Source organism: Stegostoma tigrinum, chromosome 4 (genome assembly GCF_030684315.1).
Source record: "Stegostoma tigrinum isolate sSteTig4 chromosome 4, sSteTig4.hap1, whole genome shotgun sequence".
Classification (NCBI taxonomy): domain Eukaryota; kingdom Metazoa; phylum Chordata; class Chondrichthyes; order Orectolobiformes; family Stegostomatidae; genus Stegostoma; species Stegostoma tigrinum.
This window is the reverse complement of record NC_081357.1, coordinates 95296367-95367360: the sequence shown is the minus strand read 5'-3', so window position 1 is coordinate 95367360 and position 70994 is coordinate 95296367. Positions and strand designations below refer to the sequence as shown.

Below are 70994 nucleotides of genomic sequence, written 5' to 3'. Positions count from 1 at the left end.
GAAGGTTTCCTTCTGAGCGGGATCATTCCCTGATCAAACTGATCATTTTTACAGGAGTCTTCAATATCCCATTAATTCTCTAAATAGTTTGGTTACTTGCAAATTCCAAGGGAAGACAATGAGATTCTTCTTGAAACTGTTTCATTTTTCAAACTGAGAACGTCCCAGATTGTGACAGGCAAGTGTCTCTATCATTTCCTCTCTGCTGTCTATACCTGTTGTCCTCTAAAATATATTGGTAACATCTGCCACTGTGTTGAGATGTACGTTGTCCACAGTCAGCACCTGGTGAAGGTTATTGTAAGACAACACTGCTATTGAGACAGTTTGCTGGCTATTTCTGTCTGCTGCAAAACAAGAATTGACATATACAGTTATACTTCATTGCCACTTCAGCAGGTCCCATGATGATCCACATGGCTGATGGTCATTGGCATGTCCTTGAACACATAACTAGGTTTGTCCTTAACTTTAATCAGAGGCCATCAGCTTTTAATTCCTCCAGAAACAAATAAGCAAAATGAACATGAATCTAACCTTCACATGGACACTATGTGCAGGCAGATGACGTTATATGCCCACAGGTGGTAATGCATGTGCATAGATGGTGCAGTCCATATACAGATAGCTGAATATGTACATATTGATTGTACGTGCATAAATGACTATACATATACATAGGGTGTTGTATTTGCACAGATAGCTGTATAAGTATACAGAATGTTGTATGTACACAGATAGTTTTATGTGTACACAGGCTATTGTATTTGTACACATTGCGTAGTAGAATATGTATAATTTATATATTTTAATGGCATTTTTAGAATTTTGAATTCAAACAGAGCCAGATGGATATTAGCTATTCTGAAAAGGATGTTTATTTTTGAAAAAAAGACAGACAGTCCTTCCACAGCAGTGATCTAAATACGGCATTTGTTAAGAAGCAGGTGGCTGCAGATCTCTGTGGCGTTAATGGCATGATTTTTGTACTGTTTGGTTTATCTCAGGTCAGGAAAGCACATTAAGGTTATTAGCTTTCTTTTCCATTCAGTAGAAACTAGGATTGAGTTTGTTTTATCAAAAAATTAGTTCAGTAAATGTCAGGCTTGATTTCAGAAATAAGTTTAGTTTCTGGCCTAAAAGGAGTTTGGGGCATTTCAGGAAACCAGTCACTTCAACTGAAGATAACAAAGTGTGAAGCTGGATGAACACAACAGGCCAAGCAGCATCTTAGGACCACAAAAGCTGACGTTTCGGGCCTAGACCCTTCATCAGATGCTCCTAAGATGCTGCTTGGCCTGCTGTGTTCATCCAGCCCCACACTTTGTTATCTCAGATTCTCCAGCATCTGCAGTTCCCACTATCTCTGACTTCAACTGAAGAGTTTAGTCTGTGAAGCTTCCAAACGAGGAGCGTTTCATTACAAATCTGCAGGTTATTAGAATTGCAAAAGTTTAGGCTCTCTGGTTTGTGAAAATTTCATGTTGGCAGTCTTAGAACAGACTTGTTGAATTACACAGTCTACAATAAAGAAACTGTTAGGAGTCATTTATTTAGAAACTTAAAAGGGTTGAGATAGGGTATAATTTTGCTGGACTTGACTTCCTGTATATTGTCAAGGAATTTAGTTTTACTATGTGTTTTAATTCATTTAACCATCTTTACATTGAGGTAGCTTGGTTTGTTCTCAAAAGGATTCTTCCTTGGTGTAATAAATAATTGTCTTGTTGGTAAAGAACATTTGCAGCATCGTGTGAATGTGTTTCCATGACTAACCACTATGTTACCCAACTGCACAAAAAAGAACGGTCTATCAAATCAGGTTTCATTCTTAACAGCATCTGGGAACATGCCAGTATAGAAAGAGGATGCCATATATATGTACTGATGGCTGTATACATACTAATGATATTGTAAATGTACAGATGGCACCGTATATGTACAGGTGGTGCTATATGTGTAAGAAGGTGCTGTACATGTACAGATGGTGCTGCAGATGTATGGATGATCCAGTATATGGTACTGAAAACAACAAATGCTGGGGATCACAGCAGACCAGACAGCATCCATGGAGAGAGAGCAAACTAACGCTTCAAGCCTTGATCACTTTTCATTTCAGCTCTGAAGAAGAATCATTGTGACTTGAAACATTAGCTTGCTCTCTCTCCATGGATGCTGTCTGATCCACTGTGATCCCCAGCATTTGTTGTTTTCAGTACAGATTCCAGCATCTGCAGTAATTTGCTCCGACTACATACAGATGGTGCTGTAATGCATGGATGGTCTGGTATATGTTCTGATGGTGCTGTACATGTACAGATGGTGGTCTAGATGTGCAATCATGCTAAAAATGTTACTAGCAGACTCAAAAAGGGAAAACCAGTGAATGTAATGTCTTTGGATTTTCAGAAGGCTTTTTATCATTTCCCCACCAGAAGCTGGGAAATAAATTTAAAGTGTAAGGGAAATGGGGGTAATATACTGGCATGGGCTGAGCATTGGTTAATTGAGAGAAAGCAAGAATGAATGGGTCTTTCTCAGGTTGCTAGCTGTGAGCAGTGAGCTACTGCAAGGATCAGTGCTTGGCTCCAGCTTTTCACAGTCTGTAGCAACAATTTGGGTATGGGGGCATTTCCAAATGTCCACATAACACAAACCTAGTGGAAATGAGAGTTTTGAGGGGGATGCAAAGAGGTTTTCTGGGGGATTCAGACAGAGTGAGTGAGTGGCTAAGGATGTGGCAGATGGAACATATTGTGAATCAGAGTGATGTTATCCACTTCCATAGAAAGAAAAAGGATGCAGCGTATTTCCTAAATGGTGAGAGGTTGGGAAGTGCCGACAACAAAAGGGACCTAGGTGACAGTATAATAAGTCACTGAAAGCTAACATGCACATGCAGCAAGCAATTTGGAAGGCAAATGATGCATTAACATTTACGACAGGACAGTTTAAATACAGGAGCAAAGAAATCTTGCTGCAGTTTGGCTGAACCCTGGTGAGACAGCACCATGTGTTTCAGGTGCAGTTCTAGTCTTCTCGCCTCAGGAAGGATACACTTACCATAGAGGAAACTTGACAAGGTTAACCAGGATCAGTCTTGGGAGGATAGAACAGCCCTTTGAGCAAATATTGAAGAGACTCCCCTTGTATTTTCAGGAAATTAGAATTATGAGAGGCAATTGCGTAGAAGTTTTCAGAGTTCTTAAAAGGAAAGCGAGTAGCTGCAGAAAAGATACTCCTGTTGGCTGAAGGGTCTATAACCAGTAGACACAGACTTAGTAGGCAAGCCATTTAGCACTGAAAGGAGGAGGAACATCTTCTCACAGGATTGGAGGCTCTCCCTACCCTAAAGGACTGTGGAAGATCACTCACCAAAAATGTTCAAGGCAGAGATAGATACATTTCAAATTACTAATGACATTAAGAGATACAGGGGAAACACAGGGATACAGTATTAAGATCGATGATCGAAACCTCTAAAGCTCACATCCTTCCTGCTAGAGTCAGCAAAGAACATAGAACCCAGAACAGTACAGCACAGTAGAGGCCCTTCAGCCCATGATGTTGTGCCAACCTGTTATCCTACTTTAAGATCAAACTGCCTTGCATACCCTACATTACACTGTATGCAATACACAAACAAGGCTGGAGAGAGGGGGCAGCCCTGTCTGCTTCCAGATTTGATCAGGAAGCTTTCTGAATCCTTCCCGAAGTTTATCTCTGAGAATAGCTGGAGCTGAGGGGGAATTCTCCTGGGGGTTGTGTACTGAGAGGAGGTCCCTACAGAAGAAAAGAAGATCAATGGAGCTCACAAGGAAATGGCTTCAGGGAAAGTGATGAGTAAAACAGAGGGTACAGTGATGGAGTCACACAGTCATACAGCATGAAAACAGACCCTTCAGTCCGCACTGGCTATAATTGCAAACCAAACTAATCCCACTTGCCTGCACTTGGCCCATATCTCTCCAAACATCTCTTATTCGTGAACTTATCCAAATGTCTTTTAAATGTTGTAACTGTATCCCCATCTACTTCTTTGGGAAGTTCATTCCACACACAAACCATTCTCTGTGTAAAACAAAAATGCCCCTCATGTTTTTCTTTCAAGCTTTCTCCTCTCATCGTAAAAATAAATCCCCACTCTTTAAATTCCCCCATCCCAGGGAAAAAAACACCTGTCATTCATTCACCTGATCTGAACCCCTCGTGGTTTTATAAACCTCTATAAGGTCACCTCTCAGCCTCTTATATTCCAGTGAGAAAAGTCCCAGCCTATCCAGCCTCTCCTTATTCCCAGCCACATCCTGGTAGATCTCTTCTGAATCCTCTCCAGCTTAATAATATCCTTCTTATAGCTGGGCGACCAGAATTGGACACAGCACTCCAGAAGAGGCCTCACCAACATCCTGTAGAACCTCAACATAAATTCTCAACTGCCACACTCAGTGGTCTAAGCGGTGAAGCAGTGCTAAACACCTTCTTAACCACCCTGTCGGTGTGTCATGCCAATTTCAAAGAATTACTATCTGAACCCCTAGGTCTTACGTGCATAACTTACAACTTATAGTGGTAAGAAGCTGTTTTATTCTTTTATATAGTGATACTGTAAACTTCAAAACTTAAATAATTGTTCCAGGTTTGAAAGAACCAGCAATAACTCTGTCTGGAATAAACTGCTTCCTGAGATGAAAGTGACAAGGAGAAACTGTTATAAAGGAACTAAAAGCAATATGCCAACTAGCCTTCCCTGGGAAGAAAGATTCAAAGCACCAGAAACTTGCAGTTTCCTGGGACAGCGGAGATGACACTGCCTGATAATCTGCTGCCTGGTGACAAATAGGTCATTATGATTGCCTGCTGAAGGAACGTCCTGAGGTAAAGGGGTCAATTGAAGGGAAGTTGTGTTTTGAATGGACAGTTAATGTTGAAGTAACAAGGAACAGGCAAGCTACATACCTAGAGGTGTAATCACTACTGTGGATGAATGGATGTAAAGGATAGTCAAAAATATCACATCAGAAACTTCACAATACAGGAAATCCGATAAGAATTCAACTTCAGGATTATTCCGTCGCAGGATTTCCAAGAATGACATGGCTTAAGGATCGAACCCCAGATGTCCAGAGACAGATGCCACTTTGTTGGAATTGTAGCTAAATCCCTGGGAGTGCTTTTGATGAGAAATAACCATACGTTGCTCTGAAGTCAAACCCATCAGCCTTATACTCTCAAAAATCCAGCCTGAGCCTGATGTGAGAGGGCAAAAGCCCCACTAATGACCAGGATTAAAGTGGGTGAATGAGGACGGAGGCATTCAAACCAACATCTTTTTAAGATTTATTTGGATCGTTTATGTTTTTGTATTTTTGAACTATATGTTGAAACTTTGCTGTGAAATCATGGCACACCATCAACCTGCGCGGAAGAACTTGGCTAAGGAATATTTGATTTGCGTACAAGATGATGAGAGGCATAGATAAACTGGATAGCCAGAGACTTTTTCACTTGGCAGAAATGACTATTATGAGGGGACATAATTTTAAGGTGATTGGAGGAAGGTACTGGGGAAATGTCAGAGGTAGGTTCTTCACACAGAATGGTGGGTGTGTGCTGCCAGCAGTGGTAGTGGAGTCAGATACTTTAGAGACTTCTACGCAACTCTTGGATAAGCACATGGAGGATAGTAAAATGCAGGGTAGATAAATCTTATTAGGATAATAGGTCAGCACAACATCATGGGCTGAAGGGCCTGTACTGTGCTATACTGTTCTATGTTCTATGTTCTATGTTCTATGTTCAATGTTTAAGGATCTGCCAAAGTGGATGGAATATCGGGAATGTGTTACCCTTATCTGTTTTCCAGAGGGACCACTCTCTCCGTGACTCCCTTGTCCGCTCCACAATCCCCTCCAGCCCCACCACACCCGACACCTTCCCCTGCAACCGCAGTAAGTGCTACACTTGCCCCCACACCTCCTCCCTCACCCCCATCCCAGGCCCCAAGAAGACTTTCCACATCAAGCAGATGTTTACCCGCACATCTGCTAATGTGGTATACTGGATCTGCTGTACCCGTTGTGGCCTCCTCTATATCGGGGAAACCAAGCGGAGGTTTGCGGACCACTTTGCAGAACACCTCCACTCGGTTAGCAGTAAACAACTGCACCTCTCAGTCGCAAACCATTTCCACTCCCCCTCCCATTCTTTAGATGACATGTCCATCCTGGGCCTCCTGCAGTGCCACAATGATGCTACCCGAAGGTTGCAGGAACAGCAACTCATATTCCGCTTGGGAACCCTGCAGCCCAATGGTATCAATGTGGATTTCACAAGCTTCAAAATCTCCCCTCCCCCGACCACATCCCAAAACCAGCCCGGCTCGTCCCGCCTCCCTAACCTGTTCTTCCTCTCACCCATCCCCTCCTCCCACCTCAAGTTATACCCCCATTTCCTACCTACTAACCTCATCCTGCCCCCTTGACCTGTCCGTCCTCTCTCGACTGACCTAGCCCCTCCCTACCTCCCCACCTACACTCACCTTTACTGGCTCCATCCCTGCCTCTTTCGCTTGTCCGTCTCCTCTCCATCTGTCTTCTCCTCTATCCATCTTCTATCTTCCTTCCCCTCTCTCCCTATTTATTTAAGAGCCCCCATTCCCCTCCCCCATTTCTGAAGAAGGGTCTAGGCCTGAAACGTCAGCCTTCCTGCTCCTCTGATGCTGCTTGGCCTGCTGTGTTCATCCAGCTCTACACCATGTTATCTCAGAGTATTGGGAAGCTTGTGATGTTATGAGTCTCAAGGCATTGGCTTGTTTGTTAGAATCAGTTAGGAAGTCCTTGGGAAAGCGTGTACCTGCAGGGTTGATGCTAATTTGTTGTCTTTATGCAGAGACTTGGTACATGATGGTTGCTTAAAAACAGAGAAATGCTGAGATCAGTGAGTTGAAGTCAGAAAATGTAGAACTAAAGCAGAAACTTGATACTCTAGAACTTGTCAGTCAAGAAAGGGCAGTTTTCCAATTGGAAAATACAGAATTAAAGGGAAAGGTTAAATCCCTGGAGATGGCCAACCAGAACAAAACAGTTTACTTCTGAAATTGTCATGATCAATTTGAGACAGTGAACAGAAATGGTGAGAAGGCACAGAGGCAGGTTTGGGAGTCAGTCATTAAAACTCAGGAATGTGGAGGCAAATGTAAAGATCCCCAGGTACCAATTAAATTACAGCATCAAGTACAACTTGAGAAATAAGTGCAGAATGCTGGTCGTTCTAAGTACCAACCAGAAATTGGAATCACAGCTTTCCAGCCAGAGAGTGTTTCACTGTATTTTGAGATTTGTACAGAAATCAGGGATGAAAGAAGCGATGCTGATTGGCGGGGGGTCAGCAGAGGGTGAGGCCATATACCATTCAGATCAGGGCAGGAAATGTGGTTATAATCCTGACCACAGGGCCCCTCTGCCATACTCAGATAAAGCTTCCCTGTGTGAGAGATAATGGGAACCGCAGATGCTGGAGAATCCATGATAACAAAGTGTAGAGCTGGATGAACACAGCAGGCCAAGCATCACCTCAGGAGCACAAAAAATCTGATGAAGGGTCTAGGCCTGAAACGTCAGCTTTTGTGCTCCTGAGATGCTGCTTGGCCTGCTGTGTTCATACAGCTTCACACTTTGATATCAAAGGTTCTCTGTGTATCCTGTTATACTAGTGAGACTGGCTGAGTCACTGCCTCTGCACAATTCCCGATGAGCCTATACTTCAATTCCCAGAGGCACCTTAACCTCTGGGACAGGAGGTCAAGAAAGAGCATTCCCCACAGATTCAAGTGAGCTCTTTTGAGACCAGAGGACAGGTTGAAGAACTAAAGTAGTCTGCTTTGTTAAATCCAATGAATCCCTTTCGGTCAGCCCAAACAGGATTACAGGATGGGAACGAGCAGTACGACGGCTCTTATTCCATCACACAATTCCAGGATATTGCTAGAGACATGCCTGCCTTTTCACCAGGCAATGACCCTCATGAGCTGCTTGCTGCCACTCGCCATCAGAGAAGGTTACACAGTTTCCATGAAATGGAGCAGCTGAACCTTTAGCTCGTCTGTTTAAAACAATTCAATACAAGATACTCTTCCCAAACCACAATGCACTGTGGGGGAAGGGGGATCTCTAGGAGATGTGGGGAAGGCGATACTGTCAGCAATAGGATAAAATGGAAGGTACTCTCCAGACAGACTGAATAAATGTAGACAAAGGAAAAGAAAAAGCCCTGATGGTGTTTGCTCCCTGTCTGTCGGACCAGTTTATAGCTCTCCATGGGACCCAGCAAAAAAACAGCCTAGATGGTAGACAGCAATGTTTTGATGTGAACCCGAATAGAACTGAGGCATCTAAAGACCCAGGGTAACACATCACCCAGCTGAGGGTAACACATCCTCAGAAGCATGGGTCCTTTGTCGAATGGCTCTGGAATGGGAAAGGGAATCCCAGGATAACAATGTGAAAAGCAGAGGGAAAATGCACTGTGTTAGAGAGATGTACCCGTCTGGAGGAATGAAGGATGTGGTTTTGGTCAGGGTAGAAGTAACTCTGCTCCCTCGTGGACAGGGCAGAACACTGCCTTTGAGTATTAACTGTATTAATTTGCCAAAGATTGTCCCTCCCCATGGATTTCCCACAGACATGACAGGCCATTACCACTGGAAGGACCCACTCACATGTATCCAATCACAGAGCCGGGGATCAAGTACCCCCTAGTGACAGGGACTGGTCTCTCCACAATGGGTATATAATGCCAAATGGGGTAGAGTGGGACTACCTCTCATTAAGGGCGAGTTAGGAGACCACCTTGTCAAATTGCTATGGGATATGGGAGGATCCCAAACGTCCTGAAAACAGCCAATAGCTTGTGGTTGAATAGGCACAGTACAAATACAACTACTGCAGGTGGCTTTACAGGTCACACACAGAAAGCAGCAAGACCCACTTGCTACATATTCAAATTGATCAGATACCCATGTGAATGTACAGTCATCCTGGTCGAACTAGACTGTGATGCCGAACATATTTTGGGTTTAGGTTTAATGAGCGCAAGCATCGAGCCTGTATCCGGCAAACTGCTGCATCTGGCAGACGCCCTGGTCTGCGGGAACAGGGACCCCTTGACGCTCCTACTGGGGAGTACAACCACTGAATCTGTACAGTTGGAGAAAGGTGGGTTAACACCTCTGAGCTGACTGCTCACCGATCTGCTCAGAGTCTTATTGTGTGGTGTAAAAATTCATTCACCACCTCTAGATGTGTTTGTGGACACATGAAAGGGAAAATGGAGATAGGTGGCCCAGATCCTCAACCCCAGAGACAATATTCCTTCCTGAAACAAGCAGAAGGAGAGGAAGCCAAAGTAACTATCAATGTGGTCTACACAATCCGCTGCTCCCGACGTGGCCTCCTCTACATCAGTGAGACCACGCGGTGACTCGGAGACTCCTTTGTAGAGCATCTGCACTCAGTTCACAACGAACAACACCTTTCAGTCGCGAACCATTTCAAAGCCCCCTCCAACTCCCTGGGTGACATGTCCATCCTGGGCCTCCTCCAGTGTCACAATGATGCCACACATAAACTGGAGGAGCAATGCATCATATTCCACCTCAGGAGCCTCCAGGCCAATGGCCTCAACATGGAATTCACCTGTTTTAAAATCTCCCCACCCCTGGCCTCATCCCATGACCATCCCTCCCTCTCATTCCCACCTCCTTGTCCTGACATACCCTAGATAATGGGAACTGCAGCTGCTGCAAAATCCGAGATAACAAGGTGCGGAGCTGGATGAACACAGCAGGCCAAGCAGCATCAGAGGAGTAGGAAAGCTGACGTTTCGGGCCGAAACCCTTCATCACAAATCGGGGAGGGGAAGAGGGGTCTGAAATAAAGAGGGGGACACGGGGAGACGGATTGAAGATAGGTGGAGAGGAGACAGGCAGGTTAAACAGGCAGGGATGGAGCCAGTAAAGGTGAGTGTAGGTGGGGAGGTAGGGAGGGGATAGGTCAGCCCGGGGAGGACAGACAGGTCAAGGGGGCGGGATGAGGTTAGTAGATAGGAAGTGGGGGTGCGGCTTGAGGCGGGAAGAGGGGATAGGTGAGAGGAAGAACAGGTTAGGCAGGCGGGGACAAGCTGGGTTGGTTTTGGGATGCAGTGGAGGGATGGGAGATTTTGAAGCTTGTGAAATCCACATTGAAACCATAGTGCTGAAGGGTTCCCAAGCGGAATATGAGTTGCTGTTCCTGCAACCTTCGGCTGGCATCATTGTGGCACTGCAGGATGGGCATGTCGTCTGAGGAATGGGAGGGGGAGTTGAAATGGTTCAAGACTGGGAGGGGCAGTTGTTTAGTGGGAACCGAGTGTCAGTGGTCTGCAAAGTGGTCCCCAAGCCTCCGCTTGGTTTCCCCGATGTGGAGGGAGCCACAACGGGTACAGTGGATACAGTATACCACATTAGCAAATGTGGAGGTGAACATCTGCTTGATGTGGAAGTTCATCTTGGGGCCAAGGATGGCAGTGAGGGAGGAGGTATGGGGGCATGTGTAGCACTTTCTGCGGTTGCAGGGGAAGGTGCCGGGTGTGGTGGGGTAGGAGGGGAGTAAGGAGCGGACAAGTGAGTCACGGAGAGAGATGTCCCTCCAGAAGGCAGAGAAGGGTGGGGAGGGAAAAAGTCTTTGGTGGTGGGGTTGGATTGCAGATGGCGGAAGGGTCGAAAGATGATGCGTTGGATCCGGAGGTTGGTGGGGTGGGAGGTGAGGACGAGGGGGTTCTCTTTTGGTGGTTATTGCGGGGGCGGGGTGTGAGGGTTGATTTGCGGGAAATGCGGGAGACATGATCAAGGGCGTTCTCGACCACTGCGGGGGGGATGTTGCGGTCCTTGAAAAACGAGGACATCTGGGATGTGCAGGAGTGGAATGCCTCATCCTGGGAGCAATGCGGCGGAGGTGAAGGAGTTGGGAATTGGGGATGGCATTTTTGCAGGAAGGTGGGTGGGTGGAGGTGTATTCTAGATAGCTGCGGGAGTCGGTGGGCTTGAAATGGATATTGGCTTCTCAGTGGTTGCCTGAGATGGAGACAGAGAGGTCCAGGAAGGTGAGAGATGTGGTAGAGATAGTGCAGGTGAACTTAAGGTTGGAGTGGAAGGTGTTGGTGAAGTGGATGAACTGTTCGAGCTCCTTGTGGGAGCACGAGGCGGCGCCGATACAGTCATCAATGTAACAGAGGAAGAGGTGGGGTTTAGGGCCAGTGTAGGTACGGAAGAGGGACTGTTCCACATAACCTACAAAGAGGCAGGCATAGCTTGGGCCCATGCGGGTGCCCATGGCCACCCCCTTTGTCTGTAGGAAGTGGGAGGAATTGAAAGAGAAGTTATTGAGGGTGAGGACGTGTTCAGCTAGGCGGATGACGGTGTCAGTGGAGGGGAACTGTTCGGGCCTGCGGGACAGGAAGAAGCAGAGGGCCTTGAGGCCATCTGCATGGGGAACGCAGGTGTATAGGGACTGGACGTCCATGGTGAAAATTAGGTATTGGGGACTGGGGAATTGGAAGTTCTGGAGGAGGTAGAGGGCGTTGGTGGTGTCACGGATGTAGGTGTGGAGTTCCTAGACCAAGGGGGAGCAAATGGAATCCACACAGGTGGAGATGTGTTTGGCGGGGCAGGAACAGGCTGAGATAATGGGTCGATCAGGGCAGGCGGGTTTGTGGATTTTGGGAAGGAGGTAGAAACGGGCAGTGCAGGGTTGGGGAACAATGAGTTTGGAGTCTGTGGGTGGGAGGTCACCTGAGGTGATGAGGTTGTGGATGGTTTGGTGCTCGAGGGTGAGGTCATGTTCCAGGGAGCGCTAGGAGAAGGGGTCAGAGAGTTTGCACCTGGCCTCAGTGATGTAGGGGTCAGTGCGCCATACTACCACTGCGCCTCCCTTGTCTGTGGGTTTGATGGTGAGGTTGGGATTGGAGCAGAGGGAGCGGAGGGCTGCATGTTCTGCGGGGGAGAGGTTGGAGTGGCTTAGAGGGGAAGACAGGTTGAGGCGATTGATGTCTCGATGGCAGTTGGAGATGAAGAAGTCAAGGGAGGGCAGGAGGCTTTGGAGTGCCGTCCAGGAGGAGGGGTGTGTTGAAAGCAGGAGAAGGGGTCAGTGGAGGGAGGGTTCGGCTCATGGTTAAAGAAGTAAATGTGGAGGCAAAAACGGCAGAACAACTGCTCAGTGTCCAAACGTGACTGGTATTCGTTGATGTGTAGGTGGAGGGGGACAAAGGTGAGTCCCTTAGTAAGGACTGACCATTCATCCTCAGTCATGGGGAGGTCTGGGGGGATGGTGAAGACTCTGCAGGGCTCAGTGTAGCTATCTCCTCTAGAGCTGCTGGCTGTGGGCAGAGCGATATCGGCATTGGCTGTGGGCAGAGTTGCGTCTGCAATGGTGGTCCCCCTCCACTGACACCCTCATCCGCCTAGCCGAACTCATCCTCACACTCAACAACTACACTTTCAGTTCCTCCCACTTCCTACAGACAAAAGGGGTGGCCACGGGTACCCATATAGGCCCAAGCTATGCCAGCCTCTTTGTAGGTTACGTGGAACAATCTCTCTACCGTACCTACACTGGCCCTAAACCCTACCTCTTCTTCCATTACATCGATGAGTGTATCGGCACCACCTCTTGCTCCCACAAGGAGCTCGAGCAGTTCACCTACTTCACCAACATCTTCCACTCCAACCTTAAGTTCACCTGGACTATCTCTACCACCTCTCTCACCTTCCTGGACCTCTCTGTTTCCATCTCAGGCAACCACTGAGAAGCCGATATCCATTTCAAGCCCAACGACTCCCACAGCTACCTAGGCTACACCTCCTCCTACTCACCTTCCTGCAAAAATGCCATCCCCAATTCCCAATTCTTTCACCTCCACCGCATCTGCTTCCAGAAGAGGCATTCCACTCCCAAACATCCTCGTTTTTCAAGGACCACAACATCCCTCCTGCAGTGGCCAAGAACGCCCTCGACCATGTCTGCCGCATTTCCCACAACTCATCCTTCACACTCCCTCCCCGCAACAATAACCAACAAAGAATCCCCCTCATCCTCACATACCACCCCACCAACCTCCGGATCCAACACATCATCTTCCGACACTTCTGCCATCTACAATCCGACCCCACCACCCAAGACATTTTTCCTTCTCTACCCTTATCTGCCTTCTGGAGGGACCACTCTCTCCGTGACTCCCTTGTCCACTCCACACTCCCCTCCAACCCCACCACACCCGGCACTTTTCCCTGCAACCACAGCAAGTGCTACACTTGCCCCCACACCTCCCCCCTCACCCCTATCCCAGGCCCCAAGAATATTTTCCACATCAAGCAGATGTTCACCTCCACATCTGCCAATATGGTATACTGCATCCGCTGTACCAGGTGTGGCTACCTCTACATCAGGGAAGCCAAGCAGAAGCTTGGGGACCGCTTTGCAGAACACCTCCGCTCAGTTCGCAATAAACAACTGCCACTCCCAGTCACGAACCATTTCCACTCCCCCTCCCATTCCTCAGACGACATGTCCATCATGGGCCTCCTGCAGTGCCACAATGATGCCACCCGAAGGTTGCAGGAACAGCAACTCATATTCAGCTTGGGAACCCTGCAGCCCAATGGTATCAATGTGGATTTCACAAGCTTCAAAATCTCCCCTCCCCCCCCCCCACTGCATCCGAAAACCAGCCCAGCTCGTCCCCGCCTGCCTAACCGGTTCTTCCTCTCACCTATCCCCTCCTCCCACCTCAAGCCACACCCCCATTTTCTACCTACTAACCTCATCCCATCTCCTTGACCTATCTGTCCTCCCTGGACTGACCTATCCCCTCCCTACCTCCCCACCTGCACTCACCTTTACTGGCTCCATCCCCACCTTTTTAACCTGTCTGTCTCCTCTCCACCTATCTTCTCCTCCATCCATCTTCGATTCGACTCCCTTTCTCTCCCTCTTTATTTCAGAGCCCTCTTCTCCTCCCCCATTTCTGATGAATGGTCTAGGCCTAAAGAGTCAGCTTTCCTGCTGCTCTGATGCTGCTTGGCCTGCTGTGCCCATCCAGCTCCACGCCTTGTTATCCCTGACACACCCCGTCTGTGTTTTCTACCACCTATCTTCTCCTCCCACCTGACTGACCAATCCCCACTACTCCCTACCTGCAATCACCTATCACCATCCCTCCTACCTTCCCCAGCCCCACCCCTCCTCTCTATTTATTTCTGAGCTCCCGTCCCTCTCTCCCATTTCTGATGAAGGGAAGTGACCTGAAATGTCAGCTTTCCTGCTCTGCTGATGCTGCCTGGCCTGCCGTGTTCCTCCACCTCCACACTGTGTCATCTCTGACTCTAGCATCAGCAGTTCTGACTATGTCTGATGCTACCTGTAATCTGCCTTTACCCGAACATACCAGCAATTTAAGACTGTTCTTAAGATTCGTAGGTTTCTGTAGATATCACATTAGCGCAGTTGCTACCAAAGCAGCCCTGTGGTCAGACCTGTTGAGAAGGGGTGTTCCACAGGAATGCGTGGGACGACACACAAGAGCAGTCAAGATAACAAGGTGTGAAGCTGGATGAACACAGCAGGCCAAGCAGCATCTCAGGAGCACAAAAGCTGATGTTTCGGGCCTAGACCGTTCATCAGAGAGTTGAAAGAAGCATTAGTTCAAGGTCCAGCACCCAGAGCTACTCTTTACACCGAAGGGTGCAGCCTCCAATACCACATGAGCAACAGTATGTTGCAAAACAGACACCAGCTTCTTACGCCTCCAGGCTATTAACGCAACCAAACTAAGGTTTCTCGTTTTGTGAAAAACATTTGCACAGTGTTTCTGGGCTGTACAACATTTTGCATACACAATTAGCCTCAATCCTCTTACCATTCTAAGAGAACACACCCCTATCCAATTCCTGCTGGCTGGATATCTTAAAGGTGGTAATACTAGAACAGAATAACTCAATGGGCACTTATGTTGCAAAGCTTGCATATTACTGTTGAAGAACTACATAAAATCTTTCTTGCTGACAATTTTCTGTAACTGCATCGCACACATTGGTGCTGCAGATGAAACAAATGACCCCAAAGGGTCATGGGGGCAAGAGGGTAGGGAGGGCTGATTTAAAATTGTTATCGATGGTTCTTCCACGGTGGAAGATGGAACCAGGAAGACAGGATGTGGAAACTCTGACTGGGGTAACACATGATGCTCTCTTTTCAAAATTACCGAGTAGCAGAATTATCAGCTGAATCCTACCTGATGAGTCATCCTGAAGAACTACCAACCCCATCAGACCTTTACTCTGATAGCACTCATGTTTGGTATCGCCTGACAGATTTTCATCTGCTCTGGGAAACGAGCGGTTTTGTGTCAGCAGATGGGAAACCATTACCTTCCGCACAGGACTGAAATAGATCTTAGAACAGGCAAGAGATAGGGAGGTGGGGAGGCGATGGCCTAGTGGTATTATCACTGGACTGTTAATCCAGAGAGCCAGATAATGTTCTGGGGACCAGGGTTCGCATCCTGCCATGGCAAATGGTGGAATTTGAATTCAAGCAACATCTGTACTTAAGAGTCTAATGATGACCATGAGTCCATTGTCGATTGTTAGAAAAAAAAACACCCACCTAGTTCACTAATGTCCTTTACGGAAGGAACTGCTATCCCTACCTGGTCTGGCTTACATGTGACTCCAGACCCACATTGATGTGGTTGACTCTTAACTGCCCTCTGGGCTATTAGGGGTGGACAATAAATGCTGCTTAGCCAGTGACGCCCTCATGCCGCGAATGAATAAAAGAAAAAAAAATCTGGGATCATTAAAGTTAAGGCGCATCATGGCTCATCTCCGGAAGAAAAGGTCCATGCAGGTAAGCTGGTGAAGCGAGGGACCCAGGAGGGCAAGCCTTGGCACGTGCCAGTAGCGAATGAGCTTAAAACAACGCACATCATCAATGCCATGTGCTTCTTCATAGCGGGGAACATGATGCTGGAAATGTACCTCAGTAGCAGGAGTTTGCTGGAGGAGTTTACCATGTGGGACCTGCTACCTCACCTATTCCCAGAACTCCAACTGTTACAACATTGGATAACTCCTGACAACAATAGGACAATGATATTGTAGACTACCACCTCAAGTGTAAACAATTTGGGCAGCATAGTGATTCAGTGGTTGGCGCTGCTGCGTCACAGTGCTAGGGACCCAGGTTTAATTCTAGCCTCGTGTGACAGTCTGTGTGGAGTTTGCACATTCTCCCCATGTCTGTGCAGGTTTCCTTCAGGTGCTCTGCTTTCCTCCCATTGTCCAAAGATGTGCAAATAAAGTGGATTGGCCATGGGAAATGCAGGGTTACAGGGATAGGGTCAGGGAGTGTGTCTGGGGGGGATATACTTCAGAGGGTTAGTGTGGGCTCAATGGGCCGAATGGCCTGCTTTCACACTGTATTGATTCTATGAATCAGTAAGATCCAAACAACAATTACCATCATCCCAACCACGTTGGAAACTAGGTATAATAAGGAATAAATTCAAAATTTCACCTCAATGGAACAGGCCAAACAAGTGACCAGTTAGAGGAGATATAGTGGACTACCTCTCTGGGGAGTGTGGTGATTTATTTGTGTACACTATACATAAGAACAGAAATCACCTTGATCTTTTGTTTTTGAGTGATCGGCACAAACTTCAATCAATGCAATTCTCAGTGTAATCCTCAGTGATCCCCACCCTCAGTCAGTATCATCCTCAGTGATCTCCATCCTCAGTCAGTGTGATCCTCAGTGATCCCAACCCTACGTCAGTGTCATCCCAATCCCCAGTCAGTGTGATCCTCAGTGATCCTTACCCTCAGCCAGTGTCATCCTCAACTCGATGTTCAGTCATCCTAATTCTCAATCATTTCAATCCTCGCTCATATGTCAATCTTCAGTCATCTTAATCCTCAGTCATTCCACTCCTCAATCATTCCCATCCTCAATTATCCTGATCTTCACTCATACTGATCCTCAGGCCCTGATCTTCAGTCATCCCAATAGCCAGTCATCTCCATCTTCAATCATCCTGATGCTCAGTCATCCCGATCCTCAGTCATCCTGATATTCAGTCATCTCCGTCTTCAATCATCCTGATCATCAGACATCCCAATCCTCAGTCATTCTGATCCTTGATTATCTCATTTTTCAGTCATCCCAATCTTCAATCACTTCCATTCAGTCATCTTAATCCTCAATCATCCCAATTCTCAGTCACCTCGATCCTCAGAAATGAAACTTTCAGCATCAAAATCCCCAACTATTGAAAGAATTCAACCAGGATGTAGTTAATTTGACTAGTTAGTTTAATGCCTGTCATTGGGAAACTGTTCAAATTCATTACTAGAGAGTTAGTAATAGGATATTTGGAATGTCAAACCATAATCCACCAGAGTTAGAGAGGGTTTAACAAAGGGTAAATCGTGTTTGACTGATTTGCTAGATTTCTTTGTAGGTGAACAAGCAAAGTGGATAATGGCAATTCTGTAAATATGGTATATTTGTAGAGTGATCGAGTCACACAGCACGGAAACAGACCATTCTGTCCAACTCGTCCACACTGACTGAGTTTTCCAAACTAACCTAGTTTCACTTGCCTCCATTTGGCCCATATCCCTCTAACCTTTCCTATCTCTCTACCTGTCCAAATGCCTTTTACATGTTGTAACTGTACCTGCATCCACTAGTTCCTCTGGCAGATCTTTCCAGACATGAGTCAAACTCTGTGTGAATTTTTGCCTATCAGGTCCCTTCTAAACCTTTCTCTTCTCATCTTCAAAATATGCCTGAGTTTTGAACACTCCACCCTAGAGAAAAGACCAAATCTATTCACCTTATCTATGCCCCTCATGATGTTATAAACCTCTATAAGGTTACCTCTCAACCTCCTACACTCCAGCGAAAAAAGCCCCAGCCTATCCAACCTAAACTTATAACTCAAACCCTCCAGTCCCAGCAACATTCTGCTAAATCTTTTCTGAACCCTTTCCAATTTAATAACATCCTTCTTATGAAAGGGCATCCAGAACTGCACAGTCTTCCACATGTGGCCTCGCCAACATCCCATACAACCTTAATATGACATCCCTACTCCTACACTCAATGGTCTGGCCGATGAAGGTAAATATGTTAAACAACTTTTTAACCATCCTGTCTACCGGTGATGCAAATTTCAAAGAATTATGTGCCTGAACCCCTAGGTCTCCCTGTTCAACAACACTCCCCAGGGCCCTACCATTCCACAAGCAATTCCAGAAGGCATTTGATAAGGTGCCACAGAGTTCAGGTACAGAATTCTTCGAAGTTTGCATCACATATAGGCAAGATAGTTAAAAAGGCATTTGGCATGCTTGCCTTCATTGCTCAGTCCTTTGAGTATAGGAGTTGGGAAGTCATGTCGACATTGTACAGGATATTGGTGAGACCTCTTCTGGAATATTGTATCCAGTTCTGGTCAGCCAGTTATAGCAAGGATATTATTGAGCTGGAGTGAGTTCAGAAGAGATTTACCAGGATGTTGCTGGGTATGGAAAGTTTGATTTATAAAGAAAGGCTGGAAAGGCTGGGACTTTTTTCACTGGAGAGTAGCAGGTTGAGAAGTGACCTTATTGAGGTTTATAAAATGTGACGGGTATAGATAGAATTAGTGGTGGTTATGTTTTCCCTAGGATGGGGCTTTCAGGACTAGGTGGCAAATTTATTATTATCACATGCACCTAGATACAGTGAAACGTTTTGTTTTGTGAGCAGTACAGGCAGATGATACCATACAAAATGCATCGGGGTATAGAACAGAGTGAAAAATGCAATGTGAGAGCTGCGGAGAACGTGCAAGAAGAGTGAGATCAGCACTAAATTTAAAATTTAAGAGGTCTATTTAGAAGTCTAATAACAGCGGGGAAAATGCTGTTCTTGTATCTGTTGGTACACATGTTTAAGCTTTTGTACCTTCTGCTCGATGGAAGAGGCTGGAAGAGATTATACCAGGGTGAGAGGGGTCTTTGCTGATGTTGGCTGCCTTTATGAAGCGGCGAGAAGTGTAGGTGGAGCCAACGGATGGAGGGTCAGCTTGCATGATGGACTGGGCCATGTTCACAACTCTCTGTAGTTTCTAATGGTCCTGGCCAGGGACAACTCCAGTTGGCACCTCAGCAACTGAAGGCCTAGCTGCCAATGGTGGAGGGATGAAGATCAGAAATAGTCAAGAGGCGAGAATTAAAGGAGCGCACAGTACTCAGAGTGTTATAAGGCTGGAAGAGATCACAGAAATGTGGTGGGGTTGTGGGGGAGGGGCGGGGTGCGTGATAGACAGGATCAGAATGTCAGGAGAAACATCTTTATCCATAGAGTGGATAATTCACTAATACTTGGAGTAATTGAGGCAAATAACAGAATAATTTAAGGAGCAGTTGAAAAAAATACATAACAATGAAAAGATTGTAAGAGTATACAGGTAGCTCTGCTATAATGCGTGTTTTGTTAACGCAAATTGGCTATAACGCAATTGATGAATGATGGATACTGTTTGGATAACGCCAACTTTCTACTGCAGAGGTATAGCGATTTTCCATAGCGATTTCCCTATAACGTGATTTTCAATGGCGATTTTCTATAGCTCAATTTTCTTTAGCGCGAGATCACACAAGAACGCAACTATTGCGTTTTGGGGATGCTACCTGTGGTGAGAGCATGAGGTAAAGAGGGTGGGAGGTGTTCATATGCAACACTGGCACCAGCATGGACCATGAGGGATGAATGGCCTGTTTTTGTGCTGTATCTTCCATATTATTGTGTGTAAGATGCCACAAGAGCTCTCTGCTCCTCTCAAAGCAGGAACAAGATGTTGGGGCCTCAGTTTATTACTACCTATGTGAAGCAGAACCACCATCAATGCAGGCCCCCCTCCCCAATACTGACACTGAGAATGTCTGCTGGATGATGTGCACTGGAGTGAGGGTTTACTACTCCCTAGCCACAGGGGTGGCAGGAATCTGAAAGCAGACACCTCCACCTAACCCATAGGCTGTGATTACAGCAATATTTTTGAGATCCAGAGAGGTCAGGACCAACCAGAAAAGTTGGAGAAGGAACAAAGATTGAAGCTTCGAAATAAAAACAGAAAGTGCTGGAGAAACTCAGCAGATGTGGCAGCATCTGTGGAGACAGAAACAGCATTAACTTTCTGAGCCGTGGATAACTCTTCTTCAGAAGATTGAAGCTTGTTACTTGACATCAAAGGATACAAATTTACTAATCCAACTTTCTGAGTGCAGCAGACTATTAATCGGACTCCAGGTTCCAAAACTCTGTACCAGGACAGCAGATTCCTAAAACTTGCCGTTAGCTGCACTAAGTGTTCACTGAATCCTGGTAAACTGGATGGAGAATTGTGGTTTAACCTGACTCAAAGACTGCCCTGGGTTAACATTACATTCTCCTTGGTGTCCTGGCCAATATTCATTCCTCAACATCCAGTTACACAGAATGTCCAGTACAGATGCAGGCCTCTGTGGGGTGTTGTGCCTCATTAGCCATCTCAAACCATCTCACCCCGTCATCTCATCCTACCAAAGTGTGGAGCTGGATGAACACAGTAGGCCAAGCAGCATCTCAGGAGCACAAAAGCTGACATTTTGGGCCTAGACCCTTCATCAGAGAGGCTCTCTAATGAGGGGTCTAGGCCCAAAACGTCAGCTTTTGTGCTCCTGAGATGCTGCTTGGCCTGCTGTGTTCATCCAGCTCCACACTTTGTTATCTTGGATTCTCCAGCATCTGCAGTTCTCATTATCATATCTCACCCTACCAAACCTATTCTCTGTAATATGTTAAAACAGCTTTTCCTTAATCACGTCTTCACTATTCACTCCAACCACACTGTGTGGTAACCATTCTCCTTGTAGAGAGCTTTCTCTTGATTTCCCCTTGGTTTTATTACTGACAAGCATGAATGCAAGTCCTCTAACATCCTGAAAACAGACAATCTGCTCATTTCATCCACTGTTGTTTGTTGCAGCCAGCCTTGCCCAAACTGGCCTATTACACGATAACAGTTATTGTCATTGGTTGTAAGGTGCTTTAGGAGGCAGTGAAACACCAAATCCTTCTTCACTTATTGTATAAATTACCCTGAAACCTCCTGAGAGCCGAAAGAGGTGAGAATCTCTCAATGTGACATGTGGTTCCTGTTTTACTATTGGAAGTCAGACCGATGCTGTTGAAATGCCATGATCTACCTTCTGGTCAGACGAACCCATTCCCTTTCATCATTGTTCTCCGAAGCCTAAGCCTTCAGCCCCTAACACTTAACCCCTCCGTCTCTTCAGCTTCATTTTCCAGTAAGGTAAGGGGATGTGTTTTGAGCCTTTTTGAAACTAGTAGGAATTTCTGTCTATCAATTCCAGCTCACAAAGTGTTCCCATCCATTGACTCCAGTTAAAAGCAACATAAGGCAGGTTATATAAAGAGACCCTGGCGGGAGTCATTATCACATGAACATCTGAATGCAATATCTATGCAAGCACCTAAACATTTTGAGTGTCTCAATAAAATTAAGGTGCAATATTGCAACAGATTGTTCTGTAACAGCTGGCCAAGGTATAGAACAAACCAAGAGGTTGGAGGTGCCGTTGATAGTATCGAGGGCTATTACAGGCTTCAGCGAGACATTGACAGAATGCAGAGCAGGGCTGAGAAATGGCAGATGGAGTTCAACCTGAATAAATGTGAAGTGATGCATTTTGGAAGGTCAAACTTAAATGCTGAATATCGGATTAAAGGCAGGATTCTCACCAGTGTAGAGGAACAGCGGGATCTTGGTGTTCAAGTGCATAGCTCCCTCAAAGTTGCCACCCAAGTGGTTAAGGTTGTTAAGAAAGCATATGGTGTTTTGGCTTTCAATAACAGGGGGATCAAGTTTAAGAGTCGCGAGGTTATGCTGCAGCTCTACAAAACCCTGGTGAGACCACACTTGGAATATTGTGTCCAGTTCTGGTTGCCCTATTATAGGAAAGATGTGGAGGCTTTGGAGAGGTTGCAAAGGAGGTTTACCAGGACGCTGCCTGGACTGGAGGGCTTGTCTTATGAGGAGAGGTTGACTGAGCTCGGACTTCTCTCTGGAGAGAAGGAGGAAGAGAGGTGACCTGATTGAGGTGTACGAGGTAATGAGAGGCGTGGATAGAGTCGATAGCCAGAGACTTTTCCCCGGGGCAGGATTGACTGCCACGAGGGGTCATAGTTTTAAGGTGTTAGGAGGAAGGTATAGAGGAGACGTCAGAGGGACATTCTTCACCCAGAGAGTTGTGAGCGCATGGAATAGTTTGCCAGTGGTAGTCGTGGAAGCGGAGTCATTAGTGACATTTAAGCGACTGCTGGACATGCACATGGACAGCAGTGAATTGAGGGGAGTGTAGTTCAGGTTATTTTATTTTTGGATTAGGATTATTCCATGGCACATCATGGGCCAAAGGGCCTGTACTGTGCTGTACTTTTCTATGTTCTACGTTCTATGTTCTATGTGTAGCTAAATGTCTTCCTCCTATACTCACCGGCACAACTATAGCTGACTTACAAACACTTTCAGCTGGCAGGGTTCAATTGCCACAGTGAAAAATCATGTAAAAATCAAATCTTTTCAGATGCAGACACTCATCACTGGATATTGCTGTGAACTGCGTTAATCTGTCTGTGAAACAGTCAACTGGCTTTGAATTGAATGCTCCCTGGGTCCTATTCATCGTGAAGGAGAAAAGTATTGAGTGCAGTCATTCAGCACCTTTCGTTGTGCTTGATGTAAACATACTGTTCAGGATGAGCCAGCTTTGGCCTGATTTAAAGTATCAATTAACGTATTATGTAAACAGTGATCCTGTTGGAAGTGACCAACAAGCCAGTCCTCACCAATCGTGTATCTTTTCCAAAGTCATATTAGAAATATGTATCTATGTGTGACAAAGTCATTTGGCAGATTGCATCATCTCACCAGAACTTGCAAATTTACACAAAAATGTTGCTCTGATGGTGAGTCAGTCTCGCCCTGTCAGATCCTTACAGAGTCTCTCACTCTCTCCGATGGTGAAGCTTCACACTGAACATCAGTTTGGCCCCAGCTAGAGTACTGTATCCACTCTAATTACCACTTTGTATGAAAGATGCGGAGGTGTGTAGGCATTATCACTGTGACACACTACAAACAGATCTAGCAACTCAAACCCTGTCTTCCATGAAGCACTGTGGTCCATCAGAGGACCCGAATTGTACTTCAACATGACCTATAAACTGATAGCCTCACATATCACCCACTCTAACATTACCATCAGGCGAGAGGATCAACCCTGGCACTACAGAGAGAGCAGAAGGAGCGCCAGGCATTCCTTAAAATGAGGCGTCAACCTGGTGAAGCCACCAAACAGCAAAAGCAGCAAGTGACAGACAGAGCTAAGTGATGCCACAACCAATGGATCAGATCTAAGCTCTGCAGTCCTGCCACATCCAGTGGTGAATGGTGGCGGACAGTTAAACAACTCACTGGAGGAGGAGACTCCACAAATATCCCCATCCTCAATGATGGAAGAGCCCAGCACATCAGTGCAAAGGATAAGGCTGAAGCTTTTGCAGCAATCTTCAGCTAGAAGTGCTAAGTGGATGATTTATCTCAATCTCCTCCAGTGGTCCCCAGCATTACAGATAACAGTCTTCAGCCAATTCAATTCACTCCATGTGATATCAAGAAACAGTTGGAGACACTGGATACTGCAAAGGCTATGGGCCCTGACATTTCAGCAATAGTACTGAAGACATGTGCTCCAGAATTTGCTGCTCCACTAGCCAAGTTCTTCCAGTACTGTTACAACACTGGCATCTACCTGACAATGTGGAAAATTACCCAAGCATGTCTTGTACCTATGTAAAGCAGAACAAGTCCAGCCCAGCCAATTGCTGCCCCATCAGTCTCCTCTCGATCATCAGTGAAGTGACGGAAGGTGTCATCGACAGTGCTATCAAGCAGCACCTGCTCAGAAATAACCTGCTCAGCGACGCCCAGTCTGGGCTCCACCAGGGCCACTCAGCTCCTGACCTCATTACAGCCTTGGTTCAAACATGGACAAAAGAGCTGAATTCCAGAGGTTAGGGGAGAGTGACAGCCCATGACATTGAGCACACTTGACCGAGTGAGGCATCAAGGAGCCCAAGCAAAACTGGAATCAATGAGTTTTGGGACAAAACTCTCTGGAGGCTGCAGTCATGCCTGACACATCAGAAGATGGTTGTTGGTGTTGAATATCAGTCATCTGAGCTCCAGGACATCTCTGCAGGAGTTCCTCAGAGTAGTGAAGACATGAGGCCCAACCATCTTCAGCTGCTTTACCAATGACATTCCCTCCAGCATAAGGTCAGAAGTGGGGATGTTCACCAACGACTGCACAATGTTCAACACCATTCACAACTTCTCAAGCACTGAAGCAGTCCATGTTCAAATGCAACAAGATCTGGACAATCTCTTGGTTTTGTCTAACAAGTGTAAAGCAACATTTGCACAACACAAATGACCACCTCCACCAAAAGAGAATCTAACCACTGTCCCTTGACATTCAACAGTGTTACCGTCACTGAGTCCCCCACTATCAACATCCTGGGGGTTACCATTAACCTGAAACTAAAGTGGTTTTGACACATGGGCACAGTGATTACAACAGCAGTTCAGGTGTTAGGAATATTGCAGTGAATAGCTCATCACCCAACTTCCTGAAGCCTGTCCATTACGTACAAGGCACAAGTCAGGAGTGTGATGGAATACCCCCCACTTGCCTGGCTAAGTGCAGCCCCAACAACACTCAAGAAGCTTGACACCATCCAGGACAAAGCAGTCCGCTTGTTTGGCACTACATCCACAAATATCCACTCCCTCCACCACTGACACAAAGATGCACAGCTGAAATTCACCAAAGATCCTTACATAGTACCTTCCAAACCCATAACCACTTCTATCTAGAAAGGCAAGGGTATGGGAACATGTACCACACCACTGCCAATACCCACCCACCCCAGCACGACCCCCACACCAGTCCCTCTCCATGCCACTCAACAGACCGACTTGAGGATATACTACTGTTCTTTCAGTGTCACTATCCGAATATCCTGAAATCCCCTCTTTTTTAATCAGCGTTGTGTGTGGGTCTACCTATAGCATGTGGACTGCAGTGGTTTTAAGAAGGCAGCTCACTAACACCTTCTCAGGGGCATCTAGGGATGGACAATAAATACTTGTCTAGCTAGTGGCACCCAGGTTCCACGAAGGAATAAGGGAAGTCATTAGAGAGTGTGCAGAAAACATTCCGGAGCATGGGTCTGGCTGCATTTTGAGCTCCTGGGATGATGGCTGTGCTGGTCAAAATGTCCAGTACAGATGTAGGCATCTGTGGGATGTCTCTGTCACCTCCTCCCACTGAGCGACTGTGATTCCAACTATTTCCAACTCCGTGCTGCAGAGAGCAGCATTAAAGACAGACCCAAAGCAGGTTAATGTTTACCTGCAAGAGGTATCTGAAAGCTTGAATGAGAAACGGAAGGGGTTCTGGATCGCTAGGTGCGTGGGGGGGAGTGTGTGTGTGTGTGTACTGGGGGGAAGTGTGTGAGTGTGTGTGTGTGTGTGTGTGTGTGTGTGTGTGTGTGTTTGTGTAGGGGGGCAAGTGTGTGAGTGAGTGTGTATGTGTATGTCGGGGGGTGTGGGGAAGTGTGTGTGTCGGGGGGTGGGGAAGTGTATGTGTGTGGGGGTGGTGAAGTGTGTGTAGAGGCGGATGTAGTGTGTGTGTGGGGGGGAGTGTGTGTGTGGGGGGGATAGTGTTTGTGTATAGGGGGAGAGTGTGTGTGTGTGTGGGGGGGAGAGTGGTTGTGTGTATGGGGGGGAGTGTGTAGGCAGGGGAGAGTGTGTGTATATGGGGGGAGTGTATGTGTGGAGGTGGGAGTGGATGTGTATGGGGGAGTGTGTGTGTGGGAGGGAGTGTGTATGGGGGGAGTGCATGTGTGGGGGGGAGTGTGTGTGGGGGGTGAATGTGTGTGGGGGGAGTGTGTGTGTGGGGGGTGAGTGTGTGTGTATGGGGGAAGTGTATGTGTATAGGGGGAGTGTGTGTGGGGGGAGTACGTATTGGGGAGTGTGCGTGGGGGGATTGTGTGTGTGGGGGTAGTGAGTGTGAATGGGGGGGAATGTGTGTGTGTGTGGGGGGGAGTGTGTGTATGGGGGCAGTGTGTGTGTGTGGGGGGAAGTGTGTATGTGGGGGGGAGTTTATGTGTGGGGGGGAGTGAGTGTGTGTGGGGGGGAGTGTGTGTGGGGGGAGTGTGTGTTGGGGGAAGTGAGTGTGTGTGGTGGGGAGTGTGAGTGGGGGGGAGTGTGTGTGTGGGGGGGAGTGTATGTGTGGGAGGGAGTCGGTTTTGGGGGGAGTGAGTGTGTGGGGGGGAGTGTGTGTGGGGGGGAGTGTATGTGTGGGGTGTGTGTGTGTGGGGGGAGTGAGTGTGTGTAGGGGGGAGTGTATTTGTGTGGGGGAGTTGGTGTTAGGGGGAGTGAGTGTGTGGTGGGGAGTGTATATGTGGGAGGGAGTCGGTTTTGGGGGGAGTGAGTGTGTGGGGGGGAGTGTATGTGTGGGGTGTGTGTGTGGGGGGGGAGTGAGTGTGTGTGGGGGGGAGTGTATGTGTGTGGGGGAGTTGTTGTTGGGGGGAGTGAGTGTGTGGGGGGGGAGTGTGTGTGGGGGTGAGGGTATGTGTAGGGGGAGTGAGTGTGTGTGGGGGGAGTGTGTGTGGGGGCAGGGTATGTGTGGGGTGTGTGTGTGGGGGGGAGTGTATGTGTATGGGGGGGGAGCGTGTGGGTGTGGGGGGAGTGTGTGTGTGGAGGTGAGTGTGTGTGGAGAAGTGTATGTGTGGGGAGAGTGTGTGTGTGGGGGGAGGGTATGTGTAGGGCGAGTGAGTGTGTGTGGGGGGAGTGTGTGTGTCGGGGGACGGTATGTGTGGGGTGTGTGTGTGTGGGGGGAGTGAGTGTGTGTGGGGGGGAGTGTATGTGTGTGGGGGAGTTGGTGTTGGGGGGAGAGAGTGTGTGGGGGGAGTGTTTGTGTGTGGTGGGGGAGTGTGTGTGTTGGGGGGAGTGTGTGTGGGGGAGACTGCGTGTGTGGGGGGAGTGAGTGTGTGTGAGGGGAGTGTGTGTGTGGAGGTGAGTGTGTGTGGGGGAGTGTATGTGTCGGGGGAGTGTGTGTGTGGGGGCAGGGTATGTGTAGGGCGAGTGAGTGTGTGTGGGGAGAGTGTGTGTGTGGGGGGACGGTATGTGTGGGGTGTGTGTGTGTGGGGGGGAGTGAGTGTGTGTGGGGGGGAGTGTATGTGTGTGGGGGAGTTGGTGTTGGGGGGAGAGAGTGTGTGGGGGGGAGTGTTTGTGTGTGGTGGGGGAGTCTGTGTGTTGGGGGGAGTGTGTGTGTGGGGGGAGGGTATGTGTAGGGGGAGAGAGTGTGTGTGGGGGGAGTGTGTGTGTGGGGGGAGGGTATGTGTATAGGGGGAGTGTGTGTGTGTGTTGGGGGTAGTGTGTGTTGTATGGGGGAGTGTGTGTGTATGGGGGGAGTGTGTGTGTATGGGAGGGGGAGTGTGTGTGTGTGCGGGGGAAGTGTGTACGTGGGGTGGAGTTTATGTGTGGGGGGGAGTGAGTGTGTGTGGGGGGGAGTGTGTGTGGGGGGAGTGTGTGTGGGGGGGAGTGAGTGTGTGTAGTGGGGAGTGTGTGTGGGGGGGAGTGTGTGTGGGGGGAGTGTGTGTGGGGGGGAGTGAGTGTGTGTAGTGGGGAGTGTGTGTGGGGGGGAGTGTGTGTGTGGGGGGGAGAGTATGTGTGGGAGGGAGTCGGTTTTGGGGGGAGTGGGTGTGTGGGGGGGAGTGTGTGTGGGGGGGAGTGTGTGTGGGGGGGAGGGTATGTGTATAGGGGGAGTGTGTGTGTGTGTGGGGAGTGTGTGTGTGGGGGGAGTGTGTGTGTTGGGGGTAGTGTGTGTTGTATGGGGGAGTGTGTGTGTATGGGGGGAGTGTGTGTGTATGGGAGGGGGAGTGTGTGTGTGTGTGCGGGGGAAGTGTGTATGTGGGGGGGAGTTTATGTGTGGGGGGGAGTGAGTGTGTGTGGGGGGGAGTGTGTGGGGGGGGAGTGTGTGTGGGGGGGAGTGTGTGGGGGGGGGAGTGTGTGTGGGGGGGAGTGAGTGTGTGTAGTGGGGAGTGTGTGTGGGGGGGGAGTGTGTGTGTGGGGGGGAGTGTATGTGTGGGAGGGAGTCGGTTTTGGGGGGAGTGGGTGTGTGGGGGGGAGTTTATGTGTGGGGGGGAGTGTGTGTGTGGGGGGGAGTGTATGTGTGGGAGGGAGTCGGTTTTGGGGGAGTGGGTGTGTGGGGGGGAGTTTATGTGTGGGGGGGAGTGTGTGTGTGGGGGGGAGTGTATGTGTGGGAGGGAGTCGGTTTTGGGGGGAGTGGGTGTGTGGGGGGGGAGTGTGTGTGGGGGGGAGTGTATGTGTGGGGTGTGTGTGTGTGGGGGGAGTGAGTGTGTGTGGGGGGGAGTGTATGTGTGTGGGGGAGTTGGTGTTGGGGCGAGTGTGTGTGGGGGAATGCGTGTGGGGGGGAGGGTATGTGTAGGGGGAGTGAGTGTGTGTGGGGGGAGTGTGTGTGGGGGGAGGGTATGTGTATAGGGGGAGTGTGTGTGTGTGGGGGGGGAGTGTGTGTGTTGAGGGGAGTGTGTGTGTGGGGGGGAGTGTGTGTGTATGGGGGGAGTGTGAGTGTATGGGAGGGAGTATGTGTGTGTGGGGGCGGAGTGCGTGTGTGGGGGGGAGTGTGTGTGTCGGGGGGAGTGTATGTGTGGGGGGAGTGTGTGTGTGAGTTGAGTGTGTGTGTATGGGGGGGAGTCTGTGTGTATGGGGGGAGTGTATGTGTATAGGGGGACTGTGTGTGTGGGGGTAGTGTGTGTGTGCGTGGTGGGGAGTGAGCGTAGGGTGGAGTGTGTATGGGGGGAGTGTATGTGTAGGGGGGAGTGAGAGTGTGTGGGGGGTAGTGTGTGTTGGGGGGAATGAGTGTGTGGGGGGCAATGTGTGTGTGGGGGGGGAGTGTATGTGTATAGTGGAGTGTGTGTGTGGGGGGAGTGTGTGTGTGTGGAGGGGGAGTGTGTGTGTGGGCGTGTATGTGTGGGGGGGAGTGAGTGTGTGTGGGGGAGAGTGTGTGTGGGGGGTGAAGTGTGTGTGGTGGGGGGAGTGTGTGTGTGTGGGGGGGAAGTGTGTGTGGTGGGGGGAGTGAGTGTGTGGGTGGGAGTGTGTGGGGGTAGTGTGTATGTGTGGGGGAGTGTACGTGTATCGGGGGAGTGTGTGTGGGGTAGGGGAGTGTGTGTGTGTGTGGGGGAGTGTGTGGGTAGGGGGGAGTGTATGTGCATAGGTGGAGTGTGTGTAGGGGGGGAGTGTGTGGGGGTGGGACGTGTGTATGGTGGGGGGAGTGAGTATGTGGGGGGGAGTGTGTGGGGGGAGAGTGTGTTGGGGGGGAGTGTACGTGTATCGGGGAGTGTGTGTGTGGGGGGAGGTTGTGTGTATGTGGGGGAGTGTGTGTGTGTGGGAGGGGAGTGTGTGTGTGGGGGGGGAGTGTGTGTGTAGGGGGGAGTGTATGTGTATAGGAGGAGTGTGTGTGTGGGGGGAGTGCGTGTGGGGGGGAGTGTATGTGTATAGGGGGAGTGTGTCTGTGGGAGGAGTGTGTGTGGGGGGGAGTGTGTGTGTGTGTATGGGGGGGAGGGAGTGTAGGGGGGGAAGGTGTGGGTGGTAGTGTATGTGTGGGTGGGAGTGAGTGCGTGTGGGGGGGGAGTGTGTGTGGGGGGGAGTGTGTGTGTAGGGGGGAGTGGGTGTGTGGGGGGGTGTGAGTGTGTATGGGGGGGAGTATGTGTATGGGAGACGAGTGTGTGTGAGGGGAGTGTGTGTGTGGGGGGAGTGTGTGTTGGGGGGGAGTGTGTATGTGGGGAGAGTGTGTGTGTGGGGGGGGTGTATGTGGATAGGGGCAGTGTGTGTGTGGGGCGAGTGTGTGGGGGGGGAGTGTGTGTGTATGGGGGGAAGTATGTATGGGGTGGAGTGTGTGTGGGGGCGAGTGTGTGTGTGGGAGGGAGAGTGTGTGTATGGGGGGAGTGTATGTGTGTAGGGGGAGAGTGTGTGTTGGTGAGTGTATGTGGGGGGGGTGTGTGAATGGGGGTTAGTGTGTGGGGGGGGAGTGTATGTGTTGGGGGAGTGAGTGTCGGGGGGAGTGTGTATGTGGGAAGGGAGTGTGTGGGGGGTAGTGTATGTGTGGGGGGAGTGAGTGTGTGTGGTGGGGAGTGTGTGTGGGGGGGGAGAGTGTGTGTGGGGGGTAGTGTGTGAATGGGGGGTAGTGTGTGGGGGGGGAGTGTATGTGTGGGAGGAAGTGAGTGTCGGGGGGAGTGTATGTGTAGGCGGTAGTGAGTGTGGGGGGAGTGTGTATGGGGGGGAATGTATGTGTGGGGGGGAGTGTGTGTGTGGGGGGAGTGTGAGTGTGTTGGGGGAGTGTGTGTGGGGGGGGAGAGTGTGTGTGGGGGGTAGTGTGTGAATGGGGGGTAGTGTGTGGGGGGGGGAGTGTATGTGTGGGAGGAAGTGAGTGTCGGAGGGAGTGTATGTGTGGGCGGTAGTGAGTGTGGGGGGAGTGTGTATGGGGGGGAATGTATGTGTGGGGGGGAGTGTGTGTGTGGGGGGAGTGTGAGTGTGTTGGGGGAGTGTGTGTGGGGGGGAGTGCGTGTGTGGGGCGAGTGTGTATGTGGGGTGAGTGTGTGTGTATGGGAGGGAGTCTGTGTGTATGGGGGGAGTGTATGTGTATAGTGGGACTGTGTGTGTAGGGGTAGTGTGTGTGTTGGGGGGAGTGTGTGTGTGGGGGGTAGTGTGTGTGTGTGGGGGGGAGTGTGTGTGTGTGGGGTGAGTGTGTATGTGGGGGGAGAGTGTGTGTGTGGGAGGAGTGTGCGTGTGTATGGGGGGAGTCTATGTGTGGGGGGAGTGTGTATGGGGGGAGTGTGTGTGTGTTGGGGGGATTGTGTGTGTGTGTGGGGGGAAAGTGTGTATCAGGGGAAGTATGTATGGGGTGGAGTGTGTGTGGGGGGGAGTGTGTGGCGGGGGAGTGAGTGTGTGTGGGGGGGAGTGTGTGTATGGGGGGGGCGAATGTGTGTGGGGGGAGTGTGTGTTTGTGGGAGTGTGTGTGTTGGGGGCAGTGTATGTGTGGGGGGGAGTGTGGGGGGGAGGGTATGTGTGGGGGGAGCGAGTGTGTGTGGTGGGGAGTGTGTGTGGGGGGGAGTGTGTGTGTGGGGGGTAGTGTGTCAATGGGGGGTAGTGTGTGGGGGGGAGTGTATGTGTGGGAGGAAGTGAGTGTCGGGGGGAGTGTATGTGTGGGCGGTAGTGAGTCTGGGGGCAGTGTGTGTGTGGGAGGGGTGTGTATGGGGGGAGTGCGTGTGGGGGGGAGTGTGTGTGGGGGGGAGTGTGTGTGTCAGGGGGAGTGTATGTGTGGGGGGGAGTGTGTGTGTGGGGGGAGTGTGAGTGTGTTGGGGGAGTGTGTGTGGGGGGGAGTGCGTGTGTGGGGGGAGTGTGTATGTGGGGTGAGTGTGTGTGTACGGGAGGGAGTCTGTGTGAATGGGGGGAGTGTATGTGTATAGGGGGACTGTGCGTGTAGGGGTAGTGTGTGTGTGGGGGGGAGTGAGTGTAGGGGGGACTGTGTATGGGGGGAGTGTATGTGTCGGGGGGAGTGTATGTGGGGGGGAGTGTGTGTGTATGGGGGGGAGTATGTGTATGGGAGGGGCGAGTGTGTGTGGGTGGAGTGTGTGTGTGGGGGGAGTGTGTATGTGGTGGGGGGGTGTGTGTGGGGGGGACTGTATGTGGATAGGGGCAGTGTGTGTTGGGGGGAGTGTATGTGTGGGAGGGAGTGTGTTTGGGGGGGAGTGTGTATGGGGCGGACTGTGTATGTGGGGGGGAGTGTGTGTGTGGGGGGGTAGTGTGTGTGTGGGGGGGAGTGTGTGTGTGTGGGGTGAGTGTGTATGTGGGGGGAGTGTGTGTGTGTGGGGGGAGTGTGCGTGTGCGTGGGGGGAGTGTGTGTGTCGGGGGGAGTGAGTGTAGGGGGAGTGTGTATGGGGGGAGTCTATGTGTGGGGGGAGTGTATGTTGGGGGGAGTGTGTGTGTGGTGGGGGGATTGTGTGTGTGTGTGGGGGGAAAGTGTGTATCAGGGGAAGTATGTATGGGGTGGAGTGTGTGTGGGGGGGGGAGTGTGTGGCGTGGGAGTGAGTGTGTGTGGGGGGAGTGTGTGTATGGGGGGGGCGAATGTGTGTGGGGGGAGTGTGTGTTTGTGGGAGTGTGTGTGTTGGGGACAGTGTATGTGTGGGGGGGAGTGTGTGGGGGGGAGTGTATGTGTGGGGGGAGTGAGTGTGTGTGGGGGGAGTGTGTGTATGGGGGGGCGAATGTGTGTGGGGGGAGTGTGTGTTTGTGGGAGTGTGTGTGTTGGGGGGAGTGTATGTGTGGGGGGGAGTGTGTGGGGGGGAGTGTATGTGTGGGGGGAAGTGAGTGTGTGTCGGGGGAGTGTGTGTGTGTGGGGGGAGTGTGTGTGGGGGGGTAAGTGTATGTGTCGGGGGGACTGACTGTGGGGGGAGTGTGTGTGTCGGGGGAGTGTGTATGGGGAGGAGTGTGTGTGTGTGGGGGGGAGTGTATATGGGGAGCGAGTGTGTGTCTATGTGGGGGGGAGTGTGTATGGGGGGAGTGTGTGTCTGTTGGGGGGACTGTGTATGGGGGAGTGTGTTTGTGTGGGGGGGTGTGTGTGTGTATGGGGGAGGAGTGTGTGTGTGGGGGGGGAGTGTGTATGGGGGAGAGTGTGTGTGTGGGGGAGGAGTGTGTATGGGGGGGAGTGTGTATGGGGGGGGCGAGTGTGTGTGTGTGGGGGGAGTGTGTATGGGGGGGAATGTGTGTGTGGGGGGGAGTGAGAGTGTTGGGGGAGTGTGTGTGTGGGGGTGAGTGTGTCTGTGGGGAGAGTGAGTGTGTATGGGGGGGTATGTGTGTGTGGGGGGGTAGGGGAGAGTGTGTGTGTGTGGGGGGAGTGTGTATGGGGGAGTTGTGTGTGTCGGGGGGAGTGTGTGTGTGGTGGGGAGTTTGTGTCTGTTGGGGGGAGTGTGTATGGGGGGGACTGTGTGTGTGTGGGGGCAAGTGTCGGTGTGTGGGGGGAGTGCGTATGGGGTGATTTTGTGTGTGGGGGCAGTGTGTGTCTGTTGGGGGGGAGTGTGTCAGGGGGAGTGTGTGTGTGGGGGGTGTATGTGTGTGTATGGGGGAGGAGTGTGTGTGTGGGGGGAGTGTGTATGGGGGGAGAGTGTGTGTGTGGGGTGGGAAGGGGGGAGTGTGTGTGGGGGGGAGTGTGTATGGGGGAGTGTGTGTGTGTGGGGGATGTGTGTGTGTGTGTATGGGGGAGGAGTGTGTATGTGGGGGGGGGAGTGTGTATGGGGGAGAATGTGTGTGTTGGGGAGGAGTGTGTATGGGGGGGAGTGTGTGTGTGTGGGGGGAAGTGTGTATGGGGGGGCGAGTGTGTGTGTGTGGGGGGAGTGTGTGTGTTGGGGGAGTGTGTGTGTGGGGGTGAGTGTGTGTGTGGGGGGGGAGTGAGTGTGTATGGGGGCGTATGTGTGTGTGGGGGGTAGGGGAGAGTGTGTGTGTGGGGGGAGTGTGTATGGGGGGAGTGTGTGTGTCGGGGGGAGTGTGTATGGGGGGGGAGTGTGTGTGTGGGGGAGAGTGTGTGTCTGTTGGGTGGAGTGTGTATGGGGGGAGTGTGTGTCGGGGGGGAGTGTGTATGGGGTGGAGTGTGTGTGTGGGGCAAATGTGTATGGGGGGGCGAGTGTCGGTGTGTGGGGGGAGTGTGTATGGGGGGAATGTGTGTGTGGGGGGGAGTGTGTGTCTGTTGGGGGGAGTGTGTCGTGGGGAGTGTGTGTGTGGGGCGTGTATGTGTGTGTATGGGGGAGGAGTGTGTGTGTGGGGGGGACTGTGTACGGGGGGAGAGTGTGTGTGTGGGGTGGGAAGGGGGGAGTGTGTGTGTGTGGGGGAGTGTGTATGGGGGGAGTGTGTGTGTCGGGGGGAGTGTGTAAGTGGGGGAGTGTGTGTGTTGGGGGAGTGTGTATCTGTTGGGGGGAGTGTGTATGGGGGGGAGTGTGTGTGTGGTGTGTGTATGGGGGAGTGTGTGTGTGGGGGGGAGTGTGTATGGGGGGGCGAGTGTCGGTGAGTGGGGGGAGTGTGTATGGGGGGGAATGTGTGTGTTGGGGGAGTGAGTGTGTGGGTGGAGTGTGTGTGTGGGGGTGAGTGTGTGTGTTGGGGGAGTGAGTGTGTATGGGGGGGAATGTGTGTGTGGGGGGGAAGGGGAGAGTGTGTGTGTGTGGTGGGTGTGTGTATGGGGGGGGAGTGTGTGTGTCAGGGGGAGTGTGTATGGGGGGAGTGTGTGTGTCGGGTGGAGTGTATGTGTTGGGGGAAGTGTGTGTGTGGGTGGTAGTGTGTGTGTTGGGGGGAGTGTGTATGGGGGGAGTGTGTGTGTAGGGGGGAGTGCGTGTGTGTGTGGGGGTGTGTGTGTGGGGGGAGTGTGTATAGGGGGAGTGTGTGTGTGTTGGGGGGAGTGTGTATGGGGGGGAGTGTGTGTGTCACGGGGAGTGTATGTGTTGGGGGGAGTATGTGTGGGGGTGAGTGTGTGTGTTGGGGGGAGTGTGTATGGGGGGGAGTGTGTGTGTCGCGGGGAGTGTGTGTGTATAGGGGGGAGTGTGTGTGGAGGGGGAGTGCGGGTGTGTGGTGGGGGAGTGTGTATGGGGGGAGTGTGTATGGGGGGAGTGTGTGTGTTTTGGGGGAGAGTGTGTGAGTATGGGGGGGAGTGTGTGTGTGCGGGCGAGTGCTTGTGTGTGGGGGGAGTGTGTGTGTGTGGGGGGAGTGTGTGTGGGGGGAGTGTGTATAGGGGGAGTGTGTGTGGGGGGAGTGTGTGTGTGTGGGGGGAGTGTGTATAGGGGGAGTGTGTGTGGGGGGAGTGTGTATGTTTGAGGGGAGTGTGTATGGGGGGAGTGTGTGTCGGTGGGAGTGTGTGTGTGGGGGGGAGTGTGTATGGGCGGAGTGTGTGTGTGTGGGGGGAGTGTGTGTGTGGGGGGGTGTGTGTATAGGGGGAGTGTGTGTGTTGGGGCAGTGTGTGTGGGGGGGAGTGTGTGTGTGGGGTGGAGTGCTTGTGTGTGGGGGGAGTGTGTGTGTGTGGGGGGAGTGTGTGTGTGGGGGGGGAGTGTGTATAGGGGGAGTGTGTGTGGGGGGAGTGTGTGTGTGTGGGGGGAGTGTGTATAGGGGGAGTGTGTGTGGGGGGAGTGTGTATGTTTGAGGGGAGTGTGTATGGGGGGGAGTGTGTGTAGGTGGGAGTGTGTGTGTGGGGGGAGTGTGTGTGGGGGGAGTGTGTGTGTGGGGGTGTGTGTGTATAGGGGGAGTGTGTGTGTTGGGGCAGTGTGTGTGGGGGGGAAGTGTGTGTGGGGTGGAGTGCTTGTGTGTGGGGGGAGTGTGTGTGTGTGGGGGGAGTGTGTGTGTGGGGGGGAGTGTGTATAGGGGGAGTGTGTGTGTTGGGGCAGTGTGTGTGTGGGGGGAGTGTGTGTGTGGGGGGGTGTGTGTATAGGGGGAGTGTGTGTGTTGGGGCAGTGTGTGTGGGGGGGGAGTGTGTGTGTCGGGTGGAGTGCTTGTGTGTGGGGTAGTGTGTGTGTGTGGGGGGAGTGTGTGTGTGGGGGGGAGTGTGTATAGGGGGAGTGTGTGTGGGGGGAGTGTGTGTGTGTGGGGGGAGTGTGTATAGGGGGAGTGTGTGTGGGGGGAGTGTGTATGTTTGAGGGGAGTGTGTATGGGGGGGAGTGTGTGTCGGTGGGAGTGTGTGTGTGGGGGGAGTGTGTATGGGGGGACTGTGTGTGGGGGGGGAGTGTGTGTATGGGGGGGGAGTGTGTATAGGGGGAGTGTGTGTGGGGGGAGTGTGTATGTTTGAGGAGAGTGTGTATGGGGGGGAGTGTGTGTCGGTGGGAGTGTGTGTGTGGGGGGGAGTGTGTATGGGGGGACTGTGTGTGGGGGGGGAGTGTGTTTATGGGGGGGGAGTGTGTGTGTGTGTGGGGGGAGTGTGTATAGGGGGACTGTGTGTGGGGGGGGAGTGTGTGTGGGGGGGGAGTGTGTGTGTGTGGGGGGAGTGTGTGTGTGGGGGGGGAGTGTGTGTGGGGCGGGGGAGTGTGTGTATAGGAGGAGTGTGTATTGGGGGGGGGGGGAGTGTGGGGAGCGAGGGAACAGCAATTCCCGGAGATTTTGTAGAGAAGCCTCTCAGCGCCGCTGGGTTACAGATACCATTGATCGGAGTATTGAGAGCGGGTGGACGATGTTGAGGCAGTTTATTGGTTTGACAGACGTGTGACTTCCATTTACCTGAAGACGTCAGGAGCTCCTGCCACATCCTCGCCTCTGACTGCTGTCTGATGCGGAAGGAACAGGCCAGAGTCAGCAGGAAGGCAGCAAGACCGGTCAGCCCGGGCAAGTAAACCCCAACTGCAGAGAACACACAGGGGAACCCGGAGAATTGCGCAGAACAGACTCTTATTACACCGGCCTCTCAGAGAATTCCTTACATCGCGACTCCACGGAGCAACATCGGGAACTTTACACAGCAGACTGGAACAACATCGGAAATTCTCCCAGCCTCGAGTAACAATGGGGGTCTGTATCCCAGCCTAGAGTAACACCGGGGACTGTATCCCAGCCCTAGAGTAACATCGGGGTCTGTATCCCAGCCTAGAGTAACATCGGGGTCTGTATCCCAGTTTAGAGTAACATCGGGGTCTGTATCCCAGCCTAGAGTAACACCGGGGACTGTATCCCAGCCTAGAGTAACATCGGGGTCTGTATCCCAGCCTAGAGTAACACCGGGGACTGTATCCCAGCCTAGAGTAACATCGGGGTCTGTATCCCAGCCTAGAGTAACATCGGGGTCTGTATCCCAGTTTAGAGTAACATCGGGGTCTGTATCCCAGCCTAGAGTAACATCGGGGTCTGTATCCCAGTTTAGAGTAATTTAGGGGTCTGTATGCTAGTTTAGAGTAACGTTTTAGACTTTAGACCAGTCTAGTGTAACGTATAGGACTGTACACCAACCTAGAGGAACATTGGGTGTGTACATCAGTTAGAATAGTGTTAGGGACCATATCCGAGCCTACAGTAACATTGCGTGTGCATACTAGCCTAAAGTAACAGTGGGGACTTTAGGTCAGTGTAGCTCAGTGCTATCACAAAGCCAGCTCTTCTGCTCCTCCCCTGTGTTACTAGCTGTCAGCTGGGGAGATGTTCCAAGCTCTGGGCAGTACTAGCCATTGCCTCCGCTTGATGCACAGCAACAGGTCAAGCTGTTACTTTGCGCTGCTGGTTCTTGCCTATCTGCTCTACCTGAGCTTCGGCGCCCTGATCTTCTCCTCAATCGAGCTACCTTACGAAGACAACCTCCGCCAACAACTGAGGGAGCTGAAGGACCAGTTTCTGGAGGAGAACCCATGCCTAGCCCCAGACAGCCTGGAGCGTTTCCTAGACCAGGTCCTAGAGGCTAACAATTATGGGGTGTCCGTGTTAAACAACAGCACTGGCAAGTGGAACTGGGACTTCACCTCTTCACTATTCTTCGCTGCCACTGTCCTCACAACCACAGGTAAAGCAGGGGTGGCTCATAACTCCTCATAGCTTTGTTCAGCTCTTGTATATTTCACTTAAAAATAACTGCAACTTTGTCTGCTCTTTACCTGCCTTGTCAAATTAAGAGCATTAGATGGTGGCAATGTATGTGTTGTGTGTGTACCTCTATAGAATATATATATGGAATAATGTCTATAAATTAGTGTGTACCTGCATATGGCAGCTCCAAATGCAAATTGGACAGTGCATTGCTGAATGGATCAGAAGTTCTGTCCTTCAAACAAGGGTGTTAGAATCTGTTGTGTGCTGCCCTCTGATATGGATAACAATTCCTGTCAATGCCACAGGGAAATTAGCTGATCCTTGGTGCGGAAGCTTTTAAAGATGATAATACAATGGACAGTCGTGAGGGTGAGTATGGGCTCACACCGAAACAAGAACAAGTATGCATTTGTTAAATGTCTGTCGAACTCACTGGAGTATTTGATGAGGTTGCAGAGAAAGGTTGATGAAATGATGTGTTAGACGTGAGGTACGTGAGCTCTCAGAAGATGTTTGATAAACCGCCACAGAGTGGCCTTGTCAGCAAAGCAGACAAAGTGTAAAGCTGGATGAACACAGCAGGTCAAGCAGCATCTCAGGAGCACAAAAGCTGACGTTTCAGGCCTAGACCCTTCATCAGAGAGGGCAGTGGAGATACTATACTGTCTGTGTGACAGGATGCAGAGTCATGGTTGTTTTTCGGACTGCGGGTTGGTTTCCAGTGGGGTTCCCCAGGGGCATGGTACGAACCACTGCTTTTCTCGATCTGTAATCAATGGGCCAGGCTTGTGTGTAGGGGGCACCATTTCAAAATATACCATGGCACAAACACAGTTTGGGAAACACAGTGAGTCATGAGGAGAAGGGTAATAGTCTGGTGATAGTGAGGAGGCTGTGGGTAGCTGGTGGGATGGCCTAGATAAAATTTAGTCCAGGGAGGCGTGAAGTGATTGTTTCTCCTTGAACCATTTCCCGAAATCAATGTAGGGCAAAGGGTACAATTCTGAAGGGAGGTACAGGAGCAGGTGGATAAAACAGGGAAATGTGGATGCTGGAGATCTGAGACAAAAACAAATTGCTGGTGAATCTCAGCATCTGTGGAGAAAAGATTCGCACTGCTCCTTGTGATAGTCGAAGGAGTGGTCATGTGAGACCTCCTCCCAGCATTCTGTAGTCGGAATTCGGTGACAGAACAGCTCCACTTGAACTTTATAGGGAGCTTATAGGAGAGCCTGTTTCTCATTCATTCATAGGGGCTATGTGTCCACCAGTAAGCTTAGTACCTAATCATCTACTCAGCGTGGCCGGGATCTGCTGCTGTGAACTGCCATAGTCTATGATTGACCTCCAGCAACTAAAATCATCTTCCTTCCTGTGGTTTGAGTCAAACCCCACCCCTGAAAAGACAATAGTTGTATTTGCGGGGTAGCTAAAATAAGACACACTTAGAGTCATAGACTTGCACAGCACGGAAACAGACCCTTCAATCCAGCTTGTCCATGCTGATCAGATATATTACATTAATCTAGTCCCATTTGCCAGCATTTGGCCCACGGCCCTCTAAACCCTTCCTACTCATATACTTGTCCAGATGCCTTTTAAATGCTGTAATTGTACCAGGCTCGCCCACTTCCTCTGGCAGCTCATTCCATACACACACCACCCTCTGCAAGAAAAAGTTGTCCCTTAGATCCCTTTTATATCTTCCCCCTCTCACCTTAAACCTATGCCATCTGGTTTTTGACTTCCCTATCCTGGGAAAAAAGACCTTGGCTATTCACCCTATCCATGCCCCTCATTAATAACAATGTTGAAAATTGTAACATCTGCCGTTGTGAGAATAGGACCGAATGTAGGTCAGTGATGGTGGAATGGGGATTGGCATGTAGGATGCTGAGCTTTCAATCAGCCAAGGTTTACAGAGGGTGAGTGAGGAAAGATTGGTCAGGGGAGCATTGGATTACTGTAGCTGGAGTGAACAAAGGTCATAAAATAACGGGATTGTTGATGGACAGGTTTGCTCATGGAAATGTGACACAGTGAAGTAAATTGAAAGCTCCACATGATTATCAGGATGACTAAGCAGTTTGTGGGCAAGGTGAGGAATTTTGGTTCAGACTCCTCCCTCTCTCCCCTTTGAGGGAGATCCCCAGGATAGTTTCACCTCCCTGCCTGAAGCTGGCCTGACTCTGCACTCTCTCTCACTGTTGGTCTGGCTGTTGCCAGGTTTGAAGCCAGATCAGACTGTGCAGACTGAACGATTTCAATGACAGTGGCCCAAAGGCATCAGGCAGAATGGAGGGACACTGGGGCACTGGACAGTTATCAGCTGGACTCATCCCCAACCACTGTGTGAGTGAAACTGAACCTGCTTATTTGTGGGGAAAATTGTAGCATCTTCTTCTTCAATAAACACATCTTTGAATGTGAAATTCTTTGGAACGTCCTGAAAGACAATGATGAAAATATAAGGCTTTCCTTGCACCGCAATTTCAGGGCATCATCGAGGCTGACAGTTTCAGTCTACCTCGTTGGATTGTTTAAGTCGGTAAACACTGCCTGGCAAATTGGTCTGTGTATTCAGTGTTAAATAACCAAACACAGATAAGAAGGCAAATCGTTCAGATAGTGGGCCATGACCATGTAACATTAGGGAGGTCTTTGTCCTTTCAGAGGTTCCAGCCCGAATCCAGAACTTGTAGCTGTCACCTTATCACTGTCTCATTCTGATAAAGACTACTTCCTGATGCAGATACACCCTATTGAAGCTCAGTATTTGCTTATCTTTATCACTGTTGAAGGCACATTTATTTAAAGGTTGGATACTTATATGTTAATGTTGCTACACAGAGGTTACTGATAAGGGTTCCCCAGGCTTCTTGAGCTTTGATCTGACTTAGCCCAGGACACATCAGATAAAGTAATATTGCTTCTTCAAATAAGTACAGGTGAGGCAGTTGGATTTCTAGGCGTGATCCCAGTGATCACACAGATCTGACAGTGGCGAAATGCTCACCAACTCTCTACCTCGCCAGCAGCTGCCATTTCCAGGCCTGGCGCATCTCACCTGCTCTGAATCCTTCCTACTAGAGAGCCGTAAGCCAATCAGAGGCTGACAGCTCCTAGTTTCAGTAGTTGCCATGGGAGGTGTTGCTTGTACAGGCACTGAGTCATTTTGAATAAGAGCCTTTCCCATTCATGTGGTTGCAGCTCCTGCTTAGCAGCTTCTAGTTCAATTCCAGTGACAGGAGGATGGGGCCTTAAATGGGCCAGAGGAGGTAACAGAGAGACGGAGGGTTGTAGGGTCTGGAGGAGGTTACAGAGAGAGGGAGGGTAGTAGGGGCTGGAGGAGGCTACAGAGAGTGGGAGGGTTGTAGGGGCTGGAGGAGGTTACAGAGAGAGGGAGGGTTGTAGGGGCTGGAGGAGGTTACAGAGAGAGGGATGGTTGTAGGAGTTGGAGGAGGTTACAGAGAGGGGGAGGGTTGTAGGGACTGGAGGAGGTTACAGAGAGAGGAAGTTGGTGTAGGGGCTGGAGGAGGTCACAGAGAGAGGGAGGGTTGTAGGGGCTGGAGGAGGTTATAGAGAGAGGGAGGGTTGTAGGGGCTGGAGGAGGTTAGAGAGAGAGGGAGAGTTGTAGGGGCTGGAGGAGGTTATAGATAGGGGGAAGATTGGCGGGACTGGAGGAGGTTACAGAGAGAGGGAGGGTTGTAGGGTCTGGAGGAGGTTAGAGAGAGAGGGAGAGTTGTAGGGGCTGGAGGAGGTTAGAGAGAGAGGGAGAGTTGTAGGGGCTGGAGGAGGTTACACAGAGAGGGAGGGTTGGAGGGTCTGGAGGAGGTTATAGAGAGAGGGAGGGTTGTAGGGGCTGGAGGAGGTTACAGAGAGAGGAAGTTGGTGTAGGGGCTGGAGGAGGTCACAGAGAGAGGGAGGGTTGTAGGGGCTGGAGGAGGTTATAGAGAGAGGGAAGGTTGTAGGGGCTGGAGGAGGTTATAGAGAGGGGGAAGATTGGCGGGGCTGGAGGAGGTTACAGAGAGAGGGAGGGTTGTAGGGTCTGGAGGAGGTTAGAGAGAGAGGGAGAGTTGCAGGGGCTGGAGGAGGTTACACAGAGAGGGAGGGTTGTAGGTGCTGGAGGAGGTTATAGAGAGAGGGAGGGTTGTAGGGGCTGGAGGAGGTTACAGAGAGAGGAAGTTGTTGTAGGGGCTGGAGGAGGTCACAGAGAGAGGGAGGGTTGTAGGGGCTGGAGGAGGTTAGAGAGAGGGAGGGAGGGTTGTAGGGGCTGGAAGAGGTTATAGAGAGGGGGAGGATTGGCGGGGCTGGGGGTGGTTACAGAGAGAGGGAGGGTTGTAGGGTCTGGAGGAGGTTAGAGAGAGAGGGAGAGTTGCAGGGGCTGGAGGAGGTTACACAGAGAGGGAGGGTTGTAGGTGCTGGAGGAGGTTATAGAGAGAGGGAGGGTTATAGGGGCTGGAGGAGGTTACAGAGAGAGGAAGTTGTTATAGGGGCTGGAGGAGGTCACAGAGAGAGGGAGGGTTGTAGGGGCTGGAGGAGGTTAGAGAGAGGGAGGGAGGGTTGTAGGGGCTGGAGGAGGTTATAGAGAGGGGGAAGATTGGCGGGGCTGGGGGTGGTTACAGAGAGAGGGAGGGTTGTACGGGCTGGAGGAGGTTACAGAGAGAGGGGGAGTTGTAGGGGCTGGAAGACGTTACAAAGAGAGAGGGAGGGTTGTTGGGGCTGGAGGAGGTTACAGAGAGAGGGAGGGTTGTAGGGGCTGGAGGAGGTTACAGAGAGAGGGAGGGTTGTAGGGGCTGGAGGAGGTTATAGAGAGAGAGGGATGGTTGACGGGCTAGAGGAATTTACAGAGAGAGAGGGAGGGTTGTAGGGGCTGGAGGAGGTTACAGAGAGAGAGCGAGGGTTGTAGGGGCTGGAGGAGGTTACAGAGAGAGGGTGGGAGGGTTGTAGGGGCTGGAGGAGGTTACAGATAGAGTGGGAGGGTTGTAGGGTCTGGAGGAGGTTACAGAGAGAGGGAGGGTTGTACGAGGTTACAGAGAGAGAGAGGGTTGTAGGGGCTGGAGGAGGTTACAGAGAGAGGAAGTTGGTGTAGGGGCTGGAGGAGGTCACAGAGAGAGGGAGGGTTGTAGGGGCTGGAGGAGGTTATAGAGAGAGGGAAGATTGTAGGGGCTGGAGGAGGTTATAGAGAGGGGGAAGATTGGCGGGGCTGGAGGAGGTTACAGAGAGAGGGAGGGTTGTAGGGTCTGGAGGAGGTTAGAGAGAGAGAGAGAGTTGCAGGGGCTGGAGGAGGTTACACAGAGAGGGAGGGTTGTAGGTGCTGGAGGAGGTTATAGAGAGAGGGAGGGTTGTAGGGGCTGGAGGAGGTTACAGAGAGAGGAAGTTGTTGTAGGGGCTGGAGGAGGTCACAGAGAGAGGGAGGGTTGTAGGGGCTGGAGGAGGTTAGAGAGAGGGAGGGAGGGTTGTAGGGGCTGGAGGAGGTTATAGAGAGGGGGAGGATTGGCGGGGCTGGGGGTGGTTACAGAGAGAGGGAGGGTTGTACGGGCTGGAGGAGGTTACAGAGAGAGGGAGAGTTGTAGGGGCTGGAAGACGTTACAAAGAGAGAGGGAGGGTTGTTGGGGCTGGAGGAGGTTACAGAGAGAGGGAGGGTTGTAGGGGCTGGAGGAGGTTACAGAGAGAGGGAGGGTTGTAGGGGCTGGAGGAGGTTATAAAGAGAGAGGGAGGGTTGTAGGGGCTGGAGGAGGTTACAGAGAGAGAGGGAGGGTTGTAGGGGCTGGAGGAGGTTACAGAGAGAGGGTGGGAGGGTTGTAGGGGCTGAAGGAGGTTACAGATAGAGTGGGAGGGTTGTAGGGTCAGGAGGAGGTTACAGAGAGAGGGAGGGTTGTAGGGGCTGGTGGGGGTAACAGAGAGAGAGGGAGGTTGTAGGGGCTGGATGAGGTTGCGGAGAGACGGAGAGCTGCAGGGGATAGAGGAAGTTACTGAGAGAGAGGGAAGGTGGGACACATTGGAGGAGGTTACAGAGGGAGGGAAGGTGGGTGGAAGTAGAGGAGATGACAGACAGAGGGAGGGTGGGAGGAAGTGGCGGAGGTTACAGAGAGGGGGAGAGTGGGAGGAAGTGGTCGAGGTGACAGAGAGAGGGAAGTTGGGAGTAAGTGGATGTGGTGACAGAGAGAGGGAAGGTGGGAGGAAGGGGAGGAAGTGTCAGAGAGAGGGAGAGTGGGTGCAAGTGGAGGAGGTGACAGAGATAGGGAAGGTGGGAGGAAGGGAAAGAGGTGACAGAGAGAGGGAAGGTGGGAGGACGGGGAGGAGGTGACAGAGAGAGGGAAGGTGGGAGGAAGTAGAGAAGGTGACAGAGAGAGGGAAGATGGGAGGAAGTGGAGGAGGTGACAGAGAGAGGGGGGAGGGTGGGAGGAAGTGAAGGAGGTGACAGAGAGAGGGAGGGTGGGAGGAAGGGGAGGAGGTGACAGAGAGAGGGATGGTGGGAGGAAGCGGAGGAGGTGATAGAGAGAGGGAAGGTGGGAGGAAGTGAGGATGCTGTGAGAAGGGGTTCTACACTCTGTTGCAGCAGGAGGTCTGACCTTATAACTTTCCCAGAGCTCCACTGAGACCATTGCTGCCTGGGAATTGGAGAGCTCACAATTACAAGCTTCCTTTTGGTCCTGGGGCCCACTTTGGAAAGTCACACTAGAGACATCATTCATGGAAACAAGAATGAGAGTGTTAGATGTGTCCGGAAGCTGCTGTTGGTCTGGAAGCAGGCGAGCTGATCTTTGAGGGTTGCAAAGTGAGTGGTGAAGTGTTTGGGGTGTTTCTGATTGTTCTGTGAGATTACCAAAGAGCAGGGCTAAGGGAGAGGGAACAGACTGTATCCTTCAGCCTGTGAACAGAATACCACTGTCTGTCCGCCATCCTGCTCAGGGAAGCCATAAACAAACTCACAAGGGACATCTAAAATACTGTTTGGGAATCAGTTTGAAACAGATAGTTTTTCAGGTCAAACTGCCATTTGAGTGACATTCTAACTGCCTCAGCTGGCTGTGGGCCTTGTCCTCTCCTTAGTTAATCTCTCCCTCTCATCTTTACTCCTTCACTCTGCCCCTCTCTCTCCATCTGACCCTTCACATCCCTGCTGCACGTCCAGCTTCTTCGTTATGGGATGGTAGGGAGACTGATGATCCATTACCAGCACCTCTCTCCCGCTCGCCCTCTCCCTCTCCACTATCTCTGGCGGGAGATGCCCTGATACAGTGTGATGTAGTGCTGTGGGCCAGTGTGTGATTCCAGTAGATGTGTGTATATCAACGTGTGACCCAGTTGAAGCAGAGAAACAGTTGACGGCAAAGACCTGCTAAATATGAGACAGAGAAACATGAAACCGGGACAGAATGGGTTGAGACTGCTTTACACGTCACACCAGAAATCTTCACCATTCCACTGACCACAACCTTTTAATGTCAGCAAAAACAAAACTATTCTGGCAGGCAGGTTACCCTGTGTCATTTTCCAAACCGTTGAGATTATCCTCCCAGCGTCTTCAGTCTGAACGGAGTAGGTTGAACTCCCTCTCCAGAGATGTGAAGATAAATTTCATGTTGACTTCAGCTCCAAAGAAGTGATACAGGGTCAGAGAGTCAGTACTGAGGGAGGGCCACACTGTCAGAGGGTCAGTACTGAGGGAGGGCCACACTGTCAGAAGATCAGTACTGAGGGAGTGCCGCACTGTCAGAAGGTTAGTACTGAGGGAGGGCCACACTGTCAGAGGGTCAGTGCTGAGGGAGTGCCGCACTGTCAGAGGGTCAGTACTGAGGGAGTGCCGTTCTGTCAGAGGGTCAGTGCTGAGGGAATGCCGCACTGTCAGAGGGTCAGTACTGAGGGAATGCCGCACTGTCAGAGGGTCAGTGCTGAGGGAGTGCCACACTGCCAGAGGGTCAGTATTGAGGGAATGCCGCACTGTCAGAGGGTCAGTACTGAGGGAATGCCGCACTGTCAGAGGGTCAGTACTGAGGGAGTGCCGTTCTGTCAGAGGGTCAGTGCTGAGGGAGTGCCGCACTGTCATAGGGTCAGTACTGAGGGAGTGCCGCACTGTCAGAGGGTCAGTCTTGAGGGAATGCCGTACTGTCAGAGGGTCAGTACTGAGGGAGTGCCGCACTGTCAGAGGGTCAGTACTGAGGGAATGCCGCACTGTCAGAGGGTCAATACTGAGGGAGCGCTACACTGTCAGAGGGTCAGTACTGAGGGAGTGCCGCACTGTCAGAGGGTCAGTACTGAGGGAGTGCTGAACTGTCGGAGGGTCAGCACTGAGGGAGTGCAGCATTGTCAGAGGGTCAGTACTGAGGGAGTGCCACACTATCAGCTGTTCCTCATTTCTATGACGTTACAACAGAAGATACATCTGCCCCCTCGGGAGAAAGATAACAGGACCCTTGTTTGGAGAGGAGCAGCTCACCTTGGTGTCCTGACCAGTATTTATTCTTCAATCAAATCTGCAAATCCTTCCAGTCAGGAAGCAGCCATTTGGCCCAACACATCCACACCAACCCTCCAAAGCAAATCGCACCAAGACCCATCCACCTACCCTGTCCACGAATCCCTGCATTTCCCATGGCTAATGCACCCAACCTGCACACTATGAGCCACTTACCATGACCAATCCACCTAACCTGCACATCTGACAGTGTGGGAGAAAACCAGAGCACCCAGCAGAAACCCAGAACGACACAGGGAGAATGTGCAAACATTACCTGGGTCCCTGGTGCAGTGAAACGGCAGTGCTATCCACTGAGCCGCCATGCCTTCTGCATTATCCAGCCATTACATCACTGCTGTTTTTAAGAGCTTGCTGTGTGTATATTGGGTTCCACATTTCCTACATTGATCATGCATTTTTTTTAAAAAGTACTTCATTAGCTTTGATAATGGGAACTGCAGATTCTGGAGAATCCAAGATAATGAAATATGAGGCTGGATGAACACAGCAGGCCCAGCAGCATCTCAGGAGCACAAAAGCAGACGTTTCGGGCCTAGACCCTTCATCAGAGAGGGGGATGGGGTGAGGGTTCTGGAATAAATAGGGAGAGAGGGGGAGGCAGACCAATGATGGAGAGAAAAGAAGATAGGTGGAGAGGAGAGTATAGGTGGGGAGGTAGGGAGGGGATAGGTCAATCCAGGGAAGACGGACAGGTCAAGGAGGTGGGATGAGGTTAGTAGGTAGGAGATGGAGGTGCGGCTTGGAGTGGGAGGAAGGGATGGGTGAGAGGAAGAACAGGTTAGGGAGGCAGAGACAGGTTGGACTGGTTTTGGGATGCAGTGGGTGGAGGGGAAGAGCTGGGCTGGTTGTGTGGTGCAGTGGGGGGAGGGGACGAACTGGGCTGGTTTTGGGATACGGTGGGGGAAGGGGAGATTTTGAAGCTGGTGATGTCCACATTGATACCATTGGGCTGCAGAGTTCCCAAGCGGAATATAAGTTGCTGTTCCTGCAACCTTCGGGTGGCATCATTGTGGCACTGCAGGAGGCCCATGATGGACATGTCATCTAAAGAATGGGAGGGGGAGTGGAAATGGTTTGCGACTGGGAGGTGCAGTTGTTCATTGCGAACCGAGCGGAGGTGTTGTGCAAAGCGGTCCCCAAGCCTCCGCTTGGTTTCCCCAATGTAGAGGAAGCCAAACCAGGTACAGTGGATGCAGTATACCACATTGGCAGATATGCAGGTGAACCTCTGCTTAATGTGGAAAGTCATCTTGGGGCCTGGGATAGGGGTGAGGGAGGAGGTGTGGGGGCAAGTGTAGCATTTCCTGCGGTTGCAGGGGAAGGTGCCGGGTGTGGTGGGGTTGGAGGGCAGTGTGGAGCGAACAAGGGAGTCACGCAGAGAGTGGTCTCTCCAGAAAGCCGACAGGGGTGGGGATGGAAAAATGTCTTGGGTGGTGGGGTCGGATTGTAGATGGCGGAAGTGTCGGAGGATGATGCGTTGTATCTGGAGGTTGGTGGGGTGGTGTGTGAGAACGAGGGGGATCCTCTTTGGGCAGTTGTGGCGGGCTGTGAGGGATGTGTTGCGGTAAATGCGGGAGACGCGGTCAAGGGCCTTCTCGATCACTGTGTGGAGAAAGGTGCGGTCCTTGAAGAACTCGGACATCTGGGATGTGCGGGAGTGGAATGCCTCATCGTGGGAGCAGATGCGGCGGAGGCGGAGGAATTGGGAATAGGGGATGGAATTTTTGCAGGAGGGTGGGTAGGAGGAGGTGTATTCTAGTTAGCTGTGGGAGTCGGTGGGCTTGAAATGGACATCAGTTACAAGCTGGTTGCCTGAGATGGAGACTGAGAGATCCAGCAAGGTGAGGGATGTGCTGGAGATGGCACAGGTGAACTGAAGGTTGGGGTGGAAGGTGTTGGTGAAGTGGATGAACTGTTCGAGCTCCTCTGGGGAGCAAGAGGCGGCGCCGATACAGTCATCAATGTAATGGAGGAAGAGGTGGGGTTTGGGGCCTGTGTAGGTGCGGAAGAGGGACTGTTCCACGTAACCTACAAAGAGGCAGGCATAGCTGGGGCCCATGCGGGTCTTTGTAGGTTACGTGGAACAGTCCCTCTTCCGCACCTACACAGGCCCCAAACCCCACCTCTTCCTCCTTTACATTGATGACTGTATCGGCGCCGCCTCTTGCTCCCCAGAGGAGCTCGAACAGTTCATCCACTTCACCAACACCTTCCACCCCAACCTTCAGTTCACCTGGGCCATCTCCAGCACATCCCTCACCTTCCTGGATCTCTCAGTCTCCATCTCAGGCAACCAGCTTGTAACTGATGTCCATTTCAAGCCCACCGACTCCCACAGCTACCTAGAATACACCTCCTCCCACCCACCCTCCTGCAAAAATTCCATCCCCTATTCCCAATTCCTCCGCCTCCGCCGCATCTGCTCCCACGATGAGGCATTCCACTCCCGCACATCCCAGATGTCCGAGTTCTTCAAGGACCGCAACTTTCCCCCCACAGTGGTCGAGAACGCCCTTGACCGCGTCTCCCGCATTTCCCGCAACACATCCCTCACAGCCCGCCACAACCGCCTAAAGAGGATCCCCCTCGTTCTCACACACCACCCCACCAACCTCCAGATACAACGCATCATCCTCCGACACTTCCGCCATCTACAATCCGATCCCACCACCCAAGACATTTTTCCATCCCCACCCCTGTCGGCTTTCTGGAGAGACCACTCTCTGCGTGACTCCCTTGTTCGCTCCACACTGCCCTCCAACCCCACCATACCCGGCACCATACCCTGCAACCGCAGGAAACGCTACACTTGCCCCCACACCTCCTCCCTCACCCCTATCCCAGTCCCCAAGATGACTTTCCACATTAAGCAGAGGTTTACCTGCATATCTGCCAATGTGGTATACTGCATCCACTGTACCTGGTTTGGCTTCCTGTACATTGGGGAAACCAAGCGGAGGCTTGGGGACCGCTTTGCAGAACACCTCCGCTCGATTCGCAATGAACAACTGCACCTCCCAGTCGCAAACCATTTCCACTCCCCTTCCCATTCTTTAGATGACATGTCCATCATGGGCCTCCTGCAGTGCCACAATGATGCCACCCGAAGGTTGCAGGAACAGCAACTTATATTCCGCTTGGGAACTCTGCAGCCCAATGGTATCAATGTGGACATCACCACCTTCAAAATCTCCCCTTCCCCCACCGCATCCCAAAACCAGTCCAGTTCGTCCCCTCCCCCCACTGCACCACACAACCAGCCCAGCTCTTCCCCTCCACCCACTGCATCCCAAAACCAGTCCAACCTGTCTCTGCCTCCCTAACCTGTTCTTCCTCTCACCCATCCCTTCCTCCCACTCCAAGCCGCACCTCCATCTCCTACCTACTAACCTCATCCCACCTCCTTGACCTGTTCGTCTTCCCTGGACTGACCTATCCCGTTCCTACCTCCCCACCTATACTCTCCTCTCCACCTATCTTCTTTTCTCTCCATCATCGGTCTGCCTCCCCCTCTCTCCCTATTTATCCCAGAACCCTCACCCCATCCCCCTCTCTGATAAAGGGTCTAGGCCCGAAACGTCAGCTTTTGTGCTCCTGAGATGCTGCTGGGCCTGCTGTGTTCATCCAGCCTCACATTTCATTAACTTTCATCAGCTGTGATACGCTTTAGGATACACTGGGGTGGGATCAATGCATGCTCTTCTGTCCTGTCTTGCTCAATTGAAAAGCCTGTTTAGGTGAACTCGATCCCATGAGGTGTGTGCTGGGCCAAGTCAGTGATTTGTTGCAGTTTGACAGCAGCCTGTGATATCGACCTATTTTCAGCAGCTCCCCTGCTGAGTGAGAGGCTCATTCATTCACATCTCGTTGGAGCTGCTGCAGTCATTCATTGTGCGAGAGCAGTGGGGCACCTGAGAATTAACAAACACCACAGCACACACTGTCAGGTTGTCAAAACGAGAAGCTTTGAGCTGAAAGGATAATGAGTGAAGGAGCTCCTTATGTCTTCTGGGTGCTTCAGAGGTAAGGAATTAGTCTTAACCTTGTTCAGCAGCAACTCTGTCTCCTCTCCCCATGTTCTTCAATCCTGTCAAAGGGGCAGACATAATGCAGAGAAACTGAACTGACCTATCTTAGCTGGATCTCAGTATTGACTGAGTCCAAGCTCCAGCCGTACCGAATTGAATTTAATTCTATCCACTCTCAGAGACCAGGAAACCTTCCTTTAATGAACATGCTCCTATGTCCAAAGGGGTACTCGAACGATTGACTGCTAAGCTAGGTGCTTTTTCCAATGGAGTTGAATGGCTCCCACCGTTTTGGGCACAACAGCCCACTACCAGCACAGCTGAATGACCCACTGAGGTTGGTGAATGGACAAAACATTAGGACAAACTGCACCACCTTTGTCGAATGGTGTCAGCGAGGTTTCAACATTTCATTCAGGCTGACTGTCCTCATGTAGTACCAAGGGAGTGCTGCACTGTCAGAGGTGCTGTGTTTTGGAGGAAACACTAAACTGCCGCCCTGTTTACTATCTCAGTGGACAGACACGATCCCGCAGCCGGCATTTTCTGGAAGAGCAGCAGAGCGCTTCCCAATGTCCTGGCCTATATTGAATTTTGAATGCAAAGAGGATTGGCTACTCATTGTCTTAATGCAGTTGCTGGGCTCTCACTGTGTCCGAATTGGCTGCTGGCTTTCCTCGACTGCAAAAGTGACTCCGTTTTAAACACCTTCATTGGCTGCAAGTTACTCCGTGAGGTGTAAGTCCCAAGTTATTTCAGAATGAAGAGACCTCACTGCCAAGACAGCAACACGGTCAATGTTGTTTTTGTACCAAGAACATTAACTGAGCACTAAAACTCAGCTCCAAACAGATTAACAACCCATTTCACAGCGATATAACAAAATAATTGACTCTTAACAAAATACCAAAGAACTATGCTGGAGACCAGAATCAAAATCAGAAATTGCTAGGAAAACTAGCAGGTCAGGCAGCATCTGTGGAGAAAAAACAGGGTTAATATTTCAGGTGCAGAGTCCCTTCTTCTTATTAATTAATTCTTATTAATGAATTCTTACACAATTCTTTGGGTATCTTAGCATTCCAGCTCTATCTCACACATGGCAGGGTCCTGTCAGATAAAAACAGACCAGAGTGTTTCCTCCACCATCTACAGCTACTATCTGATAATCACACCATTCTGTGACCAGTCACGGTGATCACTGTGTGTCAGTGTGTTCCTAATAGACTGGACAGGGGCTGAGGAAATCCCCAGCGATGAACAGCTTAGGATTCCAGAGATTCAAAGTCACTTATTCCTCCCAAACATGGACTACATCCCGTGCTTTACCAAACACATTCACATCACTTTGGGATCCACTTTCAGAAATCCACAGAACTTACACTTGAATGAATCAACATGAACTTCTGCCAGCATCTCCCTGGACAGCTTGTCCCACAGACTGGCCACTCACTTACTGGAACACTCCTAGACTGGTCATCTCCTGTAACTAGACAGCCTGCCTTACCACTGTCCAGGGAATCTCGTTATGCTGTAAATCACTGGAGTATGACTCCTCCTCCACCTGTTGGAGTCTGGTCCCAGATCATCTTAACCCCTGGAGCTCCATTTACAATATCTCTTTTCTAGTTACTGCCTGAATCAAGCAGGAATGAGGGAATGTCCTGTGGGATATTGCAGATGAAATGGGCGCATTTCCTAATCATTGCAAGCAATCTCTTAGTATAGAATGGATAGAGACATATTTGACTTTGTAACTATAAAAAATGCCCGTTACACAAACCCCTCAATAAAATGACGATTTCTCAGAAAAGCCCCACAGCTGCCACCTGTGAGCTTTGCAACATCTAAGTGATTCTGTCAATCCCTCATTCATGCCAATCATGCCCTCAGCCATTCCCAGAGATTGCCAATTGGCGAGGAGTCTTCAGGACTATTAAAGGAACGGCTCATGATTTTTAAGAAGCTTTCTTTGATTTACTTCATTGTTCATTTGAAGTATTAGGGACAGTTTTTGATTCATTCATGGGATGTAAGCATTTATTGCCTATGTCTGGGTATCGAGTCAGGTGTCAGCCACATTGCATTTAGGTCTGGAGTCACATATAGGCCAGGCTGGGTGAGGAAGGAAATCTCCCGTCCTTAAACAGCATCCGTGAACCAAATGGGATTTTACAACAATTACCATTAGGGTGGCTCTTTATTCCATATGTTTACATTTATTTCTTCCATGCGTGAGTTGAACCTCTACACGCAGAAGTTTACCCTGGGACTCTGGATTGCCAGTTTAGTTGCATTACCATCACAGCACCACCTTCTCACAGTTAAGATTAGTCCAATCAGGTGTTTAAGAACTTGTCCACTTTCCGAATGGTTAAACACTTCCAGGGTAGCTGGTTTGGGTAACCAGTGCCGAGAGAATGTGGAGATGGGGAATGTGGAGGCAGAAAGATCAAACCTTCAGGAATACATCCAAATAGCAACCCTCGAGGCCCATTCCCTGCCTGACCCCATCCTGTTGCTGGATTGAAATAATTCCTCATGTAATGGGCAGTGGGAAACCTGGATTGGGAAGCGAATGCACTGCTCCTACTAGAATTCCAATATACAAGACTGGTCAGACCAGTTTGCCTCATTCCCGAGTTTTACTGCTTTTTCCTTCTGGCAGTCACATGCAGAGCCGCTAGAAATTCATTCGGGGAAGCTGCAGCATGTTGCATCCAGGGTAGGATTGATTGGGAATCAGAAGGGCCAGGACAACATCTGTGTCTAACCTCCTCTAGCCCTGCAGCCCTCAGTGATATCCCCCCCCCCCCACCTCCTCTGAGTCTGGCTTGTTGAACATCCTCAGTGTTCACCCTTCAGCTGTCAAGTCCCTAAGCTCAGGAATTTTCTTCCTAGACCTGTCTGTGCTCCTCTCCTGCTTTGAGATGGCCCTTAAAAAAACTAATCTCTTGCATCAAGTATTAGGACACCTCTTTATAGTGCTCAAATTCGGTTTTTGTCTGATAACAATTCTATATTGTGCTTGGGAGCATTTTTGCTCTGTTAAAGTTGCTATACAAATGAAGTTAGTTGTTGCCTTCCTTTCAATATCTCTTTTGAAATTATAAACTCATTATCATTCCTTTTCATTACCATTTGACTATTACAGATCTCCTATGATACTCCTCAACTTAAAGCAGAGAGAGAGCATGAACCCAGATATTGGGTCAAATTGCCTTCCATACTGTTAGCCATGATCTCATTAAATGGGGCAGCTGTTGTGATGGGCTGATTGGCCTGCTTCTGTTTCTCCTATGTCTTCTTGTCTCATGCTGTTGTCTGTCTGCCATATCCATGTCTGTCAGTAAGAATGTTGTGGGTTCATGTCTGGTTTCTAGGCAGACACATCCACAGCAGTGCTCAGCTGCTAGCTGTTGATGGAGACAGTACATTGGAACCCACGAGTGAATGTAAAAAAAAACTCATAACAGAATTTGCAAAGCACAAGGACGTTCTCCTGGTGTTCTGGGCTGATACTTATCTCTCAATCAACATTATTAAAATAGATGATCTCATCCTTATCACACTGTGGGATCTTACTTTGCACAACTTGCACGAATCAGCTGGATGTCATAATTTTGAAGAGGCCGAAGGGAGTTCTCCTGATATCCCACCAATATTTGTCCTTTAACCAATAAGTGAGGGATGTTCCCATGTATCTGCAGCCCATGGCAGGGGGTCCATATCTAAGAAATCTTGAGTTGCCACAGTGCATGTTGTTGATGATGGAGGGGGTAGGTGTTTCAGGTGCTGGATATATTGAATGTTTGTGGATGCAGTTTCCGGCCAATGCTAATCCCCAGGGTGTTGGTAGTGGGGGATTCAGTGGTGTTGATGCCATTGAATGTCAAGGGACAGTGGTTGAACTGTTTTGGTGGAGATGGTCATTGTCTGGTACATGAGTGGTACAGGTGATGTTGCCATTTATCAGCCCAAGCCTGAATGCTGTCCAGGCCTTGCTGCACTTGGACATTCACCACTTCAGTATTATTTAACCCTTTAAGCCCTGGTATCAATCTGGATTAACCCTATAAACTCTGTTCTGCTCCAGTTGTCTTCTTGTCTATTCCAATCATGCTCTGACTACTGTCCCATAATACCAAGGAGAGATACATAGTGCTCTAGACTGTGGAATGTTCTAGAATAGACACAGTTCATTCGGCCCATCAAGTCTCTCCCAGCCATCGTGCCGATCAGGTTGTTGCAGATTGTGCTGTATGAGGGCATGCCCTTTAACATCAGCAACTTCTCATTTCCCAAATCACTTTCCAGAGGGTTACAAACACACTGATGATGATGATTGCACTTCATTCAGTGCAGTTTCTGCCTCTGGATAAAGCTCTCCAGAACTATACTTCTAATGAATTTTTACTTTGCAATTTGCAATTACATTTTAATATTTACATCACATCGGAGCCCAGAAACATTGAGGACATGTGGAGGCTGTTCCAGCCCATTTCCTACATCAGTACAAGTGACTATTCGTCACCAATACTGTATTTGGCTGCACAGTGCTTTGGAAATCCCAAGGGTCCTCAAAGGCATTATATAAGGGCAAGTGCTTTGATGGTCTGAGATATGGTTCAGTCACTCTGCAGTGAGCTGTCAACCCCAATGATATTCGAAACAGAAATTGCTGGAAATACTCAACAGGTCTTGCAGCATCTGTGGAGAGAAATCACAGTTAACATTTCGGGTCAGGTGACTTTTCTTCAAAACTCCAATAATATTTCCTCATTTAATAAACAAGATGGTATAAAGAAGGGGATAACAGGGTGTAGAGCTGGATGAACACATCAGGCCAAGCAGCGTCGGAGGAGCAGGAAAGCTGATGTTTTGGGTCTAGACCCTTCTTCAGAAATTTATCAGACACCCTCCAGCATCTGCAGTATGAAGAAGGCACTGGTGAATGAGGACACTGTGGGCAGAATGACTCCTGGCATCCTTCACTTTGTCTGAGAGAGAGAGAGGGCAGTGTGTTGTATATTATCTACTTTAGATCTTCGCAGAAATGACACTAATTTCTATGTATGCAACAGCTTTATTCACAATGCTTTAAAATACCTCCTCCTTGCTTCAAGTCGAGCGTTCAACTCTTTCTCCAGTTTGTTGATTTTTCTTTGAGTTTATATCTACACAGGAAACAGACAAGCATTATCCAATATAGAGCAGTTGAACCATTAAACATGTAGAGAGCAAGCTTTGGTCTGGGCTGATTCCCAATCTTTAACCCGATTATGTGTTAATTCAAGAATTTTACACAAAACTGTTCAGAAAGCGCAGACCAACACGTGTTGGCACAGATGTACAGGCATGTGCACACACTCACAAAGACACAAATGTACAAACACACACCTATTTATGGAACGCTTTGCCTGCAACGGTAGTAGATTCGCCAACTTTAAGTACATTTAAGTCGTCATTGGATAAGCATATGGACGTACATGGAATAGTGTAGGTTAGATGGGCTTCAGATCGGTATGACAGGTCGGCACAACATCGAGGGCCGAAGGGCCTGTACTGTGCTGTAATGCTCTATGTTCTATGTTCTATTTGAATGGACTCTGTGAACACGTACATGTGTAAATATTTACGTACATAGAGATATTCCTGGTGCGCATGTTGTAATGTCATTTTTACTTCTGCCTTCCTTACATCATTAGCTGACGGTGAATAAACCTTTCCTCATTGTTTAAATCATTCTTCCAGAAAATCCTGTCACACCTGTTGACCTGTGCATCAGCCAATGTTCAGTAGGGCGTGGCTGTTTTTCTCGATAGAGAAGCTGCTTGTAGAGTCGTACAGCACAGAAGCAGACACTTCGGTCCAAACAGTATGCACCGAAAAAAATCCCAAACTAAACCACTCCCACCTGCTTGTGTTTGGCCCATATCCCTCCAAACATTTTCTGTTCGTGTACTTATCCAAATGACTTTTCAACGTTCTACCTCTACCCGCATCCAGCGCTTTATCTGGAAGTTTATTCCACATGTGAACCACTCTGTGTGGAAACAAAGTTACCCCTCATGTCTTTTTCAGTATTCCTCCTCTGACCTTAAAAGTATGCCCCGTAGTTTTGATCCCCCCCCGCCCCCACCACCGCAGCGCGCTAGAGAAAAGACCTTTGTCATTCGCCCTCGATTCCCTGGCACTCATCCTCTGATGTCATTCAACATTGGCACTCCTCCATCAATTCACCCACCCGATTACACTCCATCGCCCCTGAAGTGAGTGGATCACTCTGGAGTCACATCCTTTCTCCACTTTTTGTGTCAGGAATACACAACAGGCTGTCTGTGCACAGCAAGATCCCACACACAGCGAGTGAACAAAAATGCAGATTTTGTTCAAGGCACCAAGGAATGGGCAGAGGTTATGGAAACACAAATGAAAGTGTCCTGCTCACCCTGCCCTGGGTGTTTACCCTTTGCTATCTTTTGAGGAGGGAGAGGGCAAGGAGATTATAGGTGCCCATTTCCCCCTCACCCATTCCAGGCCTTCTCCAGAGATCATATTCTGCCCTTCCTCAACATTCTCGCCACACAATCACTTTCAACCCTCTGTGTAAGACAAGTACAATCCAAACATATCATAAATCAAACAGATCATGGATTCTCTGGAATCAGAGCTTGGAACCCACCTTTCCTTTATCTCACTCACAATTATCCCCTTCCAATCCCAATGCCTCCTTCTCCACAAATCCCCTTCCCGCAGCCTTCATCCTCCTCCTTTACCCCTCTGTCTCCCCTGAGATTGATCAAGACATTTTACTCATACAGGCTCCCATTTAGTTTCATCGTCGTGTATTTTTAAAGCTGTACGTGATTACTAGGTAAAGAACTGGCCATTTTCTACTTTGCTGCTGAGACCTTTCAAGTTTAGAGCCAATAGTTGAGTCTCTCCATGTTTCTGACCTTCAGTCAGATTTGGCACTCTGTAACTGGCCGCCTATCAAGCACAAACTTGTACATATATTGTTCCTTGGCCGACCTTGTGATGACCCAGTGCTCTTCAAAGCCAATGAATTATTTATAAGGTTGTAGTCTGTCCAACGGGTCAGCATAGTCTTTGAAGCCAGAAATAGTAACATACAATACACTGAGATAATGGGAACTGCAGATGCTGGAGAATTCCAAGATAATAAAATGTGAGGCTGGATGAACACAGCAGGCCAAGCAGCATCTCAGGAGCACAAAAGCTGACGTTTCGGGCCTAGACCCTTCATCAGAGAGGGGGATGGGGAGAGGGAACTGGAATAAATAGGGAGAGAGGGGGAGGCGGACCGAAGATGGAGAGTAAAGAAGATAGGTGGAGAGAGTATAGGTGGGGCGGTAGGGAGGGGATAGGTCAGTCCAGGGAAGACGGACAGGTCAAGGAGGTGGGATGAGGTTAGTAGGTAGCTGGGGGTGCGGCTTGGGGTGGGAGGAAGGGATGGGTGAGAGGAAGAGCCGGTTAGGGAGGCAGAGACAGGTTGGACTGGTTTTGGGATGCAGTGGGTGGGGGGGAAGAGCTGGGCTGGTTGTGTGGTGCAGTGGGGGGAGGGGACGAACTAGGCTGGTTTAGGGATGCAGTAGGGGAAGGGGAGATTTTGAAACTGGTGAAGTCCACATTGATACCATGTGGCTGCAGGGTTCCCAGGCGGAATATGAGTTGCTGTTCCTGCAACCTTCGGGTGGCATCATTGTGGCAGTGCAGGAGGCCCATGATGGACATGTCATCTAGAGAATGGGAGGGGGAGTGGAAATGGTTTGCAACTGGGAGGTGCAGTTGTCTGTTGCGAACTGAGCGGAGGTGTTGTGCAAAGCGGTCCCCAAGCCTCCGCTTGGTTTCCCCAATGTAGAGGAAGCCGCACCGGGTACAGTGGATGCAGTATACGACATTGGCAGATGTGCAGGTGAACCTCTGCTTAATGTGGAATGTCATCCTGGGGCCTGGGATAGGGGTGAGGGAGGAGGTGTGGGGACAAGTGTAGCATTTCCTGCAGTTGCAGGGGAAGGTGCCAGGTGTGGTGGGGTTGGAGGGCAGTGTGGAGCGAACAAGGGAGTCAGGGAGAGAGTGGTCTCTCCGGAAAGCAGACAGTGGAGGGGATGGAAAAATGTCTTGGGTGGTAGGCGGAAGTGTCGGAGGATGATGCGTTGTATCCGGCACCACCCAAGACATTTTTCCATCCCCTCCCTCTACATTGGGGAAACCAAGCGGAGGCTTGGGGACCGCTTTGCACAACACCTCCGCTCAGTTCGCAACAGACAACTGCACCTCCCAGTTGCAAACCATTTCCACTCCCCCTCCCATTCTCTAGATGACATGTCCATCATGGGCCTCCTGCACTGCCACAATGATGCCACCCGAAGGTTGCAGGAACAGCAACTCATATTCCGCCTGGGAACCCTGCAGCCACATGGTATCAATGTGGACTTCACCAGTTTCAAAATCTCCCCTTCCCCTACTGCATCCCTAAACCAGCCTAGTTCGTCCCCTCCCCCCACTGCACCACACAACCAGCCCAGCTCTTCCCCCCCACCCACTGCATCCCAAAACCAGTCCAACCTGTCTCTGCCTCCCTAACCGGCTCTTCCTCTCACCCATCCCTTCCTCCCACCCCAAGCCGCACCCCCAGCTACCTACTAACCTCATCCAACCTCCTTGACCTGTCCGTCTTCCCTGGACTGACCTATCCCCTCCCTACCTCCCCACCTATACTCTCTCCACCTATCTTCTTTACTCTCCATCTTCGGTCCGCCTCCCCCTCTCTCCCTATTTATTCCAGTTCCCTCTCCCCATCCCCCTCTCTGATGAAGGGTCTAGGCCCGAAACGTCAGCTTTTGTGCTCCTGAGATGCTGCTTGGCCTGCTGTGTTCATCCAGCCTCACATTTTATTAACATACAATACACTGCTGGCATTACCTACTCAGACTGTTAGTCACACAAGTTCAGGAAGTGAATTTATATAGCATCTTTCATTACCTCAGGATACCCGAAAGTACTTTACAGCCAATGAAGTCCTCTATGTGATGTGGAGTCACTGTGGTAAAGTTGGAAACATAGCAGCCAATTTACATGCAGCAAACTCACACAAACTGCACTGAGAGAAACTGTTTCTGTGGTGAGGGCTGAGGGATAAAGGTGGCCTACACAAGTTGTCGAGGAAATTGGCTGCATGCTGAAGTTGCTCAATGTGATCTCCTCTGTCCACAAAACATGATGGGTTTCAGAGCACTGGAATCCTTCGAGATTCATGAGATTCCCAGTGAGCTAGAGAGGACAGACAGCTATTCAGTCTTGCTCACCCGAAGTCCAGAACAAAGATGGACCAAGCCCTCAGAGTATTGTGATACACTGATGCGGGCAGTGGCAAACGGGCAGATTCTCTCAACCGTAAAGATTTTGGTGTCATCATCAGCCTCGGGAAGGTGAATGTCTGGGATGCTGCTATATCACTGTCTATCAGCATTGACAATGTGACATTGGATGTTATCTATGATAGCTTCACATATCTAGGTTCTGCAATCACTAGCGATCTGTCAATTGATGCTGAAATCAACACATTTCACAAAAGCAGCAGTTGTTCAAGTTGACTGAGAGTGTGGAACAGCAGCAAGTTGACTCAGAACACCAAGTTTGAGTCCACCAAGCCTGTGCACTCAATGTATTCCTTAACAGTAGTGAAGCCTAGATAAGGTATGCTAAATAAGAGGAAAGGCTGAACAGACTCCACCTGTGTTGTCTCAGACTTATCTGTTTGGCAAACTCTTAGCGTTGCAAAGTCTCTAACTCCAATCATTAATTCCATCAGCATACACTCATTACAAAGCAAGCAACCAAGTACTGGCTCAGTGACGTCCTTCAGCTGGATAAGATGTCGTATTGTAAGATGTCACACCCAAAGAATCCTTGTTCAGTGAGCTGTTTATAGGTCATAATCCTGGCATCCATACTTCTGTTACAGCCACATCTGTAATTGAGAAATGACAACTGGGGACATGGGCACTGAAAGCCAGAAGGCATATGTTGCTGACAGTGAGCTCAAAATGTTGACTGTTTGGAAGGGTATGAGTAAAGGCAAACAGAAAGAAAAATACTCAGCTGGCCAAGAAGAGGTCTAGAGAAAAGAGAGACCAACAAATTGTACATTTTTCACCCCACTGTCTTCCTTGCAGTGGAGGTTACCATGTCTGAGTTGGGATGGAGGTGGGGGCAGTGTCTCCTCAGCCGCGATAGGTGATGCCTAACATAGTTGATCACCGTGGCACAAACGGGTTTATTACAAGATGGACTGCTGCCAGTGAAACATTGGCCAGGACACCTAGTAGGGAGAATAGACTGGTTTCCAGCTACCTCAGAGGGCATATGAGCCCACTGTCACAGACAGTACCTCAGACAACACATTACTCCCCAAGGATGGAACAGAACAATCAGCCTGGAGTCCACATCAGTCAGTCCGTTTAGTAACTCCAGCTCAATCTTCACATCACAATAAGCATTGCAGCAGGTTTGCTAATAGAGTCATACAGCATGGAAATAGACCATGTTCCTGAACTAAATTAGTCCCACTTGCCTATGTTTGGCCCTTATCCCTCTAAACCTTTCCTATCCATGTACCTATCCAAATCTCATTTAAATGTTGTAACTGTACCTGCCTGTACCACTTCCCCTGGCAGTTCATGCCACATACAAACCATCCTCAATGTGTAGAAGTTTTCCCTTAGGTCCCTTTTAAATCTTTCTCCCCTCTCCTTAAAAATATGCCCCCTAGTTTAGAACCCCCCTACCCTGGGGAAAAGATCTTTGCTATTCACCTTATCTATCCCCTTCTTGACTTTATAACCCTCAATCTGTAGCAATTAAACTTGGGATAAAGAGGAGGCCGGAATTCTACGAGCACAAAGATTTCGGAAGTCTGTGGAACCAGAACGGGTTATAGATAAGTGAGGATTACAGATAGAGAGAGATGGGCTGTGAAGGGAACTGAAAACACGGGTGATGGGAGTTGTTGCTGGACCTTGGTATGAACGAGTAGTGGATATTCCTCTGTTCTGGTAGTACACTCATTAAGATGACATTATTGGCTCAAAACTGTAATTGTCCTAAATGTAAATACTGATAAGATGGAGGGCTCATTTTATTCTGATGGAGTTTTCTTGGACGAAGATGTACGCAGCTGGAGTGGTGTAGGCACAGTTCTGTGTCGATCAGAGACCGTGTGTGTTGGCATACTGTTGGAGTGGGATTGATGCCTTAATAGAGCTAAGGTCACTAGAATCAACTTAGACAATTATCCCACTCCCTGCTGCCATTTCCTGCACTCGTTGGCCACACTTCTCTGCCCTCTGGGTGAAAGGTCACGGGGTCCAAGTCACCTTTCAGAAACCCGAGCGTAGTTTGGCTGGAGTGCCATACTGTCAGCGATGCCATCTCCCAGGTGAAGAGTTGAACCGAGATTTGCTCTTCTTCCTTTCCCAGTAGTTCAAAGGAGACCAGAGGAGTTGATTACAAGGTGATCTGGCCAACACTTCCCCAAACAGGTTGGTGTTTGCGGGATGTTGCTGTGCACACATCCACTTTTGTGTGACAGGAAAAGACAGTGCTTAATTGGCTATGGTCTTACAGAGGTACAGCATAGAATGATGGTCGAGGGGTCACAGAAAGGTGTGAGCAAGTGCGGCTACACCTGAAAGGGGCCATTTTCGAGGGGTCTGTCTGGATGGTCCCATGTCTGCAGCATATAGAAAGAGCTCAGCTTGCACAAACATGGCCATCTGAGAACAGCACAGTTGTCCTGGTTATCATGGTGGCCGTCACCATTTATTGCTGACACATTCAAAATCAAAACACCCATCCTCCAACAATCAAATGTTGGAACCACTTCATCCTCCTTTCCCAGGCTGCAGTGCTTGCTCTGAGGGTTTTCCCGGGTGTAAATGGCATTGCCAGGAAACCCCTCTGGGGTTTTTTTTGCCTCTTTTCTTGAGTTGCCAATGACTGTATGGGTGAGGACCCTGGTGCACCATGTGCCTCAGAACCCCAGGTACCCATCAAGGTGGTGGAGGGAAGGGGGAAGGCCTGATGCCGGCCTTTGGAAAACCTGACCAACACCTTGGGATTAAGTAGTGGGAGAAAGGGAGATGGTGTAGCCATAGGCAGTAGTTGACTGTTGAACTAAGGGAGCAGTAGATGCTCTCTGGTGGATTCAGTTGCCCTCTTGACTGGATGGTCATCTGCAGTTATGAAATATTCTTGTTGCAGGTTACGGTCACACGGTCCCACTGTCTGATGGTGGCAAGGCTTTCTGCATCATCTATTCGCTGATGGGGATTCCCTTTACACTGCTGTTCCTCACTTCCATTGTCCAGCGGCTCATGGTCCATGTCAGCAGGCGGCCTGTCCAGTACATCCACACTCGCTGGGGCTACGCGGAGCAGACCGTGGCTCTGGTCCACGCCATCCTCCTAGGGCTGATCGTCACCTCCTGCTTCTTCTTCATACCAGCGGCCATCTTCTCCACACTGGAAAAGGACTGGAACTTTCTGGAGTCCGTTTACTTTTGCTTCATCTCCCTCAGCACCATTGGCCTGGGAGACTATGTTCCTGGTGAGGTGCAGCATCAGCAGTTCCGTGATCTGTACAAGCTCGGAATAACTGGTCAGTATGTATGGCAGGTGGTCTCAGCCAGATCCTGCCACAATTTAAAGAGCTAGTATTTTCTCTGGGATCAATAATTAACACCGACCCGTCACCAACCCCAAAAATGCTGAGTTCACTCCCCGCTACCATTGGCACCAGAGCGTGCGTAGTTCAAGTGTCAGTATTGAGGGAGTGCCGCACTGTCAGAGGGTCGGTACTGAGGAAGTGCCGCACTGTCAGAGTGTCAGTACTGAGGGAGTGCTGCACTGTTGGAGGGTCAGTACTGAGGGAGTGCCACACTGTCAGAGGGTCAGTACTGAGGGAGTGCTGCACTGTCGGAGGGTCAGTACTGAGGGAGTGCCACACTGTCGGAGGGTCAGTACTGAGGGAGTGCCACACTGTCAGAGGGTCAGTACTGAGGGAGTGCCACAGTGCCAGAGGGTCAGTACTGAGGGAGTGCCACACTGTCAGAGGGTCAGTACTGAGGGAATGCCGCACTGTCAGAGGGTCGGTACTGAGGGAGTGCCGCACTGTCAGAGGATCAGTACTGAGGGAGTGCCGCACTGCCAGAGGGTCGTACTGAGGGAGCACCGCACTGTCAGAGCGTCAGTACTGAGGCAGTGCTGCACTGTCAGAGGGTCAGTACTGAGGGAATGCCGCACTGTCAGAGGGTCAGTACCGAGGGAGTGCCACACTGCCAGAGGGTCAGTACTGAGGGAGTGCCGCACTGTCAGAGGGTCAGTACTGAGGGAGCACCGCACTGCCAGAGGGTCGGTACTGAGGGAGTGCTGCACTGTCAGAGGGTCAGTACTGAGGGAGTGCCTCACTGCCAGAGGGTCGGTACTGAGGGAGTGCTGTACTGTCAGAGGGTCAGTACGGAGGGAGTGCCGCACTGTCAGAGGGTCAGTACTGAGGGAGTGCCGCACTGTCAGAGGGTCAGTACTGAGGGAGTGCTGTACTGTCAGAGGGTCAGTACTGAGGGAGTGCCGCACTGTCAGAGGGTCAGTACTGAGGGAGTGCCGCACTGTCAGAGGGTCAGTACTGAGGGAGTGCTGCACTGCCAGAGGGTCAGTACTGAGGGAGTGCCGCACTGTCAGAGGGTCAGTACTGAGGGAGTGCCGCACTGCCAGAGGGTCAGTACTGAGGGAGTGCTGCACTGTCAGAGGGTCAGTACTGAGGGAGTGCCGCACTGCCAGAGGGTCAGTACTGAGGGAGTGCTGCACTGCCAGAGGGTCAGTACTGAGGGAGTGCCGCACTGTCAGAGGGTCAGTACTGAGGGAGTGCTGCACTGTCAGAGGGTCAGTACTGAGGGAGTGCCGTACTGTCAGAGGGTCAGTACTGAGGGAGTGCCGCACTGTCAGAGTGTCAGTACTGAGGGAGCGCCGCACTGTCAGAGGGTCAGTACTGAGGGAGCGCTACACTGTCAGAGGGTCAGTACTGAGGGAGTGCCGCACTGTCAGAGGGTCAGTACTGAGGGAGTGCTGCACTGTCAGAGGGTCAGTACTGAGGGAGTGCCGCACTGTCAGAGGGTCAGTACTGAGGGAGTGCCGCACTGTCAGAGGGTCAGTACTGAGGGAGTGCTGCACTGTCAGAGGGTCAGTACCCAGGCAATGCTCTACTTTCGCGAGTATTGTCTTTCTGATATGGCATTCAGCCAAAGCATTGTTGCCCTTTGCAGTGTAAATAAAATATCCATTCAAAGCAAGTTGATTATGAATAAAATTAGAAAGTGACAGCACTTAAGGGACACACTTGGCCCATCCTGTCCCTTTCACATTGTGGAAAATCAATCTGATTCACCCAAGCCCTGTTGTTTCTGGGCATCCTGTGCACATCCTTCTTTCAATCTAATTGGCGTAGCAAAAAAGGTAAAATTGATAGCAGAGATCAGGCAGCCAGAGCTGTCAACAAGCTGGGGTTCAGGAGCTTCAGGTCTCTATGTTTAGGCTGTCACACAAACCTTATCTCCGTTTGCCAATTCTCATTAGATTGCTGAAACCCCCGAGCCCCTGTCTGATTGACAGCTCTGGCTGTTTGATCTTGATCAATTTGCGCAATGTTTGTTTGCACAGCGCCTTGTGTTCTCAGCTACTAAGACTTCAAAGAGTCCGAATGATGGGCATGCTCGTTTTCATAGAAGGGATTTTTTTTATCGTGGAGAAGTTATGAATTAATCACTTTTTTAAAGTTTATTTTAAATACTCCAAATACCCCTGTAAGCTTATTGCTTCTACATAGTGTATAGTGGGTGAATGAGACAAATTGATATGCCTTGACATGGAGGAGAAAGGATCATAAGGCTGATGTGGCTTGTGGAATTAGCCTAAGGCTCCTGTGTTGTGTGAAAATTGGCTGTAACCAGTTAGGGCTGAGTGGCCTATTTCTGTGCTGTCCATCTATGTGATGCCAGTCTAACAGCATGATCCAACAAATGGCTGTCTCCTGGGTGGATTTGAACTTGTCGTAGATGTGCTCATCCGGGCAAGTGGGGAGCATTGTGTTACACTCCTGACTCATGGCTTTGGGTAGATGCTGGAAGAGCACTGAGCCTCCAGATGTAAGAGGCAGCCCCCCCACCCCCCGCAGAATATCCAGTCTGAGACCCAGAGTCATGACAGTGATTAACGAGCATTTCAGGGAAAAGAACACTTTCATTGCAAGTCGTGTTTCAATCATCCGTACTTAGTTGTATCTAAAAATAACTAACATGCCTGTCTCTCTCACTTGCTCTTTCTCTAGCGTACCTCATGTTTGGCCTTACTGCTGTGCTTGTTGCCCTGGAAACCTTCTGTGAGCTGCAGAAGCTGAAAGAATTTAAAAGGATCTTCTACTTGAAGAAAGAGAAGCTCGAGGATGAACGAAACATTCTGGAGCATGACCATCTCTCGTTTCCCTCGGTGACGGACTCTGTGCCCATTACCAAGGAACAGCAGAAACTCAATGAGCCTTTCTCCTCAGGCCCATTGGCCAACTACCAGTTTACAGAGAATCCTGTCAACCGGTAACCCTCAGCTATCACCCACCCCCCCATTCCAAAACACCATTGGTTAACACTTCCATCATGTCATAACGCAAACCCACATGTGATTAGTATAGGTTCTAAAGCAATCCTACCAGCCTTCAAAAGAGAAAGGAAGCACAGATTGGGGGTAAGAAAAAGAAAGTGGGGTAAAGAAAGTGTGTTTTTGGGTCACCTTGAAGTAGAAAGCCTGTTTTCACACAAGCGATGATGTCGTTGCTGAGAATTTCCACATCGACATCCCTCAGGCGAAGTAGTTATCCAGACGAATGCGATTAACCCCGGGACATTCTGTCCCTGTTCAAAGGAGATGGAATTATTAATGATTTGGCAAAATATTTATTTTAATTGTAATGTTCGTTGGGAGGGAGGAGAAAATGAGCTGACAGTGTTCAAAGAGCAGCCTTTTTCACACTGTGAGGTGGGGCCCCGTATTCAGAATAATCTACAACTGTTTCTATGGGACCTGTACCTCATTAGAAAACAAGAATGGGCCTGTTATCCCCTCTGACCTGATCTGTTAAATAGATTTGGCTCATCTGTTGTACCCTGCTCATTTCAATATCCCTTCATGTCCTTATCTCAATAAAAAAAACTCTCACTTGCAGACTTGAAAGCTCCAATCAGCCTCTAGCATCCACACCCTCTTTGGGAAGAGATTCCCCTTCTCCCTTGAATGATGAGGTTCTTACTGACATGATTGCAGGACTGGCCTAGCTGTAACTTTAAGGTTAGGTCCCACTGTCCTTCATTCCCCCAGAGGAAGAAATATCATCTTTCTGCCTATGCCAGCAAATCCTTCCAATATTAAAAAAAACTAGTTTCTAAATCTTTCAGAGTGATGCAAATGTGATACTTTATCTTTGCAACCTGACCTGGAAATTTATCCGTTTTACTGCTGATGTCATTCTGGTGAATTTGAGTTGCACACCATCCACGATCAGTCCATGCTTCCTGAGTGCAACATGCAAGTCTGAACACCGTACACCCAGCAGAGTCCACCCAGGGCTCTCACTGCAACTACACAACACAGTTTCCATCCTTCTCTAATGACATCCTGCTTGAGCTCATAGCGAACAGCCCATTTGTCTTTATGATTGAGTTTTGTGAACTGCTCATCGCGTGAGCCACTGAAGGAAGCCAGACCCAGACCAGTTCCCATCAGTCCTTTTAACTGCCATGCCCTGGACAAAAAAGCGCTGGATATTGACCCCTGAATACTCAACCTTTTGCTTTTCAAATTAATTTTCACAAAGTTAAAGGCTGTTTGACAGAGGAAATGATGTAGGTACACAGGATAAACAAACTATTTAACAGGACTCCTCAAAACAGCTGTCAGACATTTTCATTTATCATTTCGGTGTTACAGAATAATGTCTTTGTTTGTGTCTTATTTTGAAATTCTACCTCGCGTGAAGAAGCAATAACGAAACACATACCGAAGGGAATTGGGTGAGCCCATTTTTCTCAATATTTTTGGAGTAGTTCTTCAGAGGGAGCTCCATTTCAAGTGTTGTTCAAATTGAAAGGAGCCAGGCTTTGGGTGTCTAACATATCTGCCTGATCCAAGCCCCTATTCCCATGGCAAACACAGGGCTACAATAAATTGGGCCCCGGTTGCCATTTGAGCTGGGAGTCAGTGGAAAGCCGCATTATGCTCTCTCTGTGCAGTTTCACAGGTATGGAACTGGTGTTGGATTATTCCTGGGGCATGGCCCAAGTGGAGCAGGTATAATTGTAGCTGCCATATCCAATCACTGTGCAGTTGCCAAGGCTGGCTTTACCCAGGGCCCTGGCTGCTGTCTCCCATCCACCAATACTGACCCTGTGTAAAAGGGCATTAGCAGGTTGAGGCATGAGGGGTTCGGTGCCATCTGAGACTGAATGAAGGTCATAACAGCTGTTCAATTCAAGGACTGTAGGTCAAACCAAGATGGCAGAGCACTGGGTTTTGAGATAGAGGTCTTTTCATTGATAACAAACACCGAGAATGCTGGAGAAACTCAACAGTTCTGGAAGCACGTCTGGAGAGTGAAGCAGTTAATGTTTCAAGTGTGGTATGACTTTTCTTCAGAACTGAAAGGTGAAGGAAAATAGCTTTTTTATACTTTTGACACAGGTAGAACAGGGGCAAAAGGGTAAATGATATAGACACGAAGAGTAGCTGACTCTCACATGACCTTTTTAACAGTAGGGAAAGGAAACAAAGTGTGTAAATTGGTGTGAAAGGGACCAAGTTGGTCCTTCTTACTAAGAGCAAAGTAAACAAAACACAAACGTGATATGGCTGTGAGGAAGGAGTGTAAGGTAGAGAAGAATGTTTTCGGTCAGTTCTCCATTTTTCTCATAATTAGTTCCTTAAGTTATTGAGTTCAATATTGAGACCTCAAGGCTGTTCCAATGAAATACAATAAACACTCAAGTAGCAACACCTCATTTTCTGCTTGGGCCATCTACCTAATGAGTTTCACAAGCATTCTCTGAGTTTGTTTCAGATATCCAGCATCCACAGTATTTTCCCTTTATTTGAATCTTTTTGTTGGTGCCATTACAAAAGCTTTACCTCAGCTCAAGATGTGCATGATAAGCATCTAAAAATTCCTTTAAAAACCAACTCCACTTGAACAATATTCCACTTGTTTGAAAATTCACAAGCCCATGTTATTTATTAGTTAATTCATTTTCTTGCAATGAAAAAAAAAGCTGCTGGAAGTTCTCCACAGCTCAGGCATTATCTGTGGAGACAATGAATGTTTTAGCTGAATAGCCTTCAGAAACGTTTTCTGTTCTTATTTGGGATTTCCAGCATCCACAGTATTTTGTTCTGGTAATTTTGCTTGTGTTAAGTTTTGTAGGCAAGAAATTCCTAGGAAGGGAAGGAGTTTAGAGTGTAGAGAGAGTTTGTAGGGAAGGAGTTTAGAGTGTAGAGATGGCTTGTAGGGAAGGACTTTAGAGTGTAGAGAGAGTTTGTAGGGAAGGAGTTTAGAGTGTAGAGATGGCTTGTAGGGAAGGACTTTAGAGTGTAGAGATGGCTTGTAGGGAAGGACTTTAGAGTGTAGAGAGAGTTTGTAGGGAAGGAGTTTAGAGTGTAGAGAAAGTTTGTAGGGAGGGGGTTTAGAGTGTAGAGAAAGTTTGTAGGGAGGGAGTTTAGAGTGTAGAGAGAGTTTGTAGGGAAGGAGTTTGGAGTGTAGAGATGGTTTGCAGGGAGGGGGTTTAGAGTGTAGAGAGAGTTTGTAGGGAAGGAGTTTGGAGTGTAGAGAGAGTTTGTAGGGAAGGAGTTTGGAGTGTAGAGATGGTTTGCAGGGAGGGGGTTTAGAGTGTAGAGAGAGTTTGTAGGGAAGGAGTTTGGAGTGTAGAGAGAATTTGTAGAGAGTTTGTAGGGAAGGAATTCAGAGTGTAGAGAGAGTTTGTAGGGAAGGAGTTTAGAGTGTAGAGAGAGTTTGTCAGACATGACGAGTTGAGGGAATTCCTCTCTGGGAGCAGTGATGTAAACACCAAGCAAGTAAGAAAGTTAAAGGTTAGACAGACACAACCAGTTAGTCAGAGCATAAGCTTTCTTCAGGCTCAGGAAGAAAATATAGGGAAGGGATAATGAGGTGTCTCTATGTTGAAGTCAGACAAAATGAAGTCAAACACTGATGTGGGTCAGTATTGCATGTAGTTTATTTTTGTATTATTATGTAACATTGTGTGTACCAATGGTGACCCAGCATCTACATTGCTCTGTTTGTTAACTTGTGAAATAAAACAGCTTAACAATTCACATCTGTCGTCTTCAGAACAGTCTCTTTCCAAAGCTTTGGAGAGGATCTTGTGTACAGGGTGAAAGGCACAGATATAATCTTAATCACAAGTGGCAATGATTGCCATAACCCAGGCTTCCTCAATGATGAAAGTAGACCTTTGACAGTATGAGTGTAAATGTTGGAAGCTGCAAGCTGAACAATCCTCTGCTGACCAATGTCATTAACCCATGCTAAGGAGCAGAGAGAGAAAGATTTGCATTTATATACCTCCTCATAATCTCAGCACTGTCCAAGGGGCTTTACTGATAGTTCACTACTTTTTCTTTCTTCAGTCATGATGTGGGTGTCGCTCTCTGGGCCAGCATTTATTGCCTATCCCTTGTTGCCCTAGAAAAGGTCGTGGTGAGCTGCCTTCTTGAACCGCTGCAGTCCGTGTACTGTATTTAGACCCACACTGCCCTAAGGGAGAGAATTCCCTGATTTTGAACCAGCGACAGTGAAGGAATGGCGATATATTTCAAAGTCAACATGATGAGTAGCTTGGAGAGGAACTTGCAGGAGGTGGTGTTCCCAAATATCTGCTGCCCTTGTCCTTCTTGATGAATGTAGTTGTGAGTCTGAAAGGTGCTGTATTTATGTTATAATCCCCCCTCCACTCCCAGTGTGAGTACAGAATGGGTTTTAAACTGTTATAGTCCCCTTTCCATGATGGTCTGAGTATAGAATTGGCTTTAACTATTATAACGCCATCTTCCTTCCCAGAGGGTGTTTTCACCTCGATTATTATTTGATTTCAGACTATGAGGTACAGCCAAGTTGGATTTTGTTCTCACTATCATCTGCATTATATTTCCAAAAGTTTCTATGTAAGTGTCCTTCTAACAAGATCAGCTAATCAGAATTCACCATCAAGATCAAGGGCTGGCTTGAATTTCTTGTTATCCTGGTGTTAACCAGGACTTTTGGAGAAATTATTAGGGAGGAGGTAACATGGAGGTAAAGTGACTAGATTTCTAATTCCAGAAAACCAGGCTATTATTTTGAGGAGAGAGAGATAATGGGAACTGCAGATGCTGGAGAATTCCAAGATAATAAAATGTGAGGCTGGATGAACACAGCAGGCCAAGCAGCATCTCAGGAGCACAAAAGCTGACGTTTCGGGCCTAGACCCTTCATCAGAGAGGGGGATGGGGAGAGGGAACTGGAATAAATAGGGAGAG

The 70994-nt window shown here is 49.7% G+C and overlaps 1 protein-coding gene across 1 annotated transcript; it reads left to right on the top strand.

Moving 5' to 3' along the window:
• Window positions 1-36421: 36421 nt before the first annotated feature.
• LOC125452951 (potassium channel subfamily K member 1-like) lies at window positions 36422-69744 on the top strand. Its single transcript, XM_048531956.2, has 3 exons — window positions 36422-37804; window positions 62632-63027; window positions 65749-69744. Exons 1-3 carry the CDS (start codon window positions 37447-37449, stop codon window positions 66012-66014), a joined length of 1020 nt encoding a protein of 339 aa, XP_048387913.2. The 5' UTR covers window positions 36422-37446; the 3' UTR covers window positions 66015-69744.
• Window positions 69745-70994: the final 1250 nt, after the last annotated feature.

Bases quoted from the DNA above. Each gene is read 5' to 3' on its own strand.
- LOC125452951 (XM_048531956.2), top strand. From the start codon at position 37,447: ATGTTCCAAGCTCTGGGCAGTACTAGCCATTGCCTCCGCTTGATGCAC. The intron at 37,805-62,631 runs GTAAAGCAGGGG...TTCTTGTTGCAG, and splicing joins CACTGTCCTCACAACCACAG to GTTACGGTCACACGGTCCCA. The intron at 63,028-65,748 runs GTCAGTATGTAT...CTCTTTCTCTAG, and splicing joins GTACAAGCTCGGAATAACTG to CGTACCTCATGTTTGGCCTT.